General features: G+C 38.3%; 1 protein-coding gene and 1 long non-coding RNA gene across 2 annotated transcripts; both read right to left on the bottom strand.

Moving 5' to 3' along the window:
* Positions 1-8692: 8692 nt before the first annotated feature.
* NAA30 (N-alpha-acetyltransferase 30, NatC catalytic subunit) lies at positions 8693-30195 on the bottom strand. The gene is made up of 5 exons (XM_055538164.1): positions 29328-30195; positions 28294-29056; positions 23422-23545; positions 21372-21427; positions 8693-12131 (listed from the first exon to the last, which is right to left on the bottom strand). Exons 2-5 carry the CDS (start codon positions 29053-29055, stop codon positions 11994-11996), a joined length of 1080 nt encoding a protein of 359 aa, XP_055394139.1. The 5' UTR covers position 29056; positions 29328-30195; the 3' UTR covers positions 8693-11993.
* LOC129621584 (uncharacterized) lies at positions 12133-16579 on the bottom strand. Its single transcript, XR_008699466.1, has 2 exons — positions 15039-16579; positions 12133-14606 (listed from the first exon to the last, which is right to left on the bottom strand). It is a non-coding gene; the product is annotated as an uncharacterized LOC129621584 (long non-coding RNA).
* Positions 30196-60948: the final 30753 nt, after the last annotated feature.

Raw genomic sequence — 60948 nt, 5'->3', positions numbered from 1 at the left:
TAAGTAAAAAATATGGTTGACTCACACATACACAAAAGTCAGCCACTTTTCCTTAGTAAAGGTAAACTAAATTTAGCCCAAAAAAGCTACCTGTTTTTCAAAGTAGATGTAAAGGTTCTTGCTGATATTGCACTTGGAAACAATTTTATCCTTACAATATTTTTAAAATTTTTTTGTAAAAATAAAATTATTCTGGCTTAAGACTCAGAAGCTTCTATTTCAATTCACAAAATCTCTCTGATATTCTTCCCCCTTCTTCTGTTTAAATAAGCAGACTCTTGGCCTTAGCTGGATCCCCTTTGCCTCCATCTGTTTTTCTGTGCATAAAAATGACCCTGTTTTCTGGCATTGATTCTTTATGCTGTCAGTAGGCTGCTTTTACTGAAAAGGTGTGTTCGTGTTCTTGGCTTCACCAATAAATTGACTTTATAACTGAATTGGCAAAGTTCTGTGGGTGGGGAAGACAGAAGTGGCATATCAGGTTGGCCAAGGAATGTGAAAATTTATGTTACAGATTAGAAAAACTTTAGAATGTACCCTGCACATTAAAAGCACTGCTGGTTGGAAAGCACTGAAGTTGTCCCTCGTAACTGAGAGTATGTATAAATAACATTAAAATAAAATGTGTCCAACCACATTAGGTTTATACCAAATTTTTTCATTTGGATAACATACATAAATTAGAGATCTCAATTTTCATAAAATTTTCTCATTCAAATTCCTAGGTCTAGGGGGTTCCCTGGTAGCTCAGTGGTAAAGAATCCGCCTGCCAATGCAGGGGACATGGGTTTGACCCCTGATCTAGAAAGATCCCACATGCCACGGAGCAACTAAGCCCAAGCGCCACACTACTGAGCCTGTGCTCTAGAGCTCTCAGGCCACAGCTAGTGAAGTCTGCATGCCCTAGAGCCTGTGCTCTGCAACGAGAGACGCCACCACAGTGAGAAACCGACCACTGCCACTGGAGCAGCACTCATTCACAACTAGAGAAAAGCCCTCACAGCAAAAATTTAAAAAAAAAATTTCTAACTCTAATTTACAATTTGGGGATAATCATATTTGGATTTATGTGTCTGATGAATTCAATGTTTGACACAATTTTTAAAAATCTCCTTTATATTCACAAATACACTAGGTCATGGCTTCTTTTTGGAAAATGCATGCAAATAATACAGAAGGAAGAATATTTAGGATCTTACTGATTGTCCAGAGTTTTTGCCTTGCTAACATTTCTGGCACCATAAAAAGTAAGGTAGCTATCAACTCTGTAAATCAGACCTTCAGGGAAGCCTGTGACCTCACAGGAGCCATTTGTCTGACTTTGTCTTTTTAGTGCCTTGCACAATGCCTGGCCCAGAGCAGGTTCTCAGTAATTGCTTAATGCATAACTGAAGAGTTATGCCTTATGGCAAAAAAAAAAAAAACTTCGTATGACCTGATGATGTAAAGGTAAAGAACATTAGTAGATGATGTACATTTTCATGAAAAATGTAGGGGTGGAGAGGGAAAGAGAGGGAGGGAAACACATAGAGATTGTATGCCATTAACACCATTGATAACTCTGATGATTTTAAGCCTCAAAACTTTCTGCTGTGCACCTTAAAAAGTATTCTGCATCAATTAAAGCATTTATGTAATAAGCACCCATTTTATGCCTAATGTGTTCCAGGCACTATTCTAGGCAGTGAATAAATACAGCCATGAACAAATTCCCTACCGTTACGGAATTACACTCCAATGGCACCCATATCACCATCCTAAAAGACAAGTATTTATAACTCCATTTTTATGAGTAAAATAGTATGACTGACCTTCCTGAACTGTCCAGTGGTTTCAATGGCATGGATTTTGCATATTAGCATCCTACTCTATTTGAAGGCAGCTTTATAGACCAATCTAAATATTTAACATTGTATTACCAGGGCTGGAAGAAGCACAAGATGGAATCAAGATTGCCAGGAGAAATATTAATAACTTTATGCAGATGACACCACCCTATGGCAGAAAGTGAAGAGGAACTCAAAAGCCTCTTGAGGAAAGTGAAAAAGTTGGCTTAAAGCTCAACATTCATAAAAGTAAAATCATGGCATCTGGTCCTATCACTTCAGGGGAAATAGATGGGGAAACAGTGTCAGACTTTATTTTTGGGGGCTCCAAAATCACTGCAGATGGTGACTGCAGCCATGAAATTAAAAGACGCTTACTCCTTGGAAGGAAAGTTATGACCAACCTAGATAGCATATTCAAAAGCAGAGACATTACTTTGCCAACAAAGGTTCGTCTAGTCAAGGCTATGGTTTTTCCAGTGGTCATGTATGGATGTGAGAGTTGGACTGTGAAGAAAGCTGAGAACTGGAGAATTGATGCTTTTGAACTGTGGTGTTGGAGAAGACTCTTGAGAGTCCCTTGGACTGCAAGGAGATCCAACCAGTCCATTCTGAAGGAGATCAGCCCTGGGATTTCTTTGGAAGGAATGATGCTAAAGCTGAAACTCCAGTACTTTGGCCACCTCATGTGAAGAGTTGACTCACTGGAAAAGACTCTGATGCTGGGAGGGACTGAGGGCAGGAGGAAAAGGGGACGACAGAGGATGAGATGGCTGGATGGCATCACTGACTCGATGGACCTGAGTTTGAGTGAACTCCAGGAGTTGGTGATGGACAGGGAGGCCTAGCGTGCTGCAATTCATGGGGTTGCAAAGAGTCGGACACGACTGAGTGACTGAACTGAACTGAACCAGTAGCTAATACTCTAATTAAAGCACGTGTTTACCACAGGGAAAGGGTCTGATATATACACACTTATACATGTACACACACACATACATATACACACAAAAATTATCTCCTGGTATTCATATTTTTACAGGCTTTGTACTTTAAAGAGACTACAAATATGACCTGATTTTGCAGTGGTTTTAAGTATTTCTACATATTTTAGTGAGACTTCGAATTTGATTCATAATCAAGGTAGTTTTTTTTTTTCTTTGAACTCTTCCTTAGAAAAAGTATTTCTATTGGCTTATTTGAAACTTGACAAAGTTTACTGGACATATGGCAAGAGTTACCTATAAGAGCATAATATTTAGAAAATTTCAAACATAAGTGAAGTATATAAATGAGGATTCAGTTCAACTTACAAAGGATAATACATTTTAAAAGTTTGTTTTTAAAGAAGAAATCAATTGCAGTTCCCTTGAAAGATGCATGCTAAGTCATTTCAGTCGTGTCTGACTCTGCAACCCTCCATCCACAGGATTCTCCAGGCAAGAATACTGGAGTGGGTTGCCATGCCCTCCTCCAGGGGATCTTCCTTACCCAGGGATCAAACCCATGTCTCAGGTTTCCTGCACTGGTCGTTGGTGTTTTTTACCACTAGCGCCATCTGGGAAGCCCAATAGACCTTATTATTAGAAACCAATTAAATGTTAAGAAAACCACTTAATCCTAAATCCTTTGATGAATTTTACAAATAAGACTTCTTAAACATTTTTAAAGTGTTTAAATTTTACGCTGAATCAAACAACTGAATTTAAATAATTTAGCAGGATTCATTAAAGTTTTAATTTTATCAAACAGAATTAAATGTATTGGACTCTATCCTCTTTGGGTTTCATCAAGCACAGAGTGCGACATTAAGAAAACTAGATCTAGGAGACTCAGGCCTGGGTTCAGGTCTCATCACTGCTTTGTGACCTTAGAGGTGTCCGTTAAGCACTTTTGAGTAGTAATCTTTCCATCTCAAAAGATCTTTCTAAAGATTTGAGTAAAAATAAGTGAAACTGCTTTGGAAACTGTAAAAAGACCATCTCACGACATGCTATTATCATTACCCTTCTGCCTTCCTGGCAAGAGCTTCCCTGGTGACTCAGATGGTAAAGAATCTGCCCACAACGTGGGAAACCCCGGTTCAATGCATGGGTTGGGAAGATCCCCTGGAGAAGTGCATGGCAACCCAGTATTCTTGCCTGGAGAATCCCACGGATAGAGGAACCTGATGGGTTACAGTCCACGGGATCGCAGAGTTGGACACGATTGAGCAACTAATACTTTTTCTTTCACTTCCTGGCAGTGAAGAAATAACATTCACCATAGATCTCTCCACCCCAAGCTGGGGGATCACATCCCAATAGTGGTAAGCATTCCACAATCAGGACAGAACAGTGATCACAAAGATGTGTGAGTATTCTTCTGTATCTGTAGTCAGGTGCAAAATTGGACTCCTAGCATGAGAACCACAGTTCTGTAGCTCATACTCACCATCTCCTGATTTTATGCATTAATGGCAACTCTAGTTAGCCATGTGGTTTCAGGTTTCTTTATAAGTTCAGACACAGACTGTGATGAATTTATCTGGAATTATTTCTCTACTAATTCCTTTTGGAACACAACACTGGGGTGCTAGAATATAGCATTGTTCTTATCCTTCCCTATCTTGTTTTCTTCTGAAAGAGAAAAAAGAAAAATGGTCTTCACCTACTCAACAATCTCTATTCAAACTCTGCGCCTGTTACCATCCACTTTTTCTTTCCTGCTTACCCAGTGATCTTTCCTCCTGTTTTGCTGATTATATTTCAAAGTCATTCCTTTATCGCCACTAGCAATTGCACCATTATTTATCTACTCCATTTTTCCTACAATAAACATTTGTGTCTTATTATGCCCATAGAAAAACACTACATATTTGGGATATGCAAGACACAGCCACCCACTTTCAACCTTACCTCTACTTTTCACTTATCTTTCCTTTAATCATTTGTCTATACCACCAAACTTGTCTACTAAGGTGTCAACTTTTCCTGTAACAGAAATCTTTGCTCTTTGAGAGTAACCTCTTCTGTAGTCATTATATTTATGTATTTCATACTACTACTAAAAAGAGTTTCCTAGAAACTGGAGCATTAATACTGGTTATACAGTTGACGATTTGTGTCTGCATATATGTGTAATGATATTATGGTTTTGTTTTTAAAAACAAGACCTTACCATTTGAAATAAGTACTGAAATATTTATAGATAAGATATAATCTCTAGGATTTGTTTTTTGGGGGGGGAACTATGAGAAGGGGAAAGGGGAATGGATAGAACCAGACTGTCAATGGGCTTTGGGCACAGTTGATAAGTGCATGGAGAGATCATTACACTCTTCAGTCTATTTTAATATTCTCCACAATAAAGAAGTTTTTCTCTTCACTTGTTATGGTTTGGGCTACTCTCATCAGACCTAATATAATATTTAGATGACCTTTACCATTTAAAAGGTGCTACAAAACCCAATACCACAACACAAAATTACTGTATACTATAGTATATATATTAATAATAGCTATCATGTTTTATTTACCCTGTATTAGGCTACTAGTGGGCTTCCCTGGTAGCTTGGCCAGTAAAGAATCCGCTGGCAATGCAGGAGACCCCAGTTTGATTCCTGGGTCGGGAAAATTCCCTGGAGAAGGGATAGGCTACCCACTCCAGTATTGGGCTCCCCTGGTGGCTCAGACAATAAAGAATCTGCCTGCAATGTGTGAGACCTGGGTTTGACCCCTGGGTCAGGAAGATCCCCTGGACGGCATGGCAACCCATTCCATGGGGTTGCAAAGAGTCAGACGTGACTGAGAAACTAAGCACAGCACAGCAGGCTACTAGGTACCATTACAGTGAATTTACATAAATTATCTCATTTATTCTTCATACTAAGTTTATCAAGCAGTTACCACTAAAGGCTCAGACAGATTAAGAAATTTGCTCAGTATCATCAGGATGGAAATAGACACCTTGAATGCTCATTATCAGTTCTAAATATTATGGAAAAATTGTTCTCACAATAACTCAAACACAATGCTCACATCCATATTGGTGTACTTCATTTCATATTATCATAAGCTATCAAGTAGACTTGGCCAAAGACACAGTTGAAATCAATTTACATTTTCCTAGTTAAGTCAATACTTGGTGGACTTATAAATTTTATTAGCATTCACAATAAAATCAAGTATAAGGCTAGCTGACTCTTCAGTCACTGTTTACAGCCACGATTGGAGGGAGGTAGCAAAGTTTAAGGCAGCAGGTTTAGCTTTAAGGCAGCAGCTTCAGTTCCTTTAAAATGATCAATAAACATATACAATCACAGGTTATCTGGCGTTACAGACGTCAGTGATCTATCCCCTATATGTTAGGGCGTTGAACCCTGAACAGTTAACAAATGTACATGAAATTTAGCAATCACTTTATATATCAGTTTTGAAAAGTTTCAAACAAAAGTGGATTTTAAAGCAGCACAGTTCCTTAAAATTGCCAATATTATTTCCTATGGAACTAGTGAATTACTAAAAACACATTTTTACAAATTTTTACTAATGGCTTTAACTAAAAAATTGAATTTATTTTCCTTTGGAAAATATTTAAGTCTCAGGAAGTAAAACTTAATGCCTATTTAAGGGGCAAAAAATTTTTTTCAGTTAGTACAACCTGCTGACTTTTTAAAAGAGTGAATTTCTTTGGCATGAAAGGAAAACACAGGAGACATACAAATCTTTGCAGAACAAATGAGGATACACACTTTCTGGAACACAAATCTCACTAAGAATATGTTTACTGAAAAAAAACAAAAACAAAAAAGAAAACCTCAATCAAGGGGGGGCAGAAAAGGCTGTTTTAAAGAAATTTCAAACCAATTTACTGTGTAACAAATCCAGTAACAAATGTCTTCATACAATTTAAGTCAGGTCCTTCCCTCTAGCATATGGTAAATTATTTACAAAAGCGTACATACAGAGTCTCAGGAAATTGAGGTATTAAAAAATTGAGATATAGTCATACAGCAAAGAGGTAGTCATGAAAATTAATCAACTAAAAATAGGCTTCTTAGTATTATAAAAACCTTACATTTCAACCCCTGCATTGTTTACATTTTTTAAGTAGTATAAGGTCGATTTTGGCACTTTGGTGATCTCTATTTCCTAAATCTTTTTCACATGAAGATTAACACTGATTACTATCAATAGAACACGTGCCTTGAGCTTTCTCCAGCAGTGTTAACAGTGTCATAGCAAGCCTGGCACTCCCTGGGGCCAGGTATTTCCCATCTCCACTCCTATTCTCTTGATGAATTACACACTAGATGTCCAGCTAGAGTCAAGGGTGACATGCCGTGAACAGAGAACACAGCAAAATGAATCTGGTTCTCTCAAAAACAAAAACACTTGCTCTTGTATCAACATAATCTAGCATTTTTAAAATGGATTAAAAATGATATGCCTCCATGTTTCAGTTTGACCACTCATAAAACAAGCAATGACTAATCTCAAATAGAGGTGAAATTATCTCGAATTCACCTAAAATGAGAGGTTGTTAAGCTTAATGTTGTAAAATGTTTTAAAGCTAAAAAGATATGACAGTCTTATCAGAAACCAATTTTTGGCACTTGAATCTGTGCACCTTTGCAACCCAGACAACTACCAAATGGTAGAAAACTGAAAGGGCTGCTTTTCTCAGAAGGGCTAATTCATAGCAAGAGCACTATGAAAAGGCGCTATGACAGACACTATTTTAATGAAATATTGTCAACATAAATACTGTAGCTTTACTCTTGTATAGCATACACTGCTCAGAGGCAATTTTTAATCATGATCCTTCTGTTTCATTCTTCAATAAGCTAGTCTTAAAAAATCCTTTTCAAAAACTGCTTTCCCCAGTTATTACTGTCTAAATATTACCTAAAGCTATGCTATCCAATGCAGGAGCCACTAGTCACATGTAGCTATGTAAATTTCAATTAATTAAAAATTCAGTTATTCAATCATACTAGCCTTTCTTCAGGGGCTCAGTAGCTTCGTGACTAGTGGCTACCATAGTGGACAGCACAAACAACATGTCTATCATAAAAAGTGCCATGGGGACAGCTCTGATCTGAAGAAAGTGCATCGTGCAATACTCATGAAATTTTTCAAACTCATTTATAAAAAGTTGTTTAAAAGTATCATATTTTTAGGCTACAGTTTATTATTGATCTCTGTTTATATGTGTGAAAGAATGATATCAACTTTCTTGTCCTTATTTAGACAATTTATGAAGTACTTAAGAGTTCCATATAGGGCCAAGTAAAATATGAACTCACATTCTATTTTCACTACATGACTATAAAAGAACAAAGTAAAAATTTGACATGCATGATTAAAGTAATTTAGCCATATTTATAACAGATCTCCCACTAATATCCATAAATTTTGAAATAAGAAAGAATATATAACTGCCATTTAAAGTTTCTCACAAGAACGAGACCAAAAGCCCTTTAGATATTGCTCTATTTTACTTTGGTCTTGAGGGTGAGGGGACATTACCTAGGTTATCAACAAAAAATAATTAAAATAAAAACTGTCTTACAAATAAATTTCTACAGAATAAGGATAGAAAAGTTAAGTTTTGGTTTAATGCATGCAAAAATGCTCTCATTTGTACTGATAGCTGGTATATGAGCTAACTTTGAATACTGTTAGGAAAATCAAGTTCATGTTGTTATTTTCACATTTACTTTGTCAGAACACAAAGTGAGAGAGATAACAATTGTATATAACTTCTTCCAAATAACTCTTAGATGCAAGGCAGGAAGTGGGGAACAGAACAGATTTGCCTTTTTTTTTTTTTACTTCTTAGTAGGTAAAACAACTCAAACATAAAATGCACACAGCTGTATCTAAAAGAAAAATGCAAACACAACTTAACCATACTTTATTTGACTGCATCTTATTGAGACAGCTTGCACATTTCAAATCCCATTAAATCTCTCTCTCCAAAAGGATATGGGACAATAGAAGAAAATTATGCAGCAATATCCAGTCATCAAACAGCAGTCCAATATTTTGAGATACACGTGATACTTTATAGATACTCAACTCATATCTGACGTCAGTATAATTTATGGTTATGTTTTTACAAACCTGAAAGCCCTGTAACAATATAGCACTCATTTTAGTGATGTCATGGTGCACTGAAAAGTAACTGATGCACTACCAATTTGCTTTTATCTATGCTCCTGGAAAGTGATGAACTTCATGATTTTTAGACACCATAATAAATATACACATCCAGTCTTATACATGTCAGCCAATACCATAACACAGGGCAAGGTAAAGCTAAAACATGTGACAAACAAACTTTACACAGATTTGTCAAGCAAATGGGGAGGGTACTCTGGGGAAGAGGCAGAAAATATTAAAACCAATATTTTAATAGCAACTTTTTTTTTTTTTAAATTTTGCTGGCTTCAGATTCAAAACTACTATCTGGTTTATGACCTGTGGACTTCTCTAGAGTAGTTTCATCCTCATGTAAGGGAAATTATAATCAGCCCACACATCAAAAATGGTAGTATACCCGTTAGCTTCTTCAATACTAACATATATAGCTTCATGGTAGCATGTATAAAAATGTTCAGCAGTACCAACTGCCAAACCAGTGTCAGTGAATAGTACAGTCAGTCTTAAAGAGGCAGCACCCCATTAAAAGAAAGTTGCACCAATTTTGCTCAGTTTTAGCCAAGTGAACTCACTCTATCAATTTCAAATGGAACTGTTTCACGATTATATAAGAAAGACGAACGTCCAATATAAAAAATTAGTTTGATGTTACTTTGAGACTTAATTTTGGTGCTGGGTTATCAGCTAGAGGAAAATTTCAGTGCACTTAAGTAAACAATTTTTGCACAGCCAGTTAAAGATACAAGGTAGACAATGATATTCAACATATACCAGCTAAACAATACAACAACCATTTGACTTTTCAGTCACATGGCTAAGTTCATGTTTAAAATACCCAATTAAAACACCCAGTCAATTCAGCAAAATTGGCCAATTCTGGGTGAAAAGGTCAGTAGTGATGGTTTCACTGACAATCTGCCAAAAAATTAATGGCTGAGCTAAAAACCAAGCATGTATTTACTTTAGAACTGTCCTTATTAGTGAGTCAAGCAAATGTATGTTCATCAACAATCATTACCCATTAACCAGCAAGTCAAACATAAGGTGGTTAAGATAAAATTTGACAGTGAAAGTACTAACTATACACTTCGTTCAATTCCCTCAATATCAAGAATAACAGAAGCATCATTATAATTGATATTCCTCTAAGTGCTAGAGTCCAAATGAAGTTTGAGCAAAAACATACTCAAAAAGGTCACCTTGAAAGCTGAGTATTGTGTGGTCTGCATATTTTTAATGTAAGTATTCTGACCATTAAACTTTCAAGAGCAATATAAGATGGAAAGAAAAAGTTTTTCTTTAAAAATAAGGAACTATTAATATAAATGATCCCATCAACAGGAAGATTTTATTTTCACCAAATTTATGAATCTTTATTTTAAAAGTACTTGTTACCATGTTCACTTTCAAGACACTACACTGAGCAAGGAGCAGCTTTCCTTTAAAAAAAAAAAAAAGGCAACAAACTTTCCTGAAAGGGGGCTTTTACCAACTGTTAATGGAGGTAGGGTTTTTAAAAATACAGTAATTACAGCCATAAAACAAAATTCAAACCAAATTCTAGAGCAGAAGAAAAGTATATGCAAATTAATGAAAAAACAATAGATTCCTACAAAACATTTTTCACAGAGAATGAATCTTTTTTTTTAAATGGGTACCTAGGTTTTCCAGTCAAATAAATTATCCATCACAGGTCTCTTAACTCAACTGAAAGCAATCAACTTTAAAATTTATTACACTGCACAGATTGGCTTTAACAAAATATAACTAATGAACATGGTGATGGCTATTAAGAAAACCCATAGAATTCATTCCAAAAAAAAAAATTTCCATGTCTCCCTTTTGTTTTCTGGGAACTAAGCAAAGTTCCCCCAAGAATTTGCACAAATAAATGAAAAGAAAATAAAATCAAATCAGTTTAAAACAGATACAGTGCACCTCGAAATTTATTTTCAACACCAAGAACCAAAAGCAAAGCATTTAAAGTGGAAGCAATGTGAATCCAAACCGAGTGGGAAAAAAGTTCCAACTACTTTGTAAAAGCTGTTCCTCACAGCTGAGCAATAATTTTGATTAAATAAAATCATACCAATTTACATTAATTTTTCTATTCTTTTCCAAAAATTCCCTCTCTCTCAAAAAAAGTGCATCTAAAACCCAGCAATTCCCGGCTTCATCAACTTTTCTCATCCCTTTTGAGTCATTTCTTAAAGATACTCCAAGTAGATTTAACTTGTAAGATAAGAAGGGACTTCTACAGTAAACCACTCTGTCACTCACCTGGAAAAAGTATCCAAATTATAAAAATCTGAAATAATTTATTATCAAATTTAGAATTTAAATAAAAACAAGTTTGCTTGCAAAGGCCTTAAAGAAAAGGAAAAGACAGCATGCATTCAAAAACTATAGAGATGAAGACAAATATACTTATCTACACAGGCACTGGCAGACGCAATTTGTTATCTTTACTCATTGTAAGACACACCCAACCCTACGTAACAATTTTTTAATTCACTAATCACTGAGGTACCAATATTCAAGAATGGAAAATTTAATATTGAAAAAATAAAACCTAAAATTGAAGCTTTTCCCCCACCCCCTCAGAAAAACTATGGCAGGTTTCATGTGAAATGTTAGTATATTCAGAGATTTTTACAATCTACATTGGCTTCTTTTAAGGAACAAAAATCATGTTCCACATCCTGGTTCTGCGATAAAATTATCACTGTGTAAATAATGTCAGCAGACTTTCCAAATGAACAAACAAATCTTGGCTATCAACTGGCACATCTTGTTGGTACCAAAAGAACTCTTTAAGTTTAAAACAATCTCTTTTAATTCAGAAGAAATGCGCCATGCCAAAGTGCAACAAATATTGTGCGACACTCAAATGAGACACTGACAGATAAGAGCTGCATGGAAATCACTAACTCCACCTGCAAAGCAATTCTGTACAAATTGCATTGCATGCAAAGGTCGATTCTGCATGGTTGGAAAGTTGTTCCTTGATGTCAGTTTCTCAACGCAGCCACAATTTAAGTCGCAGTGCATCAACTCCATTTAAATAGTATCTGAACAGCCTCTTATCTCGAACAAAACCAAGATTTTCATAAAGTTTCAAAGCAGACTTATTCGTTATTTCTGTTTCCAAAACAACCTTCAAAATAAAAAGAGAAAACTAAGTTACAATTTTATATATTTGAAACTAATTTATAATTTCATAATTTGACAAATCACTTATAAACAATATTATCAAATATTTAAGAAAAACAAACTATATTTGTTTTAAAACTGATGGTGAAAACCATAAACATTAATGATGTATAGGAAGAATCCAGAAAAAGTATCAGACTGTAAAAGTTAATTATCTCTCAGGGCAAGGGAAGTGGGAAAACTGGGAACATCTTCTTTTCTACTGGTTTTTGTAAAATGTCTGTGGACAGAGAAGCCTCGTGGACTACAGCCCATGGGATCACAGAGTCAGACACGACTGAACGACTAACACCTTCACTTTGGAATTTTTAGCAATGAGAACTCCTAGCTTTAAGGTCTCCCATTCTGAGTGATGCTCTTGTTAATCCCCTGCTTAAAACCATTTATTGACTCCTTTTTGTCCTCAAGAGAGGGTACACAATCTAACAGTAATCTAAAGAGACCTGAAAGATCCATCAAGATATGGCCTCCACCTACCCTGCTATTAATAACTGGGCTTCCCAGGTGGTGCTAGTGATAAAGAATCCTCCTGCCAATGCATGAGACACAAGAGGAGGCAGGTCTGATCCCTGGGTCAGGAAGATCCTCTAGAAGAGGGAATGGCAACCCACTCCAGTATTCTTGCCTGGAAAATTCCAGGGACAGAGGAGTCTGGCAGGCTACAGTCCATGGGGCCACAACGAGTCAGACACAACTGAGCACACACACACAAGTGTGCTTTAGGTCCCCATCCCTTCCTCACCATGATCAACACTAAATTTGCAGTTTTTAGAACTCACCATTATTTTTCCCACCCTAGACCTTTCACATAAGCAGTTTTCTCTGTCTGGAAGAATGCTCTTCCCATTCTCCTATTCTTGCTTTTGGCTTTAGCATGTCACTTCCATATTGGGTAGAGTATCTCTTTCCCTTCAGAGTGCCCCACAGATCTCTGCACTGCTCTTCATTCAACTGCACTCTTGTCTAATGTTTGATGAGCTATGACATCTTTCCCAGCTGGTGAGCTCAACAAAGACAAGGATCATGGGTACCTGGTTCACAGCCATTTCCTCTGCACCTAACATACTGCCTGACACATGGAAGGCTCTTAAACATTTGTTAATCATATACGTCCTTAGCACTTTTCATTATATTACATATATTACATAAATATGAAACAAACAAAAGTGCTGTCAAGCTTTTAAATGACCAGAGTACTTTAAGAAAAAGTATTATCTTGAGGCAATTACCTATGCAAAAAAAACTCATGAAGGCAAATCACATACTAAATCCAAATTCTAAAAAGGTCTAAAAACAAAGTAATTCATGGTTCAGGATCAAGGGAAAATGTTCCTAAGACAACCTTAAATAAAAATTATATAGCAAGCAAACTGGTTTAAGGTGAGAATAAGAAATCAACAATTTCTCTCTGCTCTTAAATTAAAAGACTATAATTTAACAGTGATGTATGCCATCAGTGATGTATGCCATCCTCTGTTTGGAACACTCCCATCTGGACAATGCAATTTACCAATTTTGAACTATTCTCTTGAGTAATTCCTACAGTTCTGTTTCAGGCCAGCACCTAATTACAGCTAAAATGTTAAAACAATTAATATGAGAAGCAATAAAGCTCCAACAACTCATAACTTAGAACGGATTTCACAGAAATGAAAAGGAGAATGACAGTTAAAAAAAAAAAAATACTATTATTGAAGGCTAAGTGCTACATAAAGCATTTCACATGCATTATGTCATATTACATGCATCTGACATAATGTGATTTTCTTCAAGAACCCTATGAAATAGATGTATCTCTAACTTATAAGCGAATGAAACTCAAGGTCACCAGTAGAACAAAAATAGAACCCAGACTGAAAATGTGAACTAGAACTTAATAGTATCCACTTTTCTGTAACTGATTATTTCCAAAAGTAAAACAAAGCAGCAAATGGGTGATCTACATAATACAGGGATTCCAAGTTCATATTCATTAATACTTAGTAATCTAAAATATTCAAAACAGCTGAGGCTAACTATGACTACATAAATACACACTTGAGGTATAACTTAAGAGCTGAATTCAGGTTTGTTAGCATCCTAACAGATTAATAAAATAAAGCCCAATTTATAGCAAAACATTACACAGAGAACTAACACCTTGATGGAGAAGGCAATGGCAACCCACTCCAGTACTCTTGCCTGGAAAATCCCATGGACGGAGGAGCCTGGTGGGCTACAGTCCATGGGGTCGCTAGGAGTCGGACACGACTGAGCGACTTCACTTTCACTTTTCATTTTCATGCATTGGAGAAGGAAATGGCAACCCACTCCAGTGTTCTTGCCTGGAGAATCCCAGGGACGGGGGAGCCTGGTGGGCTGCCGTCTATGAGGTCGCACAGAGTCGGACACGACTGAAGCGACTTAGCAGCAGCAACACCTTGATTAAAATGAAAAGATTTTCTCAGCACCCTCACATTCTATGAACAAAGAAATCATGTATTATTTGACACAACAGAAAATTCCACAAAGAAGTAACTACTTTGTAACACTTAATTATAAATAAACAAAAACAGAGTTTTTGTGTTTTATAAATACACAATACAGAGTTTTATAAATACACAAAATAAAAATACACAAAAACAGAATTTGGGCTTATATTGGAAATTTTCTATAAAATTATCTAGTCTGCATCATTGGAATACTACATAGGAAGCCAAAGGTTATTTTAATGTTAAAGAAACTTGGCCAAGTTGAATTCTACTCAACAGAAAAAACGCGTTACAGTGAAGTTCTACAGATTCTCTCAGGAACAAACCACCGTCAGGATAAGCCAAACCATTACAGTTTAGAAAGCCTTTTTTAAAACTACCTGCTAGGAGTCCTAGAGGCAGGGCTGAATAAACAATTTTATTCTCTTCAAAACATCCCTTTAAGATCACATCCCTTTACTATCACACTGCAGAGACAAAGAGACAGATTATGAAAAGTTAAATGACATTCCTACAATCACACAACTATACTGATAGAAGATGTATCGAGAACCCAGGCTTCCCATATCCAGTTTTTTAACTACGCCAAACTACTCAACCAAAAATCCTTCTAGTTTAAATAACTCCATTTTACTCTGTTCTTCATCTGGCAGCCTCTGCCTCATAGATAAACTATGTTTCCAGTGAAAAAACTAAAAATGTCGAGCATATAATTATTTAACACAAAAAACCTAAGTCATCCTGTACATTACCATGAACTGTATGTTATTTGGTTAACATATAACAGGTTTATTATTGGTTACTTAAGTAAATTCAGCCACTGTTGGTGGGAATGTAAACTGCTACAGTCATTATAGAAAAGAGTGTGCCGGTTCCTGAAAAAATTTAAAAAAGAACTATCATACAATTCAGCAATCACTCTTCTGGGTATATAACCAAAGGAAGTAAAATCAGGACCTCAAAAAAAAAGGTTCCCATGTTCATGATGATCACAATTTCTAAAATAAGGAAACAACTTAAACATCCAACAAATGGATAAAGAAAAAGTTGGCTGTATCTTACACACAGACACACAGAATACTTTTTGGCCTTAAAAACAGAAATCCTGCCAGTGGGACAACCATGGATGAACCTGGAGGGCATATGGGCATGTATCTTATACACACACATGGGTGAACCTGGAGGGCATATATCTTACACACACACACACACACACACACACACACACACACACAGGTGAACCTGGACGGCATATATCTTATACACACACACACGGGTGAACCTGGAGGACATATATCTTATACACACACACACACACGGGTGAACCTGGAGGGCATATATCTTATACATACATACACACGGGTGAACCTGGAGGGCATATATCTTATACACACACACACGGGTGAACCTGGAGGGCATATATCTTATACACACACACACACGAACCTGGAAGGCATATGGGCATATATCTTACACACACACACGGATGAACCTGGAGAGCATATATCTTATATACACATACACACGGGTGAACCTGGAGGGCATATATCTTACACACACACACGGGTGAACCTGGAGGGCATATATCTTACACAAACACACACAGGTGAACCTGGAGGGCATATATCTTATACACACACACACACACGGGTGAACCTGGAGGGCATGTATCTTACACACACACACATGGATGAACCTGGAGAGTGTTTATCTTATACACACACACACACACACACACGGGTGAACCTGGAGGGCATATGGGCATGTATCTTACACACACACACAGGTGAACCTGGAGGGCATATATCTTACACAAACACACACAGGTGAACCTGGAGGGCATATATCTTATACACACACACACACACGGGTGAACCTGGAGGGCATGTATCTTACACACACACACATGGATGAACCTGGAGAGTGTTTATCTTATACACACACACACACACACACACACGGGTGAACCTGGAGGGCATATGGGCATGTATCTTACACACACACACAGGTGAACCTGGAGGGCATATATCTTACACAAACACACACACAGGTGAACCTGGAGGGCATATATCTTACACACACACACACATAGGTGAACCTGGAGGGCATATATCTTACACACACACAGGTGAACCTGGAGAGCATTTATCTTATACACACAAACACGGGTGAATCTGGAGGGCATATGGGTATATATCTTACACACACACACGGGTGAACCTGGAGAACATTTTTCTTATATACACACACACACACACACACACGGGTGAACCTGGAGAGCATGTATCTTATACACACACACACACACACAGGTGAACCTGGACGGCATATATCTTATACACACACAGGTGAACATGGAAGGCATATATCTTACACACACACACAGAATACTTTTTGGCCTTAAAAACAGAAACCCTGCCAGTGGGACAACCATGGGTGAACCTGGAGGCCACTGCCCTAAGTGAATCGTCAAAATAGAAAGGCGAATACTTCGTGAGCTTGCTTATGTGTATAAACTAAAATAGTCAAACTTAATAGAAGAGAGTGTAAGAGTAGCTGCCAGGGGCTGGGGAAAGGAGGAAATAAGATGTTGGTCAACTAAAAATGTTTTAAAGGTCATACTGCACTCTTAAACTCCATTAAGAAATTTTGATTCCAATATATTTTCATCATTTATGAGTTAGTTCTGAGTATTAATATGATGGTAACTATACATTAATCTAAAAAAAATTTTTTTAAGTGCATAAAAGTAAATGGCCACATGTGGGTTCATTATTTTAGGTACACAAAAAAATTCGTATATATTATTTGTATGTATTCTTATTATTTCCCCTAATGTAAAACCAAACCAAAGCAGCTTGTCCTGCTGCTGCTGCTGCTGCTAAGTCGCTTCAGTCGTGGCCGACTCTGTGCGACCCCATAGACGGCAGCCAACCAGGCTCCCCGTCCCTGGGATTCTCCAGGCAAGAACACTGGAGTGGGTTGCCATTTCCTCCTCCAATGCATGAAAGTGAAAAGTGAAAGTGAAGTCGCTCAGTCATGTCCGACTCTGAGCGACCCCATGGACTGCAGCCTACCAGGCTCCTCCATCCATGGGATTTTCCAGGCAAGAGTACTAGAGTGGGGTGCCATTGCCTTCTCTGGAAGCTTGTCCTAGTAGCTACTAAACATTTGGCAGCCAGAGCACATAAGGAAGTAACCAAATTCAGGCCAGATCAGCAACCCAGATAATGCATTTCTTACTCGTGAAGGAATGCATCTGTTTCTTTTTGGGGTTTTTTTTTTGATGCTCTAACTTTTTAGTCAGCTCCAAATATACAGAAAATGAAAAAAATCTTTCCCTAGACTGTTTAAACATGTCTAATTCTGATACAAACAGTTAGGAAAGTCATAGAATGGCAAAATGGAAAGATCTATCAGACCAGAAGGGTAATACTGTAATTTGGGCAAAAGCATGATTTACATCTTGACTGTGAAATGTACAGATCTATATTTCAACTAACCTCAATTTAATTTACTCTGAATTTATCTTAAAATGACAAGTGGCAACCAAAAGCAACATGACTCAAGGTCATAAATTCTGCAAACAGAAGGAACATAAAAATTGACTGGATGTGCACAATAAAGCTTCACAGAGGTTTCCAAATTTCGAAATGTATTTATCTTAATGTTTTTCTCATAGATTAAAAAAAATCTCTCTCTCTGTAAGAATAAAAAAATAGCAGCACAACCTATGTAGTAGAAAATGTAATTTAAAAGCCTTCCCAAACGTCTTTCTGGTAATTTGTCAAAGTTTCTTAACCTTAAGTTTCTTAACTTTAAGAGGAATGAAGGCTGGCCTAAACTAATTAAAGTAAAATCATAAGTTGGTTCTTTTATAGTCATTATATTCTTGGAAAATTATAGTTTCAAAGTTTTCCTCAGAACAATGAATTATATACAAAACTATTTTTATATAAAATTGCTTTTATCAAAAGGTATTTTAATAACTTGTTAACCTTGCAGATGTATTTTTATGTGCAAAAAAAATAAGAAAAAGCTAGAAAGCTTAGACAGAAAGACAAGTTAAAAACTAATTACACAAATAAAAATTCAAAAGTTCCCCCCTCCCCCAAAAGAGATGTAGTTAAGATTTTGGTGAAGCATAGGACTAATCATTCAACCAATATTAATGAACCACATACTCTATCACAAATGCTGTATACTAAGCATTAAAAATACAGCAGTAAATAAGAAATGGTATCTCTGCTCTCAGTGTCTAAGGCAGACTCTGAACAAGTAAATGTAAGCACAGTAAGTATTACAGAAAGGGAGGCCAAAAAAACCATGGAAGGTGCAACTGATTCTGTCCAAATGGATCAAGGAAAACTTAAAAGAAGTTGTTGATATTTGCGTTGGGTCTTAAAAGACTGAGAAGTTTTTTACTAAGCAGAGGAAGACCAAGAAACTACTGGGTCTAGCAAATACAAAGTAGTTACACTGGAGTGGACGGGAGAAAACCAAATCAAACAGGATGAAATGGTAAAACAAGGAAGTAGAACCAACACACACACTACCATCAAAAATTAGAAAGAAAAAGGGGATAGAAGAGTTTGCTGCTTATGTGGTTTAAAACTCAATGAAAGGGAAAGGGAAAGCCTAATAAAGAGTAAACACGAGTTCTGTCCCTTTCTACAGCAAATTCTTTATCTGGACAATATGGGACACAGATAACCAATCTTTTTAAGCCATAGAAGAGTACCCTAAACCAGAAGCAGAGCTACTTAAAATGCAAAAATCATTCCCATTTCATTCTAAGAGTGAGTAAAACCCATTGCTTCAAGAGTAAGAAAAACAAATCAGAGTTAGAAACCTAGGCCCACAGTGAATAGTCCTACCATAAAATGTACCACTAATTCAGGACCTAACCTTGAAACAACAGTATAACCAAAATCTCATCATTCCTCAGAACTTTCAAAGAAAAACTAATACTATTTAAACATCTGATCAGTTAAGATAAAGCATATTACCTATCTCACAGGCAGAACTAGGATAAATCAGAAACAGCTATCCATTAGGAACATAATACTCCCTCCTTATAACATCTCTGTTCACTGGGAACCACAGTACTCCGTAACGGAACAAAACATGGTCTTTTCATCCAAAGATTTATCCAAACTGTTGAACAGCTTTTGTGAAGCCCAACTTCTCTTCTTGGTGAACCATCTAAGCCAATATAGCTATGGTTCATATTAGACCTACATTCATGAAAAAATTTATACTCAATTTTATACTCATATTTTAGTTACCAGTAATGTAAATAATCGGGGTTATGGCACCTATTACTTTTTGAGATTAAAAGCTGTGAATATGAGATCCTTCATCATGTGTGAATTTTCTTATTTGGGGTAAAATAATTAAAAATCCGTATATCCCAGGATGACTTCCCTGTGCTGTCCAATGTCTGTAGGCCTTCTCATACAACCACCATCTAATGGGATCTGTCAGGCTACAAACTACAAAAGTGGACAAGCAGTGTGAGAATAGTAACTCTGCAGTCCATCTGTACTGACATGGAATCCTGTTCATGAGATACTGTTAAGTGGAAAAAGTAGTTATTACAGAGTAATAATTTGTGATTTCATTTGTATAAAAAAAAGTGTGAATATTTGCCTTCAAGTGTGCTTAGAAAACAGGAGGATGCAAATTGTAAGATGAATAGTAGCTGTAAGTAGAAAGAATGATGAAGAGTTGACAAGTGTGGAGATAGGGGGGAAAAGGGGACTTTGCATCCCAAATACACACACATATATAAAGGTTAATGATTTGTGTATAAATTCTGTACCAAAAAAAACCCACTTAAAAATAAAGTAACCAAAGTTACCTAATGACATCAGTCTGAGAAAAAAAATTACCGAACTTCAAGTACTTTGAGAATTCTCTAAGGAACATTTGCCCTCCAATAAGAAAGACAAGTGTTAGAAGTACTACTTACAAAATTACTAGCACAATACAACTCTGGTACTTCTTAGTCACCGCTATTATATTAAAGATACCCATACTTTCCTAGTTTATACTTATTTCCTTCCACATTATGTAATAGTAAATCTTAATATCCCCAACCACTGCCATTATGTATTGAGAACCTACCATATGTAAAGCACAGTGCTGCAGCATACAAAGAAACTACCTGCCATAAGGCTTTACAAACAAGCTGAAGAGAAAAGACGCTTTTATATTAATATACAGGTAGTTCTACATTTAAAAAGTGGTTGTCTTCCCCCTCCAGCCTTATTATTTAATGCTGAGAGTTTTTTCAAATGTGAAATGTTTTTCATATTGGCTGATAGCTGACCCACAGTGGGGAAAAACTATTATTTAGAGAGAAACCAAGGCCAATATGCAACTGCATTACAATAAGGTTTATAATAAGAACTACCTTAAATGATTTGACTGATAACAAATCGGAGTTCTGAATACCAATTATTTATTGAAAATATCTAAAATGTTACCTTTATATTTTGACACAACAAATTTTAGCTATTATCATCTTAAAATTTGTACTAGATCGAAGTTTATGTGTTTTTAAATGGAATATAATTTTCAGCACAAGTTATATTTATATAATAATAGTCTGCAATGAAATTACAGTATAATTTACTTGGGATACTTATATAAATACCCAGTAGAATATAGCCCAGGACAAAAGGTCTTAAACATTTAGCAAGACTTACCTCATCACAGTCTCCTTCAACCATAGCATATATAGCTTTCTTAACCAAGTTAGTACCTAGAATACAGAGCTGAGTATTAATGAAGTAAAAATGTAATTAGTTTCTTACAGATACCTAAATTATATTATTTATAACTTACATTATAAATTATATTATTTATAACTTACATTATAAATTATATTATTTATAACTTACATTATAAATTATATTTTTATTTACATTATAAATTATAATATTTATAATTCTGAGAGGTCCAACAGAACCTATGCATAGCAATAAGTTTCCTTTGAAAGACCTATCTTCTGATATGTATCTTTTTCTCAGAGGTGAGTGCTATTTTACTCCAAGAAAAAGGCAAGATATGGCCAGAACCAACCAGGAACTCCTTCAGCTGGCAAGAACTCACTGCATGACCTCTAAGCCAATCTTGCCAAAGACCATACAAGAACTGCTATGACCCAAAGTGGGCCCAAGATACTGGGTTAGTTCCTACAAACCTTGTAGTTTGGGTACTATAGTATGCCTGGGCACACCAGATGGTTTCAGTGCTGTGTCTGTATTCTAGTTTAGAGTAGATATACTTAGTACATTAAAAGGAAAACAAATGCCAGATCTAATTTTAAGAGAAAAAATCCAAATTTTATAGGAACTCCCTTAAATTTTCAAATCATGTACACAAGCAAGCACCCATTACACGGGCCATACAAAACATGTTCGAGGGCCAAGATGCAATCCTCAAGGCACTGGCTTCTGACCTCTGAAGTAGCCAGACAATTTGCTATCATTTGCCATGAATCCTTATCAGTTCTTATTAATACATCTAAGACGCGAACTTGGCTTATACATAAGCCCAAGTTATTAAAAATCTTAGTGGCAAACTGTAACACTGTAAGAAAAGATGGTTAAACCTATTGTATTAAGTAAATCCATTCATAATGACATCTCATGTCTCAGATTGTGCAAACCAGTCTTAAATTGAACACAGCTACTCATAAGAGGCTTAAAAAAACGAAACTGTAAGTGACAAAGCTGCTACTAATTACATACTAGTGGCTCAGTGGTAAAGAATCTGCCTGCAATGCAGGAGATCTGGGTTCGATCCCTGGGTGGAGAAGATCTCATGGAGAAGGGAATGGCAACCCACTCCAGTATTCTTGTCTGGAGAATGCCATGGACAGAGGAGCCTGGCAGGCTGCAGTCCAAGGGGTTGCAAAGAGTTAAATTACTGAAGCAACTTAGCACGCACGCACAGGCATCAAATCTTATTTCATGAATACTTACTTAGCTTCAGAACATTTCAGAATTTGCCATGTTAAGATAAGTGCTTGTCTACCTTCTCCTCCATTTTTGTTTAAAGTCAGTAGGTCAAAGACTCTAGGACAGTGGTTCTTAAGTGGCTGACAACATAGTCACTTGGGGAAATTTCAGCCCTACTTCTAACAGGACAAATAAGATTCTTAAGGGGAGGGGCCTAAGCATTTGTTTGTAAACCACCCAGATGATTCTAAGGACATTATAAACCATGAGTATAAGATTAACTGAAAATACCAGGAAAGGTAGCCCAGGAAGTTTGGGAATAGTAGTAACAAACAATTCTGCTTTCTTCTGGACCTCCCTGAATTGCTAATACAATGTTTGGTGACCAGTATGAAATAATGGTAATTTCTCCATGTTGCCTTGATTGAAGACCGTTGAACCCATAACCCAAGTACAGACAGCTGCTTGAGCACTGTGATCAAGCACCCTAATAATGCTATTAAAAACTGTAGAACTCAATACAGTACAGTTTGAATGTGATCAAAAAAATGTTTGGAGGTGAAAACTGATCACCTAGTAATTGTTAGAAAGATAATCTCTCAAATAATTAAACAGTAATAAAGGAAACAATTCATTTTAAAAACATTTTGAAAATATTTTGAAACAAAAGCAATCAATAATCTTCTCTCAGCTTCATGCTTGTTTCTACATACTATTTACATTTAAGTCTTCTGCTTCTTAAAAAAATGAAAATAATTTAGGCATTCTTTTTTTGACATAATATTTTTCTTACCAATGCCATTTCTCCTGTATTTGGAATCCACGGCTAACATGGCTATATAACCTCTGCGGAACATCTTTTTGTGCATATCCAACTTGCAAACGATGGCACCTACACACTCCTCCCCTACCATGGCCTTAAAAATAAACAAACAGTTACAAAGAATACATTGCCATTGCCATTAAGTACTGCACTATTACCCAGAGAAAGAGCAACCAACCACTGGTCAGTGTTTTTGGAGGAGGAAGAAATAATGAGAATTTTAGCGAGAGCAATCACAGAAATTTCAGAAATCTAAATCCCAGAACTCCTTCATATATTCTAGTTTTAAAATCTTTCAACATTCTTTACAACATGAATTTCTTATGTTCATTATTAAAGCCTATCATTATATATGGGGAAAATAAATTTCCACATGGTAAACATTCAAGTACTTTATAAGAGGTGCTTATAATCAATTGCAATAAAGACCTATATGTTTAAGATTTGGGAAAGAGGAAACATGAAAATAATTTTTTTCAGAAAAAGTCTTTTCATTAGATATAATGTGAAACTTATCAACAAAGTACAACAAATTTATATTCAATCATGATGAAGTTTTAGCAAAGGACAGACAGAAGACATTTATACCTGAATAGCAGAGTTAGATTTTGATCAGGAAAATAAAAACACTAAAAGATTTTCAGAAAAAGGATTGTTTTTAAGGTATTCCCTAGATCCTACTCAAGCAGTTTTGTTATTGAGGGACTATAAAAACTAGATATATGATGGTCTCATTTTTAGGACTCGCCTGACAGTGTGAGTCATTACCGTAAAGCTCATAGAATATCTGAAACTCAAAGTTTCATATTAAAGTAAAAGCTTAATTTTTACAGAGCTTCCTATTTCAATAAAAATGTACAGTCTTCCAGACAGAGACTATATATTAAATAAAAGCTAATCAGCCTCCATTTTCATTAAAATTTCCAGTATCACCAGTAAAAGCATGCTTTTCCAGCATTTCATCCCTGACAAGAAGTTCCAGTTAAATACTGTATTCTGGTAAATGTAAAAGGGCAACAGCTCCAATTGTTTAATGTGTCAGATAGAAATACCTTGCTAATATAAAGAGCTCTCATTTTAATAAAAAAAGAAAGTTTCAAATCATCTCTAAATAAAATTAATTTTTCAGAAATGATTGCAACAACAAAAACAGGAATGGGTTAAAAAAAAAATCAATAAGCAAAGCCCAACATATACTTAATACCTCTTTTATCTTGAATTTGTTATGACTTGTTCTTAGTTCATCATTCTGTAAATTGATTAAAAAGCCTTTTTTCCAACTGCGGAGAAATCTTTAGGCAAGATAATTCTAATCCATTTCACACAAGCCTAAACTAGGTCAGAAAAATCCTTTTGAAGAGACATCAATTTTATTTATTTAACTGAAGTACAGTTGATTTAACTGCAGCTGATTTACTTTGAAAGGATATTAAATTCAATGATTCACATTAATTCATTTCTGTTTTATCAACACAATCCAAAATTACTTGGGGCCAGTAAACCTCTAAAATTGTTATTGCTATTTTTATTCATGATAAATCAACTTGGTTCTTTCAAAATTCTTTTGGAAACAAAAATTTTTTTCTGTACTAAGTATTGAAATATATACAAAAGTTGCCTGTTTGAACAGCATTTTCTGACTTGGACATAACTTACTTCAAATATATGTGTGTGTGGTGTCTGTCTGTATATGTCAGAGATGAGATGGTACATTAAAGAAAATGTGGCCTGACCTCATAAGCTAGGGGAAATGGAAATCTAGACAAATCTATGATACAAAATTGTAGGACACTTAGATTTCACAGTTAATAAACCATTCAAAAGAGGAAAAATTAAAACCACTAGCACACAACTAGACAATACTTTCAAACTGGATAGCCATTTCAAACAAATCTTCTTTGTCCTCTGACCAAGAAAGTAATTAGCAAAGTATCATATGAGTTCACTCTTGGGCTAGGTTGATTTCTTATGAATCAAGAATCTGAAGGAAAAAAATCAAACTGTAAACATCATTTAAAAATAAAAGTCCAATATATGATACACAGTTATTAGTAAGATGCTGGTACTGAGGAAGGTTAATTCTGTATTTCCTCCTGACAAACTGTTGATGAATATACACACAAAAATCACTAAACTGCATGTCAATTTTTTCCAGATAAAAGCTTCTGTATCTACATTTGGAACTCTTGCTATTAAAATGTGTTCATGTTTTTCAAGGATGGGAACTGAAAAATTCCAGGCAAGATTAAAATTTAACTCTAAAAGATCAAATGCTTATCAATCTATGGAACTTGAAAAACATAAGTTGTGTGAAATAGATTCCCAAATTCCAGAATACCACAAACAGCAAAACAGAAGAAGCTGGAAATTTAAATTTAGAACAAATAACAGAAGTACTATAGAATATCACTGGTAAGAAGTTCAAAAAGGCAACAACAACTGAAAATACCATGAACTCAAAAGAGACAGAGGTAAATTAGCTAAGAACAGAGTAAATGATAGTGTCCCTATTTGTACAGAACCATACTTTCACATGTTACAATTATTAGGAAGAATCGTTAAAAACCATCATTTTTGTTAGTCAAATATGGTCAAGGATTGGTGATTTTCTAAGGAATGACCTTATATACTCCATTTGATCCACTGCAGGTTACTTAAGGAAACCAGGAACATTCTGGAGACTTCTAGTCTCTTGAGATTGATGTTCACAAAGACAACTATTCCTTGGCGAAGCATAACTTGGGACACAGGATCTTGGCTGAATTAGTTAAGAGTATGTCATTTTTCAAGTTCTTAGTTGTTTCCATAATGACAGGCCAGGAGACCTGGGTTCTAGCTTTATATCTCTGGACACAAAATATCTGGAGACTTGAACATTTCAAGTCTCTCTGGTCTTTCAATTTTTTTCATTTAAAAAAAAAAAAAGGTTGAACTAGATTATATCTGGGATCCTTTATAATTTTAAAATGGTATGACTTGAAATAAACATACATTTATATTTGTTTTAAATTAGTTCTCACGAGAAATTCAAAATTTTTTAATTCCAATATAAAGGCCCCAGTTCCAAATGGTCTGTTTAACCATTGTTTTATGTTCAATACTCCAGTTTCATACTTGTATTAGTAAATCTTATAGGTCAACTACTGTGTATATCACTATTTCTAGATATTCAGAATTTAATGTTAAACAAATTAGCTATGAAGGGCTAAAGTTCAATTAGCTGGTGAACTGGGAGGAGTGTATGTATAATCAAACTAAAGTTTACTAATATTCAGTTTATCAGAGTCTAAAATGGCAGACAAGTTGAGGTACTACCAGAACTTAAAAGTTGACTATCTTACATACACAACTATCTTCTGGAATTAACAAACATACACACACACACCATTTCAATTTAAAGTGTAACTAAACTGTATGCTTTTGTGAGTTAACTTACAATCAATCTACAATCCTTAGCATTTATAATGGGATTTGATAATGACATTTATAATAATGTTATGAAAACCACTTTCCCATATTCATTGACACAGACATGTCTTAGAACTTCTACTTTGATGCAACAGTCAGAATCCTGTACGAGTAGCTTTGTAGAATATAAAATAGTTCCTAGCTTAAACAAATATACTAAACTGAAGTTTAGTGAAGTGAATGCAGAAAACAGCACAACTACCATTACAACAATACAGAGGTTACATTTTGAGATTACCACCAAGCTATGGAATCAGAAAGATAGATTTCTAAAGTATGGTCAGAGCATTTTACAAGGAATTAACAAGTGAAAGTAAGTCAATTCTAAACAATAAATAATGGTAGTGGCTTTTCCCTTCACATATCATAAAACACTCCTTAAAAGCATGTTGCCTTTCTTCAATAAAATTCAATGGAAACAACATGCTGTGAGCACATGATACAAAGCACATACCTGTAGTCAATATTTAGGTGAAAGGTTTCGTACAGACTGAAATTGGTCAATATTATTGGGAAACTATGGGTACTACCAGTACTATGTAAGTTAAAAAAATATATATATATATATATATATTCAGCTTGTTTGGTAAGCTAAGTCTTTCTTATTCAGATATAAGTAAAAAATTTCTGTCAATTATATTTCACACAAGCCAGCATTAGTACTAGCATTTAGACATACCTGTGACCAACTTCTTAAAAAAAATTATAGATTAGTAACAATTTCACACTTAGTTTCCTACACTCCCAAAAAGGGTATTTTGCTCAAGTTTCAGGAGTCTTTCAACCACCAGAAGTGTTAGTATCGCCTTCTGCAACTGTGCACCAGAAAACAGGCTGGCTACAACTGCTAATTGTCCTGTTGAAGTAAAAGGAAACAATCTCCATAATTATGGAATATGCTTGTAAGATTTAATTCTCCAATGTGGCCACAGCAAGTTTACCGACAATCATGTTCACCAAAACATTTTATGCATACACTCTTCCCTGATTATGGGTGTAATTGAGACATTAATAAGGCCTGTATCTGAACAGAACCATGCGCAAATTAAATGATTGCAAAGTGCTTTGAGGATGAGGGAGGATAATTAAAGACGGTTAAACATGATGATAAGCTAGTGTAAACAGGATAGGAGACCCCCAACATGCATCATACTAGCTTACTGCATTTACATCAGTGTCAAGTAGACCCGGATTACGAAGTCTTACCTTTCATACTGTTTCATTAAATACCTAGGAGTGTGTACATGCACTTTACATCATGTATCATACTATGAAATGCAGAATACATACATTGACATTCCAGCCCTCACACTCCCTGCCCCGCACGGCCTGGATCTCTGCCGGGTTCACCCGTTTTTCATTCCATCCACTTACCAAGAAGCACAGCTGTGGCCAGTTGTGGATAAAATATCTATAGGTATATATGGAGTAGGGTTCAGACAGATCTTTGGTGATCAGTCTCATGATATCGGGCATTTGTAGCTCGGATTCATATCGGACATAACGTATCGTCCGATCCTCCCCCGGCTCAATCTCCCGGCCTGAGGGGCTCCTTAAACTGCAGCCTGCGGTCAGGGATGAAGCCAGCAGCCGCACCTGCTCGTCTTCCTCCTCCTCCTGCTCCGTGCCCTCCGCCAGTCCATTGCGGGCCGCCGCGGGATCGCTCGCCGCCGCTGCCTCTGCCGGGCTGGGGAGCGCAGTTCTTGCATTACTGGGGAGGCAGTGAGGGGGGCTCTCGCCCGAGTGTACCCCGGCTCCTTTTGTTGCAGTCGCTCTGGGGCCCCCGTCGGGGGTGGCCGCGATCGTGGCCGCCTCGGCCGAGCTCAAAACCTTGCTCTTGAGGGAGGCGGCCGCCCGGAGGTGCCGCAGTTCGGGGTTGATCAATCCGTTGAGCTGCAGCTGCTCCTGCGGCGGCTGAGGGCAGCGGAGGCACGGATGCCCCTTGGCCGCCGCCTCGCCGCCCGCCGGGCTCCCGCCGCAGCCGCCGCCTTCGTGCTCCTCGTCGTCCTCCTCGTCCTCGCTGCAGCAGGCGAGGGCGGCCCCCGCCGAGAAGGGACAGCGGGGCTCGGCCGCGGCCGAGGCCGAAGGTGCTGGTGGTGGGAGGAGGCTGCTAGGCCCAGGCGGTACCTCCGCCATCCTAGAGGCGACACAGACCGAGAGGGGAGGCCATGAGACCCGGCGAACGAACGCGGAGCAGAGGAAGCCGAGGGCGGGGGGCGGCGAGAGTAGGGGGGGAAACAAAGGCAGAAACAGTCCCTAACAGAGCTGGCCCCCCAATTCCGCGCCACCCCCCGCCCCGTCTCTTCAGCGCCGCCCAGCTGCTCAGCCGGCCACCGTCCCCGTCCGCCCGCGCCCATCCGCCAGCCCTGTCACCCGCGGCCCCTCCCCGTCCCCGCCGCGCGGCTCACCCCGCACAGGTCCCCGCCGCCACTGCCGCCACTCCTCTTCCTCCTCAGCCGCCGCCGCCTCCCTCGCCGCCGCGGCTGCCTCCGCCGCCGCCAAGGCTCACACTCAGCCGCCGTCGCCGTAAAGCGCCTCGGCTGTTACCCCGGGTAAAGTTTCCTGGGCCTGGCTTTACGACACTTCCCTGCCTGCCGGCTGCCGGGCCGAGGGAAAGGGGCGTGGAGGAGGTGACCTGTGGAGGGGCGGGGCGAAGGTGTCTCCAGAGGCCCGGTGGCGGCTGCGTGCTAGTGGGTGGGGCTGTAGGGCAGGGAAGTTGCAGAGGGCTTGGAAGTCACCAGCCCTTAACCCACCATCTTCGGCCTTGCGGGCTGCTCGGCCCGCGGACCTTGCAGAGCCCGGGAAGGATGGTACAGACTGGCGCTCCCACGAAGCTGCCGCAAAGCTCACCCGCTCTGGGCCTGCTCCCCGGGCCTTGGACCAATCTCCTAAAAATGCTTTTCCTCAGCTGTACTAAGTTTAACCTTTGCTCTGACGTGGGGTAGGGGGAGGGTTACCCGTGTCCCTTAAAAATGGAGCAATCAGGAGAGAAAAATCCCCGAAATGGAGAGGAAGTTTAAAACTTTGAACTGTGAAAAATATGGGAATGACTGATGAAAACTGGTTCGTTTGCAACGTGAATTTAGTCCTTGCCTCTTCGAGGCAAGAGAAAGTTGACAGGTAGTCCTTTTCCTCTCTCCTTCGTTCTTCATCCCTTTCACCCCGCCCAGGAAGACTGGAAGTAAATGGGATTAACAGGTGTTCGGCAGCTGTAAACACACCTGGAGAAAATTAGAGATGTTGAAAGAGAATGACAATGGCTAAGAAGCACATTCCTAAACTTGTGAACCGAATTGTGATAGGTGAGAAGCACCGGCCAAAAGGTGTTCTGAACCTGCCCCCGCCCCGCTCTGCCCCCTCTGCCAAGTGATCTGCCAGTGCAGAGGCAGAGGGAAAAGAACTGCCCTCCGCGCCAGAGCGCGAGGCTCTGCTCTTTGGGCTCTGGTCCACAGCCGCGATGTTCAGTCCCTCTGTTCTAAGAGGAGCGCAGGTAGTGTAACGCACCAGCACACGGAGCAAGTTAAGTTTTTTCGGCTGAATATAAAGCTGGGCGCGTGTGCAATAGATGGATGTTTTCAGAGATATAATTCTCTGACTGTAATTTTTGCCATAATCTAAACTAAAAAAATAGGATACAGTGTAGCATAGCTGTTAGATAAAATTGTTAGCTTCCCTGTCACTAAAGATGTTAAAGAAAAACTTTCACCTATCTAGAAGGACAAGGGCTTCCCAGGTGGCTCAGTGGTAAAGAATCCACCTGTCAATGTAGGACAGGTGGGTTCAATCCCAGGACTGGGAAGATCCACTGGAGAAGGAAATGGCAACCCTCTGCAGTATTCTTGCCTGAGAAATCCCATGGACAGAGGGGCCTGGTGGACTACAGTCTGGTAGGAGTCACGAAAGAGAAACGACTTACAGACTAAACAACAATCTAGGTCAACCTATAGTGTTAACAATAACATAATGTGTTACTTGGGCTAGGCACTGTCCTAAATATATTATGTGTATTTATTAACTCTTTTATAGGTTTTTATAGAAATACATTTATGGGACTTCCCTGGTGATGCAGTGATTAAGAATCCACCTTCCAACACAGGGGACCTGGGTTCCATTCTTGGTCAGGGAAATAGGATCCCACATGCTAAGCCCTCCTGCCTCAACTAGAGAGAAGCCCAGGCACCATGATGAAGATCCGGTGTGCCACAATAAGACCTGACACAGCAAAATAATCAATATGTCTTTTTTAAAAAGAAATACATATGTGGACAAATAGACATGCAGAAACTTATTTATTTCAGCCTTGTCTATAGTAGGAATGGTGGTGGTGATGGTTTAGTCACTAAGTCGTGTCCAACTCTTGTGATCCCATGGATGTAGCCTGCCAGGCTCCTCTGGCCATGGGATTTTCCAGGCAGGAATACTGGAGTGGGTTGCCATTTCCTTCTCCAGGGGATCTTCCTGACTGGGATTGAATCCCGGTCTCCTGCACTGCAGGCAGATTCTTTACCGACTGAGCTGCTGCTGCTGCTAAGTCACTTGAGTCGTGTCCGAATCTGTGCGACCCCACAGATGGTAGCCCACCAGGCACCCCCATCCCTGGGATTTTCCAGGCAAGAACCGACTGAGCTACCAGGGAATAAATAATTCCAAATCATCTGAGTATCTGTCAGTACAATTCATTCTTTATCATTTGAAATTGACTTATATTGGTACTCTTCACATTACTGTGTCTGCATAGCAAATTACCCCTACAATGTGGTGTGAAACAATCATTTATATTGCTCACAGATTCTGTAGGTCAAAAATTCATACAGAGCACAACAGAGATGACTTTCTCTGCTCCATTATGCACAGAGCCCCAACCAGAAGAGCCAAAGGCTGAGGACTGGAATCATCTGAAAACTTTTCACTCTCCTATTAATGTTTGATGCTGACTGGAGGCTGCAGGCTGGAGACCTCAGTTTGATTTAATGTAGACCATGTTGTCTCTTAGTATGGACTGGTTTGAGGCTTCCTCACAACCTGATGGCTGGGTTCCAAGGGAGAGTATGCTGAGAAAGAGAGAGACCAAGACCAAGACCGAGACAGGTAAAAAGCATATACCTTTTATGACTGATCCTTAGAAGTTATACAGTGTCGGTTGTACTGTATTCTATCTGTCCAAGTTCCAGAGGAGGGGAAATAGACTCTACCTCTTGACTGAGGAGAGGCAAAGTTCTTAAAGAGCATGTGGGCATTTTGGGAAATTGCAAGTTGTCACAAGTGCTTATGTGGAAAGACCTCCTAAGTTCCTTAAGGGTAAATAAATGAGATGAATAATAAGTACACTGTGATCCCATTTATGGGTTTTAAAAAAGTGATACAGACCCATATTTCCAAATGTAAACACACAATGTTTAAAGATAAGTATTTCCAAACTATGTAGTTTCTAAGTATAACCTGGGTGTTCAGCCAAAGAAACAATGATCCATTCAAGTCATGCAGGAAAAACTGGCCAAAATGGTCTCACCATTTCCCCAAGACAGGCTGAAGTGTCATTTTTGCTGAGAAAACTCTCTTACTTATTAACTGTGGAATATAAGCTTGTCCTTAAATAGATGTGATTCCATTGTCCTGAATGAGTGGCCACAAGTGTTCAAAATCTTTCTACCTTGTAAGTTGTCACTGAGTTTTCTCATACTGCTGCTGCTAAGTCGCTTCAGTCGTGTCTGACTCTGTGTGACCCCAGAGACGGCAGCCCACCAGGCTCCCCCGTCCCTGGGATTCTCCAGGTAAGAACACTGGAGTGGGTTGCCATTTCCTTCTCCAATGCATGAAAGTGAAGAGTGAAAGTGAAGTCGCTCAGTCGTGTCCGATCCTCAGCGACCCCATGGACTGCAGCCTACCAGGCTCCCCCGTCCATGGGATTCTCCAGGCAAGAGTACTGGAGTGGGGTGCCATTGCCTTCTCCGTTTCTCAGACTAGAGGGCTGATTTGATGTTGTTTCTTTCTGAAAGATATTTTCAGAAAGATGAAATTTGTAAAGAACTCCTGGAGGTCAGGAACTGAGTCATTCATTTTGTATTCACTTATCTAACACATAAAAAGGGGTCTTGTTAAATTTTTTTTTTTTCATTCCAATCCCAAAGAAAGGCAATGCCAAAGAATGCTCAAACTACCGCGCAGTTGCACTCATCTCACATGCTAGTAAAGTAATGCTCAAAATTCTCCAAGCCAGGCTTCAGCAATGTGTGAACCGTGAACTTCCTGATGTTCAAGCTGGTTTTAGAAAAGGCAGAGGAACCAGAGATCAAATTGCCAACATCCGCCGAATCATGGAAAAAGCAAGGGAGTTCCAGAAAAACATCTATTTCTGTTTTATTGACTATGCCAAAGCCTTTGACTGTGTGGATCACAATAAACTGTGGAAAATTCTGAAAGAGATGGGAATACCAGACCACCTGATCTGCCTCTTGAGAAATGTATATGCAGGTCAGGAAGCAACAGTTAGAACTGGACATGGAACAACAGACTGGTTCCAAATAGGAAAAGGAGTTCGTCAAGGCTGTATATTGTCACCCTGTTTATTTAACTTATGTGCAGAGTACATCATGAGAAATGCTGGACTGGAAGAAACACAAGCTGGAATCAAGATTGCCGGGAGAAATATCAATCACCTCAGATATGCAGATGACACCACCCTTATGGCAGAAAGTGAAGAGCAACTCAAAAGCCTCTTGATGAAAGTGAAAGAGGAGAGTGAAAAAGTTGGCTTAAAGCTCAACATTCAGAAAACTAAGATCATGGCATCCGGTCCCACCACTTCATGGGAAATAGATGGGGAAACAGTGGAAACAGTGGCAGACTTTATTTTTCTGGGCTCCAAAATCACTGCAGATGGTGACTGCAGCCATGAAATTAAAAGACACTCCTTGGAAGGAAAGTTATGACCAACCTAGATAGCATATTCAAAGGCAGAGACATTACTTTGCCAACAAAGGTTCGTCTAGTCAAGGCTATGGTTTTTCCAGTGGTCATGTATGGATGTGAGAGTTGGACTGTGAAGGAGGCTGAGCGCCAAAGAATTGATGCTTTTGAACTGTGGTGTTGGAGAAGACTCTTGAGAGTCCCTTGGACTGCAAGGAGATCCAACCAGTCCATTCTGAAGGAGATCAGCCCTGGGATCTTTGGAAGGAATGAATCTGAAGCTGAAACTGCAGTACTTTGGCCACCTCCTGCAAAGAGTTGACTCATTGGAAAAGACTCTGATGCTGGGAGGGATTGGGGGCAGGAGGAGAAGGGGACGACAGAGGATGAGATGGCTGGATGGCATCACTGACTTGATGGACATGAGTCTAAGTGAACTCCGGGAGTTGGTGATGGACAGGGAGGCCTGGTGTGCTGCGATTCATGGGGTCGCAAAGAGTCGGACACGACTGAGCGACTGATCTGATCTGATCTGATCTGTTAGGTTTTTTGACTAAATTATGCTATTCCTTCATTCATTAGTTTAGGATATTTATAATTACATATAATATTAGGATATTTATAATTACAATGTAAATTCTGGCCTCTTTGCTAATTAATAAGCTAATAAGATTTCTGCTATCTAAGCTCCAGTTTCTCTGCTTTATATCCCAGTGTTTAAATATCAATGATAAGCTTCTAAATCAGATGATTCCTCTAGGAAATTTGTCCTTCTACTTAAGAAATCTTTTCTTTGTTACCCGTGTTGTTGTTGTTCAGTCACTAAGTCATGTGTGACTTTTTCACAACCCCATGGACTACAGCATGCCAGGCTTCCTTCCCAGTCCTTCACTAACTCCTGGAGTTTGCTCAAACTTATGTCCATTGAGTCGGTGATGCCATCCCACCATCTCATCCTCTGTAGCCCTCTTCTCCTCCTGCTCTCAATCTTACCCAGCATAAGGGTCTTTCCCAGTGACCTGGCTCTTCACATCGAGTAGCCAAAGTATTGGAGCTTCAGCTTTAGCATCAGTTCTTCTAATGAACATTCAGGGTTTTTTACTCATGTTTTTGAGTAATATGCTGATATGATAATAGCATTATTTTAGGCAAAGAAATAGAATTAGTTCTATTTATCTAATTCTTTAGGCATATCTGCCTATTTTGACACTCTGAAAAGACAACTATCACTATGAGCAATGATGCATAGGAAGGAGTGGTCTTAGAGCAGGGGAAGTCCAGAGTGATACTTCTCTATCTGAATAATTGGTATTTTCATTGCTTGGTAATATACTGTGTTGCAGTAGTCGCTTTTTTTTTTCTTGTCTTAGCTCTTTTTTGAACAATGAAGGGACACACCTTAGTTTTTAGAAGCAAAAAGCTCCTCATTAAATAAATTAAAATAACCAACAGCATTTTCAAAATAGCATCCTAAAACAACTTCCTGAAATTAGCTTAGAAGGAGATAAGTTCCTTTCTAATTCTTTCTGACAGTAAGACATTTTCCTCTTATTGGCAAGGTTTATCGGGGAGACCTACCTGTGTTCCTACCTGAAACATAGCTGTGGGAATGAAGATATGAATAATGGAGAGATGCTTTAAGTTCCCTTAACTCAACAGTATGTGCCATAGGCACACATACTAAATAATTGAAATATTTGTATAGTTTCATTTTATGTGCCATGTGGTTCTTAATCCTACTAATCCTATCTATTATACATAAAGCCATAAATATGAGTGTCCTTAGCTTTGTTTTATCCTAGATGAAAGAAAAAAAAGGCATACATCAAATTTGAGGGCTATAGAATTTAATCAAAGGATGGATATTAGTATATTGTTTTACCACATGTAATCCTAGAACACTGTGAGATTCACAGGTAAAATGCTTTTGTTAACAATTTGATTCTTCCCTTTGAACTTGTGGGAGTAGGGAGAGGGGGGCAAATGTTGACAGTCTATTCTTTGACCATCTTTCCATTTGATAACAGTGGTTGGCAATCCCAATTATAAGCACAGATTTTGTTTGTAGAACTGAGGCCCCAGAAAAACATGAGGAACCAGAGAGCACTGTGGTCAAATGGTCCCCATTTCCATTATTTTCAACCTCACTCTAATTTTCATAACCTGCACAAAGACATGGACAAGCTGATTCATATATTTCTATTTGAACTGGGGAGAATTATGTATTTGTACCTACATATTAATGGCAACCCACTCCAGTATTCTTGCCTGGAGAATCCCATGGATGGAGCAGCCTGGTAGGCTACAGTCCATGGGATCGCAAAGAGTCAGACACAACTGAGTGACTTCACTCACTCACTCACACTAAAGCCATCATGCTGGGCTGGAAGAAGCACAAGCTGGAATCAAGATTTCCAGGAGAAATATCAATAACCTCAGATATGCAGATGACACCACCCTTATGGCAGAAAGTGAAGAGGAACTAAAAAGCCTCTTGATGAAAGTGAATGAGGAGAGTGAAAAAGTTGGCTTAAAACTCAACATTCAGAAAACTAAGATCATGGCATCTGGTCCCATCACTTCATGGGAAATAGATGGGGAAACAGAAGAAACAGTGGCAGACTTTATTTTTGGGGGCTCCAAAATCACTGAAGATGGTAATTGTAGCCATGAAATTAAAAGACACTTACTCCTTGGAAGGAAAGGTATGACCAACCTAGATAACATATTAAAAAGCAGAGATATTACTTTGCCAACAAAGGTCCGTCTAGTCAAGGCTATGGTTTTTCCAGTAGTCAGGTATGGATGTGAGAGTTGGACTGTGAAGAAAGCTGAGCTCCGGAGAATTGATGCTTTTGAACTGTGGTGTTGGAGAAGACTCTTGAGAGTCCCTTGGACTGCAAGGAGATCCAACCAGTCCATCCTAAAGGAGACCAGTCCTGGGTGTTCATTGGAAGGACTGATGTTGAGGCTGAAACTCCAGTACTTTGGCCACCTCATGTGAAGAGTTGACTCATTGGAAAAGACTCTGATGCTGGGAGGGATTGGGGGCAGGAGGAAAAGGGGACGACAGAGGATGAGATGGCTGGATGGCATCACCGACTCGATGCACATGAGTTTGGGTGAACTCCATGAGTTGGTGACGGACAGGGAGGCCTGGCGTGCATGAGGTCACAAAGAGTCGGACACGACTGAGCAACTGAACTGAACTGAACTGATTAAAGCCATCGAAAACTCTCGGTTTTCAGTTTAGCTATACTCTCAGCACAGCACTCGAGAATTATTTTACATATCTTCCAGGCTTACTTCATCCAAAAGCGACTATCTTTGACCACTACGGTGCTCAAAGTTTATAAATGTGCTCCATCTGGAGACCCGCCCTTTACATTACAGTGAAACTGCTAATGTGCGATACATAGGTAGCCACTGTCTCCAATTCAGGTGCAAGTTTGCTCTTCAACTGGTTGACTTCCACCTCAGCCCTTCCACTAACCCCTTTCTGGCAAAGGTAACCCATTATGTCCCAAAGGCTAAACCCAATGAACTTTTCTTTTCAACTCTCATTTCACTTCATTCCTCCATGTTGTTTGATTCTGATGTACTCTACCAAGAGCTTTTCCCTTGGCTTCTGCTATACCACTCTCCTTTGCTCTCTTTCTCTGAACATTACTTCTGTTTTTCTTGATGATCGTGGTCTATAATCATAACAGTAGTAGCTAGCATTTATTGTGGGCCTACCCCATACCAAGTGTGTTATGAGCAGTAGCCATTCAGTTTTCTCAATAACCCTATGCAGTATAAATAGACCAGAATTGGGTTGTCAGTCTACATCTGTGTCAATCACTGGAAAGGGCCTAGGTTTATTTTGACATCAATTAGGTCTATTTGAGGCTGAGAGTGAGATGAGCTTCTCCTGATATATATGGGTTGGAGGGTGGGAGGGAGGCATAAAGAAATATCTATAATTAAAGTGGGTTCAAATCCTGACTCTGCCACTTACTAGCTGTGTAGTCTTGGACAGCTTAATGTCTCTGGACTTCTGATTACTCTCACTGAACATGGATAATATATCACATGCCTCATAGAATTTGGGAAGGGTTGCTGCTGCTGCTGCTAAGTCGCTTCAGTCGTGTCTGACTCTGTGCGACCCCCATAGACGGCAGCCCACCAGGCTCCCCTGTCCCTGGGATTCTCCAGGCAAGAACACTGGAGTGGATTGCCATTTCCTTCTCCAATACATGAAAGTGAAAAATGAATTAATATATGCAAAGTGTTAGATGAGTATAATACAAAGCACATAATAAGCCCTCTGCAACGTTTAGCCAATCTTCCATCCCACCCCTCCCTCCTCAGCACTTCTGCCACTGCTGTCCTAGTAATTAATGCAAACTGATTATGTCAGTCTCCTGCTTAAACCTCTTCAGTGACTCTCCACTGACTAATAATAGAATCCAAATTTTGGTCGAGTGCTTTGGCCACAAATAACAGAAAACAAGCTCAATCTAGCTTTTAAATAAGTAAGTGAATTTTATCATGTAAAATAAATCAGAGGTAGGGTGAAGTTCAGGGTTAGTTGGTTCAATGATATTATTGAAAATACAGGTTTTCCCCTCTCTCCTGCTGTTCAGAAAGTCAGCTCCATCCTAAAGCTAGTTAGAAGAGGCATTAGGTCATCTCAGGGACTGAGTCTGTGAAACAAGTCCAGGAAAGGTAACTTATTTTGTAGACTTTGTTTGAATATTGCATTAAAACACAAACTTATGTGAAATAAAATGCTTGTTTTGTTACTTTTTTTTTTTTTCAAATGAGGAAGTATAGAAATGATCAAGGCATTGAAAAACTAGACTTAGAAAGCACAAAAGCATAATGCTAAGAAGAGTGTCTCAGTGCTCACTGGGGTGAGTAGATCTCTAGTCTTAATATATTTTGGCTTATTACTCATCTTAATATGTTTACAAGACTGTGAAACCTAAAATGCAGTCAATGTAAGGATATAAAAAGAATATAGTGACCAAGACATTTGTAATGTTATTGATAGATTTATACACTGTAATGGAAATCTCTGAGCAATCTCACAGCTGCTCCTCAGAGTTCCCAGAGGAGAAAGCTTTGAAGTTCAGGGAGTGGCTAATGGGTTCTTTGATCTTCTTAGTCTTTTTGCACTTCAGGGAGCTTTGGAGGAGGGCAGTTTTGCTTATCACTGGACCTATTGTTAAAGCAAAGGAAAAAGGAACTTCCTAGATGTATTGAGATAGGTAGTGCAGGTGAGGGATTTTCCCAGACGGGCAGTCTAAACTGCTGCTTATGCCTGACTATTTTCAAGAGGTAATTCTGTGCAAGTTAGCCTCTTGCCTAATCCACTTCAAGTAACTATACACATAGTTGATTGCGTCTAGCCTATCCTTTAATCTTGCTTTAAAATGTCATTTTATTTGTGCTTAACCTAATAATATGTGCATTTATTTACTTTCTAAGTAAATATTCTTTAATAAAATTGCTTTCCCTTGAGAAATATGAAAAATTTTGAACATAAAGATATTTGAGAAGTCAAATTTAAGATTATAATTTTGTAGTATCTTTTCATAACATCTGTATTAAAGGTCATTGCCTTATTAAATCTATCCAGTATCAAATATTTTAAAGTATATCTGTGATACATGAAAAATATTCATGCTGACCCTTTAGTCTTAAAACCAATTTTGAAATAACAGCCTACACATAAATAAATTCATTTTATTATAGAGACTTTTGATAACCCTTAGTGTTTTGATGGAAGTAATACATGCTTATTCTGAGAGAAATCCTGAAAAGTATAAGGAAGAGAAGTATTTTACATATGATGACCCTCAGAAATCATCACAATTTAGATTTCAATGTATTTCCTTTCAAATTTTTATTATGTAAATACAGTATAACCTATGTAAATTTCTTTTTGTGTGAGAGAGATTAGCTTATTCTGTACATATAGTTTGTGTAGTTTGTAAAGAAACTTAATATTATATCTTCCCCATGTCTTTAAAGACTATGTATAACTATTTTACAAATCATAATTTGCTCCTCTATAGTTGAATGAAGAGATCTCTTTTTCTTAATAATTAGAACCAATTGGCCAATATATCAGAGTGTGTTTTTTCCCATGAAGTAGAATGAACATCGCTCAGTCATGCCTGACTCCTTGCGACCCCATGGCCTATACAGTCCATGGAGTTCTGTAGGCCTGAATACTGGAGTGGGTAGCCTTTCACTTCTCCAGGGGATCTTCCCAACCCAGGAATTGAACCCGGGTTTTGATTGCAGGCGGATTCTTTACCAGCTGAGCCACAGGGGCTTGAAAATTTAATTTGAAAAATCTCTTAAAGCTTACGTGCACACACACATGTATCTGTTAAGTGAGGACAAGATGCAAGACTGAAGTGCTGAGTGAAGAACTCCCAGCATCCTCAGGCCCACCACCATTACCTGTGTCCTCTTTAGTTTGATATGCACTTGCATCAGTTAGAGTACCTCTTTAAAGAAAGTCTGGACAAGTTGAATGTAATTAGGCTATTTCACTTATTCATCCACTTATTCATTCATTCAGTAAATATTTATCGTTCCTCGCTTAGGTATTATAGTATCAAAGTGAACAGGGCAGACTCAGCCCTGGCCCTCACAGAGCCTGCAGTCCAGATGAGAGGGACAATTAAACCAGAGAATTTAATAATGTATGGAAAAGACTTTGACAGAGAAAGCAGTGATTATAATAGGAGCACATAGTGGAGACAGCCAAGTTTTCCCACTGAAAGCAACATTTAACCAAAGACTTGAAAAGTAAGCAGGAGGTAGCTATGCAATAGAGACCGGCTGGGTCCAACCTGAGAAAACACCTGAGAAAAAGCTTAGTGAAGGCCAGAATGCCTGGAACATGGAGTGGAAGCGGAAGAGGAGGTGAGAGATGTAAGCCCAAGACAGATGATAAAGGGCCTTGTCAGCCACCATAAGGAGTTTAGAGTTTATCCTTAGAGGCACTGGGAATCTGTTGAAGGTTTGCTCTTTGAAAAGATCACTCTCGCTGCAGCCCGGAAAACTGTTGCAGGACTGCAGGTGGGAAGACCAGGTCTTTAGCTTCAGTCTAGCTGAGAAGGTCCTACATGAAGCCTGGAGGTAAAATGCTGTAGCTATCCTTCTTTTCATTCACCCATTCATCACATTTAGCCTGTGACCCTTTTCCACCAACCTAGCCAGGTAGTGCTAGTGGTAAAGAGCCTGCCTGCCAATGCAGGAAACATGAGAGAAGCAGGTTCAATCCCTGGGTCAGGAAGATCCCTTGGAGGAGAGCATGGCAACCCACTCCAGTATTCATGCCTGGAGAATCTCATGGACAGAGGAGCCTGCCAAGCTATAGTCAATAGGGTCACAAAGAATCAGACATGACTGAAACAACTTAGCACACAGCGCATATTTAGCACTTAATAAGTGATTGTTGTTTTGTTTGCTCTTTCATGTGTTTGGAGAAGGAATTCATCACCAGGCTCTATTTCTTTTCTTTCAAAGGATGAAGTGTTAGGAGAGAAAGTATCCATCCTAAGAACTTTTCCCACTCTTGTAGTGATCTAGGGACCCCTCCACTCTTCTTCAATGGCTCAACTGGCTACATCCTGTGCTAGTTGCTGAAGTTTTGGTTTTCTTTAGAAAAGCTTTCTGAGCTTATACAGAAAGCTCCGAAAATTCCTGATCTATATAAAGAAGGCAGTACCTCATTCTGCTGATATTTGGAACACAGGGACTTTCCCCATTATAACAGTAATATAGTATTCAACATAATAACATGGTAAAATACAGAAAAGTGAAAGAATATAGAAAAAGCTACCATAGTGCTACCCTCAAATGACAACCACCATTATTAATAATATTTTAAGGAATTTAATTTTAGTCTTTCTTTAGTTTTGGAAGAACCGCTTTTAGATAATTGTGATACACACACACACGTATGTATATCCTGAATTTTTAAAACTTAACATTGTAACAAAAAGTTATTTAAAATACTGCATTAAATTTTAATTGTTGCAAAAAATTCCTCTGTGTCATTATCAGATCAGATCAGATCAGTCGCTCAGTCATGTCCGACTCTTTGTGACCCCATGAATCGCAGCATGCCAGGCCTCCCTGTCCATCACCATCTCCCGGAGTTCACTCAAACTCATGTCCATTGAGTCGGTGATGCCATCCAGCCATCTCATCCTCTATCGTCCCTTCTCCTCCTGCCCCCAATCCCTCCCAGCATCAGAGTCTTTTCCAATGAGTCAACTCTTCGCAGGAGGTGGCCAAAGTACTGGAGTTTCAGCTTTAGCATCAATCCTTCCAAAGAAATCCCAGGGCTGATCTCCTTTAGAATGGACTGGTTGGATCTCCTTGCAGTCCAAGGGACTCTCAAGAGTCTTCTCCAACACCACAGTTCAAAAGCATCAGTTCTTCAGCGCTCAGCTTTCTTCACAGTCCAACTCTCACATCCATACATGACCACAGGAAAAACCATAGCCTTGACTAGACGGACCTTTGTTGGCAAAGTAATGTCTCTGCTTTTGAATATGCTATCTAGGTTGGTCATAACTTTCCTTCCAAGGATATTCCACTCTAATTCAACACACAGCCATGTTTGTGTGTGCTTAGGCGTTCAGTTGTGTCCAACTCTTTGTGACCCTATGGACTGTAGTCCACCAGGCTCCTCTGTCCATGGGGCTTCTCCAGGCACAAATTCTGAGTGGGTTGCATGCCCTCTTCCAGGGGATCTTCTGAACCCTGAGATCGAACCCACATCTCCCCCATTGCAGGCGGATTCTTTACCATCTGAGCCACCATGGAGGCCCAAGAATACTGGAGTGGGTAGCCTATCCCTTCTCCAGGGTATCTTCCCAACCCCGGAATTGAACTGGGATGTCCTGCATTGTAGGAAGATTCTTTACCAGCTGAGCCACCAGGGTAGCCCACATGTTAGCACTTCCAATAATACTACGATAAGTGTTACAGGCATTAAATTTTGGGGGTACTTGAGTTTGTGCTTTTGAGACCAATTCCTAGGAGCAAACCCGATAAACATTTTTTAACTTATGCTACCAATTTGACTTAACAAACAAGGAGTGTACCAAATTTACATTTCAACACACAAAAGTATTTGTTAATTAAGTAACTTTTAAAAGAAAATTGCTAACATACAAGGAAAAAATTTTCAAAATAATTAAAAATTATAATAGTGCTTTTATGTACCCATAATAGCTAAGTATCTAAAAGGAGAAACTGACTGTGAGGATATTGTGCCAGACCTATACAAATTGGCTGCATTTTCCATAACTTGGTAAAGTGGGCAGTTAATATCAGAGTTTTAGAATTTCTTGACATAATTCTAAATTTTTCTTTATGTAATTAATTCTGCTTAACTCTACTTTTTCTCAACTTTAGGCCATAGAACTTTTTAGATTAATTCAGAGATTTAAAGGAATAGAATGTACCACACACCATAGCATAACATTAACTTCTAATCTATATGGTTTTGAACATACAGCTTTGACGTTCATTTAATACTCAGTTAATTTTAGATTGAAAAGTTACAAGTCGAATATTAAATTGATAAAAAATGATAATGACTTAACTAGAGAAAACACAAGAGGGCAATCTTGTACAACAATAAAATGTGTTTGCATAAGACAGAAGAAATAATTCAACATTTTTAATTGTGATTTTTTCCAATAGACATTTGAAATCTTGTCAATATGTATTATCTTTTTATTAAGTGATGGAAGTGTGGCTTTGAAAAGAAATTTAGTGTCAGCAGCCATATAATAAATTCTGCATGTATTTCAAGTCTATTTGTTAATCCTGAAAAGAAGTGAATCTGTTTTCCATTGTTGGAACCATATGGCCTGGTTTCAGTTGATAAGAAAGTGAGGAAATAGATCTACTATAAAAGAAACACTGAAAATATTTTGTCCTGGATTCACTCTTTATATATATATATATATATATATATATATATTTATTTATGTCTCAAAATGGAAATTGTTTAGTGAGCTAATTCTCAGAGATCTTAGTTTCATCTATAAAACAAACACAGAGATAGTATCTGTGGTGCTCTTACTTCTCATAGCCCATGGACCTTCTCCACTCAAACTAATTTAGTGTTTAGAATGCCAAATGGGATTTAAAAAAAGGAGGGGGGGATAGAAATAGGTATTTTTCTGAGCATACTGGTGGGAGCAAGCCTTCAGAATTCTGTGGTCAAGTACCTGGTACTTAGAAATACAATATAACAATAGTTAATCAAATCATGTGGAATTTGAATCCTTAGTTTCTACCACATATTAGCTGTGTGACTTTGGGCAAGTTTTTAACCTCTCTGTGCTTTATTTTCCTTTTCTGTATAATGCAGTTATAATGGTACGCAGTATTTGGTACAAAGTAAACTTTATGTATTTGCTGTTATGCAAGGGTTCCTAGGAAAATGTCTAATGGAAATAAGAACACAGATATTAGAATATGAAATATAGGCAGGAATTCAGTTGGCCATACAAAAGAGGGTCCTCAGGAAAAGGAAAAATTTGAAGAGGAAAAATTAATTTTATAACCATTTTTCAAGCTATCCTTGGTTAAGGGTTTTCTGCAGTTCCCAAGGGGAAGGAATCCAAAATTAGCAGCAGAAACTTCATCCAATGAGCCAGCTCTTTGCATCGGGTGGTCAAAGTACTGGAGCTTCCACTTTAGCAAGAGTCCTTCCAATGAATATTGGACTCAGTGGTTATGAATTTGAGCAAACTGCAGGAGATAGTGGAGGACAGAGGAGCCAGGCTTGCTATGGTCCATAGGGTCACAAAGTCAGACACGACTTAGCAACTGAAGAACAGGTAAAACAACTTACTGAATGCTGCAGGAGTTTTGTTCATTTTACCATGTAGAAAACTATACCTGCTTTTAATTCCAATATGAGGAATGGTGAGTCATTCTAGAGTACTTTTCTTCAATGCTCATAAACCTCTCTATTAAGGAGTCCTCATGGTCTAGTACTGACAGAATCTGAACTGATGAGTATTATTTGAACGATAGTGTTAGGATATGGGCTTTCCAAGAGGGCAAAGAAGATACACAGATGCTTATAGGAGTTGCATAACAAAGCTTATTTCTGCCATATGTATTATGACTTGCAGTGGAGGATAGTTCACTTAGGTCACTTTCATATTTAGGAAGTACTTTTTGCGGGGGTAAAAAACCCTGAAATTGGAAACCCAAGACATACCAGTTCTATTCCTATGGTTGCCATTGCTCCATTCTGAGAACAGGTAAGGGATTCTCCACGATTCTGTTTGTTCTCTGGGTGACTTTCTCATCCCCATTATCTTGGTTTCTAAACTGTTTGAAAAATCCAAGTAGAAACATAAATGAGTCATTATGAAAATTATTAATAATATTATACTTGTGCTTTGCATTATTCCATTTATATTTTAGGTACCACTTCAGAGTGGTTAAAATCTTGCAATATCTTTGTAGGAAGAAATTATTTTAGTAATTTAAGTGCTTGTGTACATTTCTGAGATCATTTTGGAATACCAGTGAAAATTTCTATCATATCCTTGTGATACTTGAGCAGTTCTGAGTCCTAATGGGCTTTGAGTGGCTCCCAGTGTGCTGGAAATATTTTCCAGGAAAGACTGACTTTGTTATAAGGTAAATAGGTGAACTGCCTAAAGTCTACAGTTTTAACTTTCCAAGTTCTAGTATTTAACTTCTAGGTTCTGGTCTGAGTGGAGCAGGCCAACCAAATTTATAAGAAACTGGTGTATAAATGCAGCAAGCACTGTGCGAAAGATAAACACAACCCCCATTCTCATTGATCTTAAGGGATAAAAAGAAACAAATAAATGTACAACTTATTATTAAATCAAAAACTCTGAGTAAAAAAGCCTTCAGAGTTATAGGGCCCATGACGGGGTATGCTCCTCAAGTAGATCATGAGGAAAGAGTTTTTTAAAGTTTACAATTTGGCCTTTTGTTTATTTACACGCCAGTATTCTTGCCTGGAAAATCCAATGGACAGAGAAGCCTGGTAGGCTACAGCCCATAGGGTCACAAAGAGTCAGACACGACTGAGAGACTTCACTTTCACTTTATTTAGTTAAATACGTGTTATCTTACTGTCGTAATTTGCTGTAACTGTCTCCACAATGGATATATCTCTTCCATAGATTTGTAATTTACATTTTGCTTATCAAGGGTCTCCAACTTCAAATTGTATCTTCAACTTATGCTTTTTCTATACTTTCATACAAGCCATTTCCAACTGTTGACACTTTCTTTCTTTAAATATTGCAATACTGCAAATCAAGTTGTATGAAAATAAAGAGTTCTTTCAGGCTCAGAGACTTGTCTTTCACTATGTATTAATGTTATTGGTCCAAGCATCTGAATTTTTGTGTTCTTTAGTGCCACGGTATGAACACTCAAGGCAAAAACAAAAAAAACCATTCCAAAGTTAATATATGCTCTTAACAAAATTCCATGCCTCAGAAGTAGCAGGAAATAACCATCCAGTCATGGTATAAAAATTCATAGCAACATTATTTATAAAAGCTACAGAATAGGAACAACCCAAATATCTACAACAGATAAATGGATAAAGTATGGTATACACACATACAAGGGAATATTATTCAGCCTTAAAAAAGGAATAAAGTTCTGACACATGGAAACAACATGAAAGAATCTCAAAGACATTATGCTAAGTGAAATAAGCCAGACACAAAAGGAAAATATTGTATAGTTCCAAATATATGAGTTTCCTAGAATAGCCAAGCTCATAGAGAAAGTAGACTGTACGTTTCCAGGGGCTGAGGGGAGTATGAATGGGGAGAATTTAATGAGTACACAGTTTATGTTTGGGATAATGAAAAAGTTCTGGAAATGGATAATGTTGATAATTACACAATATTGTGAATATAGTTAATGCCACTTATACAATTAATGGTAAATTTTACATAATGTACGTCTTACCATAATAAAAAAAATTGCAAAAACAAAGCAAAACCAGAGCCTATGTGAAATGTGAAGAGAAAATACTTTCATCTGTCCAGGTTCTGTCACCATGAAATACCTCATGCTTTCTCGATCAGTACTGTTTCTGTTATAATGCTAAAACATTTTAAAAAATCCTTTCTTAATTTTCTCTTTCAGCATTCAGTCTTTTCACTCCTATTCAGTTCAGTTCAGTTCAGTTGCTCAGTCATGTCCAACTCTTTGCAACCCCATGGACTGCAGCACACTGGGCTTCCCTGTCCATCACCAACTCCCAGAGCTTGCTCAACTCATGTGCATAGACTTGGTGATGCCATCCAACCATCTCATCCTCTATTGTCCCCTTTTCCTCCTGCCTTCAATCTTTCCCAGCATCAGGGTCTTTTCCAATGAGTCAGTTCTTCGCATCAGGTGGCCAAAGTATTGGAGTTTCACCTTCAGCATCAGTCCTTCCAATGAATATTCAGGACTGATATCCTTTAGGATGGACTGGTTTTATCTCCTTGCAGTCCAAGGGACTCTCAAGAGTCTTCTTCAACACCACAGTTCAAAAACATCAATTCTTCAGTGCTCAGCTTTCTTTATAGTCCAACTTTCACATCCATACATAACTACTGGAAAAACCATAGCCTTTTTTCACCCCTGTTAGCTACCTTATAGTTGTTTTATTCTATCACCCACAGTATTTTTTGCCTGTAAACAATATTGCTATTATCATTGAAAGTGAAAGTCGCTCAGTCACATCCGACCCTTTGCAGCCCCATGGACTCTACAGTCCATGGAATTCTCCAGGCCAGAACACTGGAGTGGGTAGCTATTCCCTTCTCCAGAGGATCTTTCCATCCCAGGGATTGAACCCAGGTCTCCCACATTGCAGGCGGATTCTTCATTATCATCATTATTACTGATTCTTAGATAACATTCACTATTCTGGTGTCCTACTTACATTGAGGGTTTGATGTAACCACCATTAGCCTGTAAAAATATGGGTTGCAAGGACAGTATGACAGGATCATGCTGATGACAGTATAATAATTTTGTATGATTCTGTCAGGTGGGTTTATTTCTCTCCCTTGGTTCTTGTTTTGTTATAACAAAGATTTGGAATGATGGACTAATTGCATCTCAGGCAGGATTTCCCAGCTCCTGTCCCATCATAGCAAGTATTCAAAACAGCAGACTGGTTACAACTCAGTTACAGCTCAAGCAGACAGATCTTTTATTAAATAGATAGTACACTCCCAAGATGTGCAAGCAGGCTGACCCCAGAGAAGTGGCAACAGTCACTCTTGGCTTCCCTTTTTATATATTCCAGCTCCTCCTCTTGCTTTTGCCATGTGCAAAATAGGGCTTGTACCTACCACCAATCAGAAAAGGGAATGCAAATAGGCATACCCTAGGAGAAGACTCTTGAGAGTCCCTTGGACTGCAAGGACATCCAACCAGTCCATTCTGAAGGAGATCAGCCCTGGGATTTCTTTGGAAGGAACGATGCTAAAGCTGAAACTCCAGTACTTTGGCCACCTCCTGCGAAGAGTTGACTCATTGGAAAAGACTCTGATGCTGGGAGGGATTGGGGGCAGGAGGAGAAGGGGATGACAGAGGATGAGATGGCTGGACGGCATCACTGACTTGATGGATGTGAGTCTCAGTGAACTCCGAGAGTTGGTGAGGGACAGGGAGGCCTGGCGTGCTGCGATTCATGGGGTCGCAAAGAGTCGGAGACGACTGAGCAACTGATCTGATCTGATCTAAGGCCGATTGACAGTTGCAAGGTATATAGCAACAGGCTCTATTGTACATGTCTTTCCCATAATTTAGTCTGTTATAATCAGATGTTATGTATATATAGAATATTTATAAAGCCTTAATGTGCTCCTCGGAGAAGGCAATGGCACCCCACTCCAGTACTCTTGCCTGGAAAATCCCATGGACGGAGGATCCTGGCGGGCTGCAGTCCAGGGGGTCGCTAAGAGTTGGACACAACTGAGCGACTTCACTTTCACTTTTCACTTTCATGCATTGGAGAAGGAAATGGCAACCCACTCCAGTGTTCTTGCCTGGAGAATCCCAGGGATGGGGGAGACTGGTGGGCTGCCGTCTATGGGGTCGCACAGAGTCAGACACGACTGAAGTGACTTAGCAGCAATGGGCTCCTAGCTGGCTAAGTTACTACAGGACACGACTGTGCATCAAGTGTCCGGGTGCCAGTTGGAGAAGCCCCTGTGGTTAGTTTGCATTCACTGTGTCTCTAGGGCACATGTGCAGGAGTTGAAAAGTTCTCAGTGGTTATTTTTGTAGCATATTTGTGAGTTCTCCTGGGTGTGTCTGGGATGGGGTTTAAAGATCAGCTTGCATCCTTTTTGGCTAGGCCACCTCTTGTTGCTCATGCCTAACTTCCTACCTAACCATTTTATTGAGACTTCTTTCTTAGTATGTCTACACTATCAGGTGGATTGCAGCTTCACATCTAATTTGTGCTCCTTAAGAAGGACATGGGCTCTAAAGACAAAGCCTGAAATAGGATAAAGTCCACAAAGAAACTACAGGACTGAAGATGGTCCCTTCAGTTTGAGAGAACACTTTTTACAAAATTATTGGAAAGGTATCCAACCAGTCCATTCTAAAGGAGATCAGCCCTGGGTGTTCTTTGGAAGGAATGATGCTAAAGCTGAAACTCCAGTACTTTGGCCACCTCATGAGAAGAGTTGACTCATTGGAAAAGACTCTGATGCTGGGAGGGACTGAGGGCAGGAGAAGAAGGGGACGACAGAGGATGAGATGGCTGGATGGCATCACCGACTCGATGGACGTGAGTCTGAGTGAACTCTGGGAGTTGGTGATGGACAGGGAGGCCTGGCGTGCTGCGATTCATGGGGTTGCAAAGAGTCGGACACAACTGAGCAACTGAACTGAACTGAACTGATGCCAAACCTTCTTCTTCTTCTAACACCTATTTTGTCTTGCAGAAATATTTTAATCACCATAAGCACGCTTACTGTGCTAGGTATTGGGAACAGGGCAGACTTGTTTAAATTTATTGATTTTATGAATATCAGAATCAGTTAAGTCTCTTAAAGAACTTACTTTATGATTTAAAAGGATCCTAAGAAAATACACTCCTATTCTTGAAATAAAGGAGATTATTTACAGATATTTTTATTTTAAATTATCAAATAAAATATTTTAATATAAAAATTCAACAAGAAAAACAAATTGAAAATAAATAAGAAAGTTTCCCACTCTGCCCATTGCAGACAATACCTCTCTTCTGATATAATCAGTATTAGAGGTATATCTAATATACACATGAAATAAATAGCATAATAAATAGAATATGTTATGAATACAAATAAAAGGCAGTATTCTAAAATTTGGTGTTTCACTCATTTCTTTTTTCCCTACTTTAACAGTACAGTTATTTCTGCTTTTATTTATTTATTTTTTATTGATATATAGTTGCTTTATAATATTATATAAGTTACAGGTGTACAATATAGTGATTCATAATTTTAAAGGTTATACTCCATTTATAGTTGTATAAAATATTGGCTATATTCCTCATGTTGTTCAATATATACTTGTAGCTTATTTTATACCTAATAGTTTATACCTCTCAATTCCCTCATCCCCTTCCCCCTTCTCTCTCCCCACTTGTAGCCACTAATTTGTTCTCTTTATCTGTTAGTCTGCTTCTTTTTGGCTATAGTCACTAGTTTGTTGTGATTTGACATTTCACATATAAGTGATATTATACAGTATTTGGATTTCTCTGTCTTGTTTCACTTTGCATAATGTCCAAGTCCATCGATGTTGCTGCAAATAGCAAAATTTTAGTTCTTTTTTATGGCTGAGTGGTATTCCATTCTATTTAGTGCCACATCTTCTTTATCCATTCATCTGTTGATGGACACTTAGGTTGCTTCCACATCTTGACAATTGCAAATAATGCTGCTATGAACTTGAGGTACATGTATCTTTAGGAATTAGTGGTTTTGGTTTTTTGGATGTATACTGGGGAGTGGAACTGCTGGGTCATATGGTAGCTCTATTTTTAGTTTTTTTTTTGAGAAACCTCCATACTGTTCTCCATAGTGGCTGTACCAGTTTACATACTCACCAACAGGGTACAAAGGTTCCCTTTTTTTCCACATTCTGGCCAACAATTTGTTATTTGTGTTCTTTTTGATGATAGCCATTCTAAAAGGTGTGAGGTGATATCTCATTGTGGCTTTGATTTGCATTTCCCTGATGATCAACAATGTTGAACATCTTTTCATGTGCCTCTTGGCCATCTACATATCCTCTTCGGAAAATATTTATTCATTTCTTCTGCCCACATTTTAATTGGACTTGTTTATTTATTTATTTATTTATTTTGATGCTGAGTTGTATGAGATGTTTATAAATGTTGGATATTAACCCCTTATCAGTCATATCATTTGCAAATATTTTCTCCCATTCGGTTGGTTGTCTTATCATTTTGTCAATACTGTCTTTGCTGTTTAGTTTAATTTTAATTAAGTTAAAATTTAATTTTAAGTTTAATTAGGTCCCATTTACTCATTTATTTCTTAAAATATTAAGGAAAAACAGATTATTACTTATATTTGATTTGTAAATATTGCCTCTTCTTTTTTCATCCATGAGATAAACACAAACCTTGGAAAAGATCCACAGTGGAAAAACTGATCTTGTTTATATCTGTCTCCTGTGTCTCACTGCAAGGTTTTCAGGCCAGGAACTGTGTCTGCCTAATCTTTATAGCCTCAGAATGTAACACAATACTTGGCACAAAATAAATGCTCAATAAATGCTTGTTCAGTATTATTTATTCAACTGAGAAGTATTTATTATCTTCAGTTGGTGGAATATGGTCCCAAGATGTACATCATAGACTGTAATACATTGTTGGTACAATACATGAGCCTGTCCTAAGACATGTAATCATGTATAAATCCATTCTCTGTATATATTTTCAGTTCAGTTCAATTCAGTCGCTCAGTCATGTCTGACTCTTTGTGACCCCATGAACTGCAGCATGCCAGGCCTCCCTGTCCATCACCAACTCCCGGAGTCCACCCAAACCCATGTCCATTGAGTCAGTGATGCCATCCAATCATCTCATCCTCTGTCGTCCCCTTTTCCTCCTGTCCTCAATCTTTCCCAGCATCAGGGTCTTTTCAAATGAGTCAGCTCTTCGCATCAAGTGGCCAAAATATTGGAGTTTCAGCTTCAACCTCAGTCCTTCCAATGAACACCCATGACTGATCTCCTTTAGGATGGACTGGTTGAATCTCCTTGCAGTCCAAGGGACTCTCAAGAGTCTTCTCCAACACCACAGTTCAAAATATATTTTAGTATAGAATAAATTCTGGATAGATACTCATCAAATTGTTATGTTGATGTTTGGCTGGTATAAATAAGAATATTTATTTTTGTCTTTATTTTCTAATTTTTTTAGTAATTATGTTTTGCTTTTGTAAAAAAATTGTGAAACATTTTGAATGTCTGATTCTAAAATAGGTACTTATGTGCACTTCCAAATTATAAATTTTAACAGATATAAAATTAAAGTTAATTAAATCATATTAGATGAATCATTTATTTAAGCAAAATGAGTCTGATATCACCAAATAGTATTTTATGTACATATTTATTAAAAAAATTTTTTTAACTTGTGCCTAGAGAAAAAGTTTTAATTCTGAGGTATTTTATGTATATATTTAATACTCTAGAGTATTTCTAAGAAAATGTTTAAAATTGAAAATAATTATATAATAAAACTTACAATAGTACCAAAAGAGTATAAAGTGATTTTCCTCTGAGACTTCCAGTCTTTTTTCCCAAAGATAACTACAACTGTTGGTTTCTTACATACCATTACAAAAATCATCAGATGATACATAAGCATATGCATGTATCTATACATTCTTATGAGATGTTGGATAGCATCACTGACTCAATGGACATGAGATTGAGCAAACTCCAGGCAGTTAAGGACAGAGAAGCCTGGCGTGCTACATTCCATCGGGTTGCAAAGAGTTGGACAATACTTAGTAACTGAACAACAACAATGTACATTCTTATAGAGAAATAGAAGCACCCTATATTTAGCATGGTATATTTTTATTTACTTTCTCATGATAATATGTATTAGAGATCATTTCCTACCATCTCATGTAGTTCTACTCCATTCTTACTCTGGACTACTTAATAATCTATTTTATGGGTGAACAGTAATTTGTTCGAATTACTCTCAAAAATTGTACTAATTTGTAGCCTCACTAATCATGTAAGAGAATTCAGGTCTTGTTAAATCCATGCCAACATAGTATATTATCAAACTTGGGTCTTTTACTTATCCGATTGGTGGAAAACAGTAACTTGTTTTAACTGGGAATCTTTCAATTAGGAGTAACATGATATCTTTCCAAGTTTTTCATATTTTTTGTATTTTATTCTGAGAATTGTCTGTTACTATCTAGTCCTCATTTTTCCATTGTATTTTTTTTTCAAGAGCTCTTCCAGAAATAGAGTTAACAGGTGATAATAAAACATTATCTAAAAATAGTTTCTTATAAGTTGTTTGTCATTGTTATCTTTAAAAACATAGATTCCGTTCTACTTAGTTCAATAAACATCTAAGAGAAACTTTCCAAATGTTGAGGTGGAGACCCTGGTGGAGACACAAAATTAAGTGAATAAATGGATAAAGGGTTATTTCAGGGAGCTCACAATTTAATACAGAAAATATAGACAGAGAGACATGCTCTTAAAATAATATTATGAGGCTGCAGGAGAGAACAAGAGATTACTTTGAGAGATTGATGTCAAGGAAGGTCTAATGAAATAAATAGCCTGTGAACTGGGCTTGGAAGGATAAATGTATTGGCTTCCTACAGTTGCTGTAATAAAGTACCACAAACTGAGTGCTTTAAAACAGCAAAAATTTGGGAATTCCCTGGTGGTCCAATGGTTAGGACTTCACACTTTCACTGCCAAGGGCGTGGGTTCAGTCCCAAGGTGGAGAACTAGATCCTGTAAGCAGCATGGCCAAAAAATAAAATAAAATAGCATAAATGTATTTCTCACAGTTCTGGAGACTAGATATCCAAAATTAAGTTGTTGGCAGACCCATGCTGCCTCTGAAACCTGGGATAGAATCCTTCCTCGCCTCTTCCTAGCTTCTGGTGGTGGCCAGCAATCCTTGGTGTTGCTTGGCTCGTGGCTGCGTCAATCCAATCTCTGCCTTTGTCTTCACCTTTCCATCTTCACACTGTCTTCCCCCTGTACATATCTGTGTCTGTATCCATACTTCCTTTTTTATAAGGAAAACAGTCATTTTGGTTTAGGACACACCCTCATGACCTCATCTTGATTTAAATTGATCATCTATGAAGAACCTATTTCCAAATATGATTACATTCACAGGTATTCTCAACAGAGGAGAAGTGGGGGGCAGTTGGTGAAGGGTGGGTATCCTAGGAGAAGAGAATCAAATGGATAGAAACTTGTCAGTAGGATATACAGGGCATGTCTAGAAAACATCAAGTACTTTGTCCAGTTTTTCAAGAGCATGTAAGAAAACTGTGGGAGAAGATAAGAAAACTCTGGAAGAAAGTCTTATGCCCATTCCTTCTCCAAGGGATGGGCAACCACTGAAGCTTTCAACCAGAGAGTGCCCAGTTCAGTCATGGCTGCCTTAAGGAGACTGTGCTGTAACTGTGCAGAGAATGAATTAACTGGGGAACTGGTGACGGCAGGATGACCAGAGAGGGAACCACTGCAGCTGCCTCAGAGAAAGTGAAAGTGAAAGTCACTCAGTCGTGTCCAACTCTTTGCAACCCCATGGACTATACAGTCCATGGAATTCTCCAGGCCAGAATACTGGAGTGGGTAGCCGTTCCCTTCTCCAGGGGATCTTCCCAACCCAGGGATCAAACCCAGGTCTCCCACATTGCAGGCGGATTCTTTACTGGCTGAGCCACCAGGAAAGCCCAAGAATACTGGAGTGGGTAGCCTATCCCTTCTCCAGGGATCTTCCAGACCCAGCAATCAAACATGGGTCTCCTGCATGGCAGGTGGATTCTTTACCAGCTGAGCTATCAGGGAAGCCTCAGAGAGGTGAAGTGAAGTGAAGTCGCTCAGTTGTGTCTGACTCTTTGCGACCCCATGGACTGTAGCCTACCATGCTCCTCCATCCATGGGATTTTCCAGGCAAGAGTACTGGAGTGGATTGCCATTTCCTTCTCCAGAGGACCTTCCCGACCCAGGGATCGAACCCAGGTCTCCTGCATTGTAGGCAGACGCTTTACCATCTGAGCCACAAGGGAAGTCCTTAGAGAAGTCAGAGAGTGAAGGATGAACTTGTAAAGACAGTGGGTTAGGGCACCTGCACTCACTCTAGGACCGTAGAAAAGGGCTGCTTGCTTGTGATTTGAACATTCCCGTAATCCAGAGGGATCTCCTAGCCCCATCAGAAAATTGCTCAAAATATACTCATCTGATGGGGTTGCTTTATGAGTGGCAGTATTGCACTCTGACAAAGGTTACACATAAGGCTTACTCTGAAAGAGGCCCCCGGGTTGTTTACGACTCTTTGGAAGGCCTTTGTTTCTGCTTTTTACTTAGCATTTTCAGAGTGACTCACCAAAACATCTTGGACCAGAAAATGAAATTTGAAAAACGTCTTCTCCTCTAAGTTCTGAAGAGTTTTTTTGCACCGTTAGCATATAAAAGAGCATATAAAAGTGGGTTAATGGCTGAATTAAGCTGTGCCAGCCAGGCAGATATTGTCTGCATTTGAGGAGAAAGCATCCACCCACTGTTTACGATTGTGCTTGTCTGCGATATGCTTGCAATTATGTAGAGGATCCAACAACAAAAGAAAATAAAAGTCACCAGAAGTAGATGAAAGGTGCCCTGGTACTCAGGAGCAGGCCGGTTGCACATTTCAAAGTGTCTTGTTTTCTGCTCCATGGAGAAAAGGAGCTGAGTACGTATAAAGTGTCAGCCGTTCCCAGTGACTAAGTAGTATTCCTATTTGCAGCTGTTTCTCTTGAGATCCTCAAATATTTTTAGAATCTTCTTGGCTCTTCTCTACAGAGAAGGCTGTACTTGGCTTCACCTTTCTCTGCAATTGACTTTCAAAGTCATGTAGCCAATTGGCTTGATCCCTAGCTACTTCTGTTGTTGAAATATAACACAAGGTGCCAACACACAGGTAGTGAACAAGAAGAGTGGAACTTTTTAAGCCTGAGCATGGGTTAGCCTCAGTGCCCAGTGTTGCAAGTAGCTGGCCAGAATTCAGAAGGCTACCATCTAACAAGGAGGAAACCTTGAAAAAGCAACTTAAATTTGATCCAGATCCCAGTGCTAATACTTGTTTTGTTCTGCATGCTGTGTCAGACTGTTCTGCTGTGTGTCTATCTGTACACACTGTAGCCGATGTGTATGCTCAAGGTGTGCAGGAGGCCAAAAACAATTGCCCAGATAGACAAAGTGAAGGCAGTAGGCTGAGTTCTAACTGATAGCATAGCATTTATAATTACTGTGATCCTGGTAGTAAAGCTGAATTCAAGACAAAAACTATGCTAAAAATGTTTGTATCAAGATTAGTGGCTCTTGATTATTATACTTTGTCTTAATGCAGTGTCACAGATTCCAACCTCAAATGTATTCATTGCCCTCTGGAAGAATTAGATACCAGTTTTTCAGAGAGTAATTTGACTTTAATACAGAAATAGCTTTTGTAGACAGTTTATTCATTTATTCAATATCTTTAGCACCTTTCAGTGGTGGGAGCTGAAGTATCCCCTAAGCTATTCAATTATCTTTTAGAATAAACAAATATATGAACACCTTAACAGCAAATATCAGTGCAGGAAAATCTACACAATCAATGCTTTTTTAAGCCAGAAATAATAACCACACTGCGTTATCCTTGTATTTAAGAACATGAAGAAATAAAGATACTTTAAAAAGCAGAAAATAAATAACGGGAAAGAAAAGCATTCAAGATCACTCTTTTTTAGTATTGTGTGTCCTCATGAAATAAAGACATTTATTTAATGAAGTATTGGCTTCCCAGGTCAAGCTAGTGGTAAAGAACCCATTCGCCAATGCAAGACATAAGAGACATGGGTTTGATTCCTGGGTTGGGAAGATCCCCTGGAGGAGGGCATGGCAACCCACTCCAGTGTTCTTGCCTGGAGAATCCCACGGACAAAGGAGCCTGGCAGGCTACTCACAGAATTGGACATGGCTGAAGCTACTTAACATGCACACATAGATATTTTGAAGTATAGGAACAGCCATAGCACTAAAATCTGCAGAGAATAATCTTGGCATGTTTACTCCCTTTTTCCTTTTGCCTCCTTTTATTTCTTTTACCTACTTCTATATTCTTTTCCTTTCAGGTTCTTCCTTGATTGTGGTTCTTTTCACGTCTACTATTACTTTCCCTTGTTAAATTTTCTTTTTTCCTTTTCTCCCCTTGACTTTTCTTCTCTTTCTCCATCACATTTCATAAATTCGAAATTTACATATTGCACAGAGACAGACGTGACTGAAGCAACTTAACATGCGTGAACATGCACTATTATCAGCTATTTCATTAGATTATAAACATATATTATTTATTAAACATTTCAATAAAAAGCTTTTCAAAACCCAGTCCTATAACAAATTAAAAATGAAACTCATCAAGAGATTGATATTTTCCTGCCTCTTTCTCATTTCACATAATGTTTACAAATGACTCCACATTTCTTATTGAAATACCACAGGATAAAAATAAAAAGAAAATATAAAATTACTATCTAATCAAAATTCATTAAAATGAGAACTTAAATCACATAGTTCCAGTGATACTGTTTCTCACAACTGGCAAAATATTTGTGCATATTTGTCACCCTTGGTTCATAAGAAATATGGACATTATAGAATAAAAACACTTGGTGACAGAAAATATAGTAATCATAAGAAAGTTTCCTAGGAAAAAGGGTGCCTCCAGATCAAAGAAAAATATTTGAGATACTAGCAAGGCATGGTAACTTCAAAGGTTGTTCTCTGCACAGCTGTGAATCTGGTTTAGGTATAAAGCTTGCAAAAACTTGAACATCCTGAAAACATTCCAGATTAACTTCCCAGTTTGACAGAAAACAATTAAGGGTCCAGAAAGAGAGAGTAGTTTGAAACCTAAAGCCCAGAAATTCATTTTAGGATATTTTTGTCTTGCTGAATCTTCTCAGATAAAATCATGACTGGACACAGCTAACATTTCATTTAGGAACTGAGTTTAATTAACTACTGAAGTGCAGATGAAGGGAGGATGACAGTCTGGGAGATGGAGTCTAATTTGGGACTGCATTAAACACCAAAGATTATGCCAGTATTACCTGATGTTCTTTCCTTTAGGATTTGTTTCACAGGTGACTCACCATCTCTCCATCTCTTTCATTACTTTTGATCAAATGACATCAAGGCTGCTTCATTATCATCTTCCCTCCAACTGCTCATTTTCTGAGACTACTTCAAAATGCCCCAGGGATACCACCTTTGTTACAGACTAGGGTACAGATGAAGTATTGTTCAGAATTAATATTTCAGTACAAACATGATATACTTTTGTCCTGAAGTGGAATGAATGTTAATTCCCCTTTGTACATTCAATCAATTTCTCTCTTCTTTTGCTTTGTCTCAGTAATGCCATTTTTTCTTCTACAAATCTCAAAAGTTTTTGCCCATGCTCTGCCCAGCATGTACCTACTAAGATTTGCAAGCTTCTTTTTCTCTATAGATCCCTTTCCCTTCAAATGTAGTTTGGGTTTTACTATACTTTGGGGCTTTCTCCTCTTTTGCTCTCATAATGCAACCCTCAAGTGTCCAACAGAAATTCATCAGTGAGGTAAATTGTCCTCATGGCTTATCCATGAGCACCAAGAATCTATCCCTGTTGCTTGTTGAGACCTTCTCTGTGCAGAGAAAACTTTAGAAGAGCACAGCCATGTTATACCCACCTGGGCATTAAAGAAGAGAATCAGGACCACCCTCCCTACAAGGTTCCAACTCCATTCCAAGCTCACTCCAGCTGAGATGATCCATTGGCATGTTTAAAATTCGGAGTCCCTTTCATTGTCAAGAAAATCCAGAACAGATTACATGACCTATTTTTGTGTTAATGTTTAATCCTCACAATACTCAAGGTAGGAAAAACAAAGGTATAATCAATTACTATCCCCTTTCAGAGATGTGAGCCATGGGAGAAAGTTGAGATTTAGGGTGCTTTTCAACATTACAAATGACTATCTAAAGCATCTGTATTTGTGACTATGCTTCAAGTGTTTTATCAGGGGAAAAGATTTGTGGATTGGATCTGGGGGATGATAATCATACTTACCTCATAGGGTTATAATAAGGATTAAATGAGATAATTCATGTAAAGCACTTAACATGGTGCCTGAGTCAGTACTCAGGGATGCTAGTAGTAACTGGTAATTGCTATTAATAAGTGTGATATCTATTAAGCTATACTTCTTTACAGTTCCTTTTGTATTAAGCAATACAAGTATCACATAAAGGTAGGCAATGCTGTAAGTGTTTAAACTAAATAAGAAGTGATTTTTAAAAAGCATGTATTTTTTTCCACCCAAATTTATTTGGGGTTTTTTTCAAACATAGGAAGTCCATGAAGAAAATAGGTTATCACTTTTAGGAACCTAATTTATGTTAAATTATTCTCAGTACTGTGCCCTCATACTTTGAGACAAAATATTGGAACTGAAGATGAACCCAAAAAAAGCACTAATAATAAGAAATTTTCACTTTTTCCTGTTATCTCACTTCTTTAATGTGAAGTCAGATAAGTACTGTCCTATTTTTCCATTCTGATAATGGTGAGAAGTCTTAAAAATCAATTAAATGTCCAACAAGCCACATTTGTGATATCTACTTACCCTGACAACTGGCAACTCTGATACTATTTTCTTTGGACTTGTGTTTGTTGTTTGTTTTCTATAAGTACTATAATTTAAGACCAAATGAATTTAATTTTAAATACTTTCCTTTCATCATTTTTGTGTTCCTTTAAAAACAAGTGAGAAACAGGCAGTCTAACACACTGATAGAGTAAAAATTGATACAACATATTTGAAGGTCAATTTAGCACTTTTTATTAAAATTTTAAATGTTTATACTCTCTGTTCTTGCAATTTTACCTCTAGGGGTTTCCCTTACAGAAATTTTTGCATAAGTACACAGAAACCCATGTACTAGGATGTTCACTAAGCACTGTTTACAATGAAATAACACCATCCCCAACTCCAAGACCATCAGTAAGGGGGCTGGTTAAATACAATGTGATGCATTCAGACATAGACTACTATATAGCTATTAAAAAGATAAACCTAAATATGCGCGAAGACTATGGAGGAGTGGATGCAAAATCACTAAGAGTGGTTGTCTCCCTAGTAGAGGTCTTATGGAGGTTCTTTACTTATTTTCTTCTTTATATATTTTACTAACAGTGGAATTTTCAAAATAAGAATATATTGATTTTGTTATCAGGAATATATACAAATTTAAGTATATAATGAATGCATATAAAAAACTCAAAGGAATATGGCAGGCAAACCAGAGTGGTTAGTTGAGATAAAGCAGAAATATCATCCCCGCTCCTCATTTCAAGTCTAGTGTGCTTTTTAAAAAAAAAGATCACTTATAGTTTTGCAGAAGCTATGTGTGTGTGCATGCTAGTTGTGTCTGACTCTTTGTGACTCCATGGACTGTAGCCCGCCAGGCTCCTCTCTCCATGGGATTTCCCAGGCAAGAATACTGGAGGGGGTTGCCATTTCCCCCTGCAGGGCATCTTCCCAACCCTGGGATTAAACCTGAGTTTCTTGGATCTCTTGTATTAGCAGGCAGATTCTTTACCATTTGTGCCACCTGCAGAAGCCATATAATGGCATCAGCGTGTCTATCTATGAAAGAGAACAATTAGATTTGATAAACTCTTTGTTCTTATGCAATGTGGCATTCTTTAGCACTCTAGGACTTCCCGTTCTTTTGCCCCCGCTGTCTCCTTTC

Source organism: Bubalus kerabau, chromosome 10 (assembly GCF_029407905.1).
Source record: "Bubalus kerabau isolate K-KA32 ecotype Philippines breed swamp buffalo chromosome 10, PCC_UOA_SB_1v2, whole genome shotgun sequence".
NCBI lineage: Eukaryota > Metazoa > Chordata > Mammalia > Artiodactyla > Bovidae > Bubalus > Bubalus kerabau.
The sequence above is the reverse complement of the archived record's forward strand: the minus strand, read 5'-3'. Positions and strand labels throughout refer to the sequence as shown.

Excerpts from the sequence above, each read along its gene's own strand:
- NAA30 (XM_055538164.1), bottom strand. The coding sequence starts at position 29,055 with ATGGCGGAGGTACCGCCTGGGCCTAGCAGCCTCCTCCCACCACCAGCA. Across the intron at positions 23,546-28,293 it reads GGCCACAGCTGTGCTTCTTG|GCCATGGTAGGGGAGGAGTG; the intron begins GTAAGTGGATGG and ends TTTATTTTTAAG. Across the intron at positions 12,132-21,371 it reads TTGAAGGAGACTGTGATGAG|GTTGTTTTGGAAACAGAAAT; the intron begins GTAAGTCTTGCT and ends TTTATTTTGAAG.